General features: G+C 45.9%; 1 protein-coding gene across 2 annotated transcripts; it reads left to right on the top strand.

Moving 5' to 3' along the window:
* The first annotated feature begins 16516 nt into the window (after window positions 1–16516).
* Window positions 16517–21579, top strand: med18 (mediator of RNA polymerase II transcription, subunit 18 homolog (yeast)). 2 transcript variants are annotated; one of them, XM_073028337.1, is made up of 3 exons: window positions 16517–16610; window positions 18950–19047; window positions 20914–21579. In XM_073028337.1, the coding sequence occupies exons 2-3, from the start codon at window positions 18975–18977 to the stop codon at window positions 21474–21476; spliced, it is 636 nt and encodes a 211-aa protein (XP_072884438.1). In that variant the 5' UTR covers window positions 16517–16610; window positions 18950–18974; the 3' UTR covers window positions 21477–21579. The 2 variants fall into 2 exon arrangements, with proteins under 2 accessions (XP_072884438.1, XP_072884439.1); XM_073028338.1 differs by having other exon boundaries at window positions 16550–16610; window positions 18954–19047.
* The last annotated feature ends 45768 nt before the right edge of the window (window positions 21580–67347 follow it).

Here is a 67347-nt window from a genome sequence, read left to right on the forward strand (position 1 = left end):
GGCTGCTCCCCAAAGCCGCACGTCCTTCAGGCTGTTCCTGAAGCTGTCAAAACGCCAGGCTGCACAGCCAGTCCAGAAACCCACCGCTTAGAGAACCATAGTTCGAGCCTCAGCTGTAGATCATGGACTCTAACAGAATCTCAGCCACCTTGAGAAGGAAAGAAAGGCACAAAGCAAAGGTTTCCCCCTTTTCTCTCAATGTCTGAGGCCCTACTTTGGCCTGGGTTGACCGTGGATATTGTGCCCTAGCTGTCAGTACACTAGCCAGGGCAGTACGATATGGAGAGCGAGCTGTTGCCCATGTGGTTGGCTCCCCCTCTCCACTCATCTGATGAATCCAAAGGAACGGCAGAGACCGATACAGTTTGGTTGCAGAAGTTGTCAGTCAGTATTGAGCTTAGTGTAGGACAGCCCTGGGAACTCCAGTTCTGGATTTTCCTCCTGGGGTTTACTCCCAAATCCTTTCCCATGAGCGGGTACAGCTGCAAGGCAGTGGAGGTTTGAGATCAGAGTTATCCTTCTCCAAGGTGAGCTGCCAACCATGTCTGATGAGCCCCATCTGCCCGAAGCGACTGGCTTTAAGGTGCCAGTAACCTACTTTTGCCCCTTCTGCTGTCAATAGAAACGGTCCGGCCGGGTTTTGTAGCTCAGCCACACGTGAGGGACAGGAGCTGGACTTGGTTGACAGAGGCTATTTGAGGCGCAAGCCATTGGAAGCATTTTATAGGTAGTGGGAGCTCATCCTCTGGTGATGACAACCTGAAGAAACCTCTCTCAATGTGGGATAAAGGCCCAGATCTACAGCCCACATTCGCAACTACCATCTGATGCAAGGCTTAGAGAATTAGAGAATTACTTTAAGAGTCTCACTTTAATTTGGATAACCTGCATGGGAAATCAATATGCTTGCAGATTGCTGTTAGGTTTGAGATCGGAACTTTTGACATACTAAGCAAAGGAGAAAAGATCGATCTTTAACTTACAGCTGAGTGTTTTCGAAACATCAGCCAAGGTCAACTAAAGCTTGTCAGTGACTGTCTGCGAATGCGAACGGCCAGTTGTAGGGGCTTGAGAAAGTCAAGGTTAATTCTGCTTTTCCACTCTCACCTCCTTAGAGACGTAGAGCACTCTGTCACAAGAAAAGACCTTTCAGCCCATTCTGAACTGTTATGCTGCCTAGTCCTTTGACCCACACCTGGACCACAGCCCTCCAAACCCCTCCCATCCATGCACATCCAAACTTCTCTTGGGGGGGGGGGGGTGTTCAATGCGGACTGGGGCGTTTCTGTGAAGAATGGCTCCGCGTGCAACCTGCAGAGGACTGGCATTGCAGGGCTGAAGTTTACTAGCCTCCTGGTTTGATGTTTGACCTGCTGCGTGTTGTCCGCTCGCGATTTGCCGTTTGCGCAATTTGCGCGTTGGGCCCTGAACGGGTTCCGTGGTGTTTCTTTGTTCTGTGGCTGCCCGCGGGAAGATGAATCTCAGAGCTGTATCCTGTATACCTGATTTGATGATAAATGTACTTTGAATCTTTGAAATGTTGAAGTCATCACCATTTCCACTGGCAGCTCGTTCCACACTCGCAATACCCTCTGAGTGAGGAAGTTTCCCCTCAGGTTCCCCTTGAATATTTCACCTTTCACCTTTAACCCATGACCTCTAGTTCTAGTCTCACCCTACCCCAGTGGAAAAAGCCTGTTTGCCTTTACCCTATCTGCACCCCTCATACCTCTAAGGGGACTAGTCTTGCGTGCCTCAATAACCTGGAGAGCTACGTCAGCTGGAGTCAGGGCTTTAGGCTCTGGCTCTTGGTAGGGTCACCCATCCCAAACAGGTCAAAGGGTAGAGGCCAGATCTGTAGGTTCAGGAGTTCAGCTCAGGGCTAACAACCCTTTCTGGTCTATTATGACCAGAAAACTATTATGGAAATAGCAATGAAGAATTTTACTCGATAGCAGACTGAGGATTCTGTTAAGTGTTTGCCAGTCTTCAACCAAGAGCCGTAGGCAGGGTATAAATAAACTTCCCTGGAGTTATTCCTTCCCTAGTACACATTCCATAATCTGTTTCCCGAGGGAGTGTGGCGAAAGGTTGTTTTGCTGTCTTATCTCTTGTGTTTGGACCCTCACTGCTGGATGACCCAGGCACACTGTTTCCGAGCTGTACCAGTTCACTAGGAGATAAAGACATTTCCATAACATGAGTGGGATCGTTTGGCAAAGGGCCCCATGACATAATTACAAGGACAGTCTTATAACACCAAGCAATTTTCAAGAACTTTGCTTTCTCCCCCCAGTTAGTTTGGATTTGAGCCAAGGTGCAGCCAGAAGAATATCCATCTTACACAGAGAGGGGTGAGTGCGTGGAATGTGACGAGAGGTGACTTGATCGAGGTGTACAAGAGGCCAAGATAGGGTGGAGAGCCGGGGATTTGTTCCGGCTGCTCCAGACTACGTGTCTGAGGACTCGTTTTCTTTCCAAATTCTATTTGCTTACCTTTATTGTTTGCACAATTCGTCTTTTTTCTCTCTCTGCACATTGGGCGTTAGTCACGTTTTTTATGGGTCCCTTTGGGTCTCTTTGTTTTGTAGCTGCCTGTAAGAAGACCAAGCTCAAGGTTGTATACATAATAAATGCACTTTGATCTTTTTCTCAGGGTGGAAATGGCCACTATGGGAGAGCCTCAGTTTAAGGAGATTGGAGGAAAGTACAGGTGGGATATCAGAGAGTGGTGGGTGCGTGGAACACCCTCCCAGGGGTGGTGGTAGAGGCAGATACATGCGGTGCATTTAACAGACTCTCAGATAGGCACATGGATGACAGAAAAATGGAGGCTATGTGGGACAGAAGGGTTAGGTTCTTCTTGGAGTAGGTCCAACTGTCAGCACATCATCATGGGCCCGAGGGCCTGTTGGGGACAAATAGCGTCTGACATTCTCTGTTTACCAGCTGAGCTAATGAAGTATTTTCTGTAAAAAGAGCTCCAATTACCCAAGGATGAGATACACATCAGGTCTGTTACTTTTAAAGTTAAGCAACTTTCACAAAATACTGGAGGAACTCAGCAAGTCAGGCAGCTTCTCCGGAAATGAATAAACAGTTGAACTTCCGGGTCAAGACCCTTCTTTAGGACTGAGAAAGGAAGGTGGGGGGGGGGGGGGCGCGCAAGAATAGAAAGGTGGGGGATGGGGGAGAAGGTGTAGGTGAGGTCAGGTGGATGGGAAAGGCCAAGGGTTGGAGAGGAAGGAATCTGGTGGGAAAGGAGAGTGGGCCGTGAGAGAAAGGGAAGGAGGAGGAGACCCAGGGAGTGATGACGGACAAGTGAGAAGAGGCAAGAAGCCAGCGAGTGGAAAAGAAGAAGAGGGGAGGCGAGGGGAGAAGACAGAATAAAAATGTGGCAGGAGGGGTGGGAGTACCTGGCAGGTGCTGGGTGAGTCCAGGCGAGAGGGGAGATGAAGTAAGAAGCTGAGAGCTGGAAGAGTTTCTTAAGGGGCTGAAGGAGAACTGTTCAATCTTTGAGCTGAGATCCTTCTTCAGGACTGGAAGGAAAGAGGCAGAGGACGGGATAAGATGGTGAAGGAGTACGAGCTGGCAGGTGATAAGTGAGACCAGGTGAGGGGGGGTACGGGATGAAGTGGATGCCTAGGTGAGGATGTTTGGAAGAGGTAACGAGCAGAAGGAGAAGGAGTCTGACACGAGGGGACAGTAGACCATGGGAGCAAGGAAGGAGGAGGGGATCCAGAGGGAGGTGATGGGTAGGTGAGAAGAGAAGGGTGAGAGGACAATCACAATGGGGAACAAGTAAAGACAGAAAGGAGAGTGGAGAGGGTAGGTTACCAGAAGTTAGAGAAACGTACATTCACCTGAGGAGGAAGGTGGGTAGGAGGGGAAGTGGGGTGAAGTAAAAAGGGAGATAATAGGTGGATATGGGTCACCCTTGGGCAAGGTGTAGCACCTGCTTAGTCCCACGTGAAGCCATGGGAGCAGGTGGTGGATGGTCGTATGAGCAGCTGGTGCACATCACAAGTCCTGGTTATGCGACCACTGACACCAGGCAGACAATCTCTGAAGAGTATTGATAATGGCTGGGGTCACCCGTCTTGTAAAGACAGCACCCAGAAGAAGGCAATGGCAAACCACTTCTGTAGAAAAATTCGCCAAGAACTGTCGTGGACATGTGACTACAATAGCCCATGTCATGTGACACGGCACATAATGATGTTGATAGATAGGTGGAAGAGGGTAAGGACTGAAGAAAAATGAATTTGAAAGGTTGGAGAGTGGACCGTGGGAAAAAGGGAAGGAGGAGGGGGACCAAAGGGGGAGTGGAAGAGGGGCATCTGAATGTGGAATGGAAAACGGGGGAGGAGGGGTAAATTACTAGGTTAGAGAGATCAATATCCATGCCACCACTTTAAAGTTGATTGTTTATGAACAATGAACAGGAAAAAAAAATGTTGTTTAATCTGGGTAGGACTGTTAAATGGCCTGATGTTAGTTATTTTGTGTGCTTGATTTCGGATAGGCTGACTTCCCAACAAGAAACACGAGTCAGCAGCGGTGATCTTCAAAGCACTAGCTGAAATATTGGCGTGAAAACCTGCTGAAGGCATCGTTGATAGCAAACACCTAATGCATCATAAATGTTATCAGCCGGGGCTGTAATTTGCTGTCTATAGTCAGTCAAAATGAGCCTTTTATTACTGCTCGAATGGAAAATTTGACAACATGATCTAGACAGTTGCCAATCCACAAATCATTATCTCATGGCAATAAATCTTTGAAGTGCGGCGCGTGGCCGAGTGGTTAAGGCGTTGGACTAGCGATCTGAGGGTCGTGAGTTCGAGCCCCAGCCAAGGCTGCTTGTTGTGTCCTTGAGCAAGGCACTTAACCACACATTGCTCCAGTCCACCCAGCTGAAAATGGGTACCGGCAAAATGCTGGGGGTTAACCTCGTGATAGACTGGTGTCCTATCCGGGGCGAGGGGAGTCTCGTACTCTCAGTCGCTTCACACCACAGAAACCGGCATAAGCACTGGCCTGATGAGTCCATAAGGCTCGGGACAGACTTTAACTAATAAATCTTTGAGAGGGCATTTTTGCTGCAGGTATTTCCTAGTGTTGGGACAAGAGAATAATGGTAAACACAAGAGCTCTGTATTTAGTTTTTCAGTAATCTTGTGTGTGTGTGTGTGTGTGTGTATATACATACTAAATTGAATTGACTTTATTTCTTACATCCTTCACATACATAAGGAGTGAAAATCTTTATGTGATGTCTCCAATGGGACCACAACCTTGTCGTAGGGTTTGGAGGCTTGCGTGCCTCAGTGACCCGGAGAGCTGTGTTGGCTGGAGTCAGGGCTTTATGCCTTGGCTCTTGGTAGGGTCACCCATGCCAAACAGGTCAAGGGGTAGAGGTCAGACTAACAGTGGTCCACCGGTCCTCCAGGTTCGGAGGTGGGGGGGGGGAGGGGAGAGGTTCAGCTCAGGGCTAACAACCCTGACTGGTGGTCAAAACAAAAAAGTTGTTATGTATACAGCAATGAAGTATCCTTGAAGACGGCTATGGTGTCACAAATCAGCAACAATGAATATAGAACTGAGGCAGGTTTTTATGACAAATAAACATTTATTAAACATGCTAAAAAAAAACCCGAAAGTAAACAAACGACTAACTTAACTGGAAGTCAACTGCTGTGCAGCAGCTTGAACAGTTCTTAAAGCGGTAATGCGAGAACAGTTCCTAAAGTATGCGAAGGTCCAAAGTTTTACACAGTCAGTTAAAAGGAGAGACTTCTTGAAAGGTGTTAAATTCTCTTTCGTCGCGTTACTGCTGATCCCAGCTGCAGTATGCTTTTCCCGGAGGATTTACGATCGAAGGAAATAAATGGCTTAAAAGGCACTGACCTTTATTTGACAAAACTTTGTATCCAACTCACTGCTCTTTTTTGGCAAAGCAGGAATTATCACGGACACAAGTTACTACTTCCTCGTGCGGAGATTAAAGAAAGGTCGAATCTGTTTCACCGTCGACATTAACTTTCCAAATCCTTCGGTACGTCCGAACTCCGACGAATCTTCACTCTCCACTGACTTTATTGGCAATATCGTAGCAAAACTGCCGGCAATAACCTTTGAGACTTAAGGCAGAAAATAAAACTCCACTTTAAAATAAAACTGCGTCATAACATCCGAATACGCCGCAACGTGGAATCACTAGTGAAATCATCCACTGACTGCCCTGCGTCACAGGGAGGGGTTCTCCTTTTATACCCTGTTGAACAAAACTACCACATGACCTCTCACTGGCGGGAAAATGACATCACTCCCTCATCACAAGACCATTACCTCATCTCCAGTACAGCCTCAATTGCATCACGGTCACGTGACAGGTACAAGATACCCATGGGTACATAACAATGGACAGACAGAGATGGAGGACCTTTGCTGCTGCCCTTAAACGCAAACAGCGTAACAGGCAGGAACTATATGTAAAAATACGTGAATTGTATACATCACCATGCTACCACGTGATAAGCGCACGCTTCGCTTAAAGTAAACACAAAGTTAGACCTGCATTTCCAGACTCCCACGCCTTCCTTTGAATTAGTTTAATGCTTTGAAGTTACAAAACAAAATGACAAAAGGTTCTGCAGATGCTGGAAATCATGTACATCACGGAGAAAATGCTAGAGGAACTCAGCAGGTCGGGCAGTTTCTATGGAGAGGGGGCTGAAGCCAGAATAAGGAGGTGGGGGGAGGAGGGAAGGAGTACAAGCTGGGCAGTGACTGGCAAATTTCTACAGATGTATCAATGAGAGCATTCTGGCATCTTCCCCTTCCTTCTCAGTAGTGAAGAAGGGCCTCAGCCCAAAACGCCTACTGTTTATTCATCTCCATAGATGCTGCCTGACCAGCTGAGCTCCCCCAGCATTTTGTGTGTACTAATACTCTATTCCTTGGAGTGTCGGAGACTGAGAAGTGACCATCTGGAGAAGTATACCATCAGGGGTATTTCAATAGAATGAATCCACACTGTCCTTTTCCCAAGGAAAGGGAGTCCTTTCCCCTCATAATCTGGCTTCTTCCCTCGTCTTTTCCGGTCCTGATGAAAGGTCTCAGTCCAAAACCTTTTTCTTTTTGCGCATGGGAGGGGCAGGGTTGATGTTCTTGTTGCCATTTGCACAATTTTTATGTGTGTGTGTGTGGGGGGGAGGGGTTTTGATATTATCCTTGCCCTTCGCGCAATTTTTTTTGCATGGGGGGGTTTGATGTTCTTGTTGCTGTTAGCGCAATTTGTTTACTTTTTGCGCACTGGGGGTTTGATGTTTTCCTTTGATCGGGTTCCGTGGTGTTTCCTTGTTTCGTGGCTGTCTGCGGGAAGGCGAATCTCAGGGTTGCACACTGCACACGCACCTCGATAATAAAAGTACTTTGAGAATGCCGACTGTTTATTCCCCTCCATAGATGCTGCCTGACCTGCTGCGTTGCTCTGGATTTCCAGCACCTGCAGAATCGCATCTGCTTAAATAAGATATAAACTTAGCAAATTAAGAAATAGCATTGAGTATAAGAAAGACCAAACCAGTCCCTACCGAGGGAAAGAGATAGGCGGTGAAATCTCATCTGCATTGCAGGTGAATTAGAAGGAAACATGGCTTCCTAAGAAAATTTCAGCCAGTGAGGTACTTTGAACTCCAGTCACTGATGGCGTGTCAGCCCTGCACCGCAGTGTTTTGCACGCAGCAGTTTGACAATTACCTGTTGCATTGGAAATAATTGGGTCAGCGTGCTCCTCTTGTTTTTTTTAATCAAATAACCTCATCAGGCTTTTGGTTCACCGGAAAAAGCAAATTAATCTCCCAAAAAACAGGCCTGGGAAGAAAGCTCCCAGAAAACTCATTTATGAGTCAAGTGAGCTTTTGTAGAAGGCTGATAGTTTCACAGCCATTGTCACAGCCTCGACCTTTGTATCCCAGATTGCTTTAGCTATGGAAGTTGAACTGCATCTGGATCAGAGCAGCAAGCCTCCGGGTTGTCAGATTATAGAGGGACTCTCCACACCTGTAATTATACAGAACCGCTCTGTGTCGGTATATAAACATCAGTGAATGAATGGTGCATTGTCTGAGAAAATGCAGAGTAATTCCTTCTGCACCAGAGGCGTTAATAATGATTGCCTGGTGAAACAGCTGTAATTAGGAGCAGTGTCCTGTTTATACATGTGATGGAAGAATTGCCGAGCCAGATTTCAAAGCCTCAGCACGGGTAACTTACCCGGTGCCGCCGTCCACAGTTGTAAAGCAAAGTTGTGCTGAGCTATTCTATTGTAAAGCCTCAGGGGTAGACCTTCCACTTGTCTAGACCAAAGGAAATTGAAAGCTTGCAAACAGCATGGCAGGTATCTGCAACAGGCACAGAATGATGGAAGAACTCAGCAGATCAGGCAGCGTCCATGGAAAAAAATGCAATGTCAGAACCAGGTTTAATATCACTGGCATGTGTCGTGAAGTTCGTTGTCTTTGTGGCATAAATACAATGTAATACATAATAATAGTGTAGCCCCCTCACCGGGCTCATACGTTAGCCAGCCCTAATAACAGCCACAGAGCTCAGCAGTGAGAAGGCCACCTTCCATAAACAATAGGTGTCCAGGGTCGGCATGATTTAGGGTTTAACCACACAGGAACGCCCAGATCTTCTGATTAAAGAAACCTCCATTTGAGTGAATGCTGCGTAAATGCCGCCCATACACAGTTATCGGTCGGCAAGAGATAACAAATTGTACACCGGGTAAAATTATAAAGAAAGCATATTTACCAACATCTGCTTTATCGAAGAGTTAGTAGGACAAAGAAAACAAATGAAAGGGCCCATTACAGTTAACCCAATCCAAATGTGTACATTAATTTGGAGCTCATCCTGAAGTTGTCTTTTTCCTCATGTGTTGGACCCACGCTGTGTGAAAGCACATGCCACATTCCAAACGTCTCTCCAAGTCCACCTCCCAAACAAGTGGGCGCTCTCGCCGGGGGCATTGGCCCTTCCTCCTTGGAGCCGTTCGTCTGCACAAAACACCTCGTGCAACAGGGACGCTCCTCCCCACGGCATCCTCAGCCATCTCGCCCCGTCCTCTCCACAGCTCCCCCACTGCTCCCCCCCCCAAAAAGACTCACCAACCACACTGTCCATCACAAATCTCACTCTGCCCAGCACTCTCGAGAACCCTCTTCCAATTCCACCATCCTGATTGGCTGACACAACATTCTAAGTTGAACATCATAGCCTCTCATCTTTTAGCCGAAACCAAAACATTCTAAAGGCAGATCACACTGCTTTTACAGAACTGCTAAAATAAACTACCCACAGCACAGCAGTAAAAATCTTAACCAGAGCATTATAATAAAAACAAAACATGAATTACAGTGAGTATAAGTACAGTTAAATAAGTAATGTAAAAATAAAAAAAGTAGTGAGGTACTGTTCATGGTTTCAACGTCCGCTCTGAAATCAGATGGCAAAGTGGAAGAAGCTGTTCCTGAATCATTGAGTGTGTGTCTTCAGGCTCCTGTCCCTCCTCCCTGATGGTAATAATGAGAAGAGGGGTCTTCAGGCTCCTGTACCCCCTCCCTGATGGTAGTAATGAGAAGAGGGGTCTTCAGGCTCCTGTACCTCCTCCCTGATGGTAGTAATGAGAAGAGGGGTCTTCAGGCTCCTGTACCTCCTCTCTGATGGTAGTAATGAGAAGAGGGGTCTTCAGGCTCCTGTACCTCCTCCCTGATGGTAGTGATGAGAAGAGGGGTCTTCAGGCTCCTGTACCTCCTCCCTGATGGTAGTGATGAGAAGAGGGGTCTTCAGGCTCCTGTACCTCCTCCCTGATGGTAGTGATGAGAAGAGGGGTCTTCAGGCTCCTGTACCTCCTCCCTGATGGTAGTGATGAGAAGAGGGGTCTTCAGGCTCCTGTACCTCCTCCCTGATGGTAGCGATGAGAAGAGGGGTCTTCAGGCTCCTGTACCTCCTCCCTGATGGTAGCGATGAGAAGAGGGGTCTTCAGGCTCCTGTACCTCCTCCCTGATGGTAGTGATGAGAAGAGGGGTCTTCAGGCTCCTGTACCTCCTCCCTGATGGTAGCGATGAGAAGAGGGGTCGCTCCTGTACCTCCTCCCTGATGGTAGCGATGAGAAGAGGGGTCTTCAGGCTCCTGTACCTCCTCCCTGATGGTAGTAATGAGAAGAGGGGTCTTCAGGCTCCTGTACCTCCTCCCTGATGGTAGTAATGAGAAGAGGGGTCTTCAGGCTCCTGTACCTCCTCCCTGATGGTAGCGATGAGAAGAGGGGTCTTCAGGCTCCTGTACCTCCTCCCTGATGGTAGTAATGAGAAGAGGGGTCTACAGGCTCCTGTATCCCCTCCCTGATGGTAGTAATGAGAAGAGGGTTCTTCAGGCTCCTGTACCTCCTCCCTGATGGTATTAATGAGAAGAGGGGTCTTCAGGCTCCTGTACCTCCTCCCTGATGGTAGTAATGAGAAGAGGGGTCTTCAGGCTCCTGTACCTCCTCCCTGATGGTAGTAATGAGAAGAGGGGTCTTCAGGCTCCTGTACCTCCTCCCTGATGGTAGTAATGAGAAGAGGGGTCTTCAGGCTTCTGTATCCCCTCCCTGATGGTAGTAATGAGAAGAGGGTTCTTCAGGCTCCTGTACCTCCTCCCTGATGGTATTAATGAGAAGAGGGGTCTTCAGGCTCCTGTACCTCCTCCCTGATGGTAGTAATGAGAAGAGGGGTCTACAGGCTCCTGTATCCCCTCCCTGATGGTAGTAATGAGAAGAGGGTTCTTCAGGCTCCTGTACCTCCTCCCTGATGGTATTAATGAGAAGAGGGGTCTTCAGGCTCCTGTACCTCCTCCCTGATGGTAGTAATGAGAAGAGGGGTCTTCAGGCTCCTGTACCTCCTCCCTGATGGTAGTAATGAGAAGAGGGGTCTTCAGGCTCCTGTACCTCCTCCCTGATGGTAGCAATGAGGAGAGGGCATGTCCTGGGCGATGGGGATCCTTAATGATGGATACTGCCTTTTTGAGGCATCCACTATTAAGCATCATTAATGGTTGCTACACTTCAACCGTCAGGCTCCTGAACCAGAGTGGATAACTTCACTCACCTCAACACTGAACTGATTCCACGACCCAGAAGGCTTCTGCAACTCATGCTCTCAGTATTATTTATCAAATTTTTAAAATTTATTTTTGGGACTATTTGTCCTCTTTTGCACATTGGACATTTGCCAATCTTTGCTGCGTATAGTTTTTCATAAATTCCATAGTATTTCTTCATTCTCTTTTAAATGCCTGCAAGAAATAATATATATTATAAATATTATTTAGTATATTGTGACATATATGTACTTTGATAATAAGTTTACTTTGAACTTCAAACAATCTGACTGATTAAGTGCTCTGTGCAGCATTGGTAGGCTTTGCGTTGTTTGAGAATTCCTCTACCCACAATTGACTTCAGGACTAGGACTGCCAGACTGGGTAGCGGCTTCTGCCCTCGGGCTGTGAGACTAATAAATACCCTGCCACCACCGGGGTCCCGTCACTAGTTCAAGTTCAATTTATTGTCATATATACAACCAAACGAAACAACGTTCCTCCGGAGCACGGTGTTCCCACAAAACATATATCGCACACAGCACATAAAAGAAAATGTTACCTCAAGTTAATAAAATAGAACTGAAAAAGTCATGTAGTGCACATCACAGGGGAACACAGCTCACTGTCTCAGTGACAGGACCTCGTTGGTGGCAGGGTATTTATTAGTCTCACAGCCTGAGGGCAGAAGCTGGTACCCAGTCTGGCAGTCCTAATGCTGAAGTTAGTTGAGTGTGGAGGAATTCTCAGACACCACAAAGCCTACCAATCCTGCACAGAGCACTGAAGCAGTGACAGAGCTGGCAAAGTTCAAAGTCTGAGGTGGCGGCTGTCCATTTTGTCCAACGATGGCAGGAAAACTCTGCGGGAGGGTTTTTAAAGTGGAAAAGCCCTTACACTGGGGCAGTTCCACTCTCTCGACCTCAGGTCCGGGTCCAGTGGTACGAACAAGTGTCACAAACTGGGGTCTCCTGTGGTTGCAGTGGATGACCGTGACGTCTTCTGTGCCTCCTCACGCCCTTTGCTCTCCACGGAGCATTGCAGAACCACCTTCCTGGCCGTTGGATCTCATCGTAGATCTCATCACTCAGTCCACTGGAGCAGACTTTGCCTGCCAGGACAGGCATGTCCCTATCTCACTGAGGTATGAGGGCCAACTTTTTCTCCAGTCATGCCTGAAACGTCCACTACCTCTTTGCCATAGATGCTGCCTGGCCTGCTGAGTTCCTCCGGCATTTTGTGGGTGTCGCATAGAATGGAGGCTGATCTCTGAGGTGTCTGAAATTCTGCAGACGCTGGAGATGCAAAGCTACACACGCAGGTCAGGCAGCATCTATGGAGGGGAACAAACAAGTCGATATTTCGGGCTAACGCCCGCCATCGAGACTGAAAAGGAAGGGGGAATCCTGAATAAGAAGGGATACGAGCTGGCAGGTAATAGCTGAGGCCAGGAGAGGGGGAAGGCGGGTGGGTGGCGCAGAGGTGGATGAGGTAAGAAGCTGGGATGTTATAGGGGGGAGAGTTAAAGGGCAGAAGAAGGAATCTATTTATATATTTATTGAGATACAGCACTGAACAGGCCCTTTGAGGCCTTCGATCTGCAGCACCCAGCAACCACTGGACAATTCACCATGACCAATTAACCTACCAACCGGCACGTCTTTGGAACGTGGGAAGAAACAGGAGCACCCAGAGGAAACTCACACGGTCACGGGGTGAACGTACAAACCCCTGATAGGAGAGGAGAGTGGAGCATGGAAGAAAGGGAAGGAGGGTGATGGGCAGCTGAGGAGAAGAGTGAGAGGGGAACAAAAATGGGAAATGGAAGACGAGTGAAAGAGAACGGGGTGGAATTACTAGAAATTGGAGAGATCGACGTACAGGCTGTCAGGTTGGAGGCTACCCAGATGGAATATAAGTTGTTGCTCTGTTCCATTCTTTAATTTTGACAGAAAATACGCCATTATATGTGACTGTTTCGCAACACACAAGGCCATTCTTCTCATTCCACCCGTCTGCACCCAGAAAGTCGTTACTAATCACTTGACCCAATTTTCTTTCCTTTTATCAATTCTACTGGAAGTGTTCCTTGATCAAATATCAGCTTTCTTCTGTCCAGCAACCACTGCCGTGCCCAGAAAATGAGAATGATTAAACAGGATCTGTCTCCAGTGCAGCCAGTAACCATGGCTGTGGGTGGTGATGTGTGAGGAACTAGTCTTACAGCACAGTTCAGGGAATTTTCGAGGAGGCAAGTTCTTTGAACAGCTTGGAAATTCCCTGATGTAGTAATAATTGCTGTTTTAAATACTGAGCAGAATAAGATTCAGGAACAAACAGAGAGGGCAGGATTGACTTGCAAGGCCATTCTCGTCTGTTAATTGCCCACGAATTGCCTGTAAGTGAAAAGACACAGTGGGTAAGATAAGAACTGTTTCTGCTCTCCTCCTGAGCTTGTAGTTGAGCTGACACAAGATCTGTCTTCAGGGCTTTTCTAAGCATTGTGAAACCTTGAATTTAATCAATGGTTCTGAGGCGCACATAAGAACCACTTCACGCAGCTGGGACAGAGACCTGTAAAGGAAATGAATGACCCTACGTGTACTCAGTCCTGATGAAGGTGTTCAGCTCGAAATTTCGACTATTCATGCCCCTCCAAAGTTCAAAATAAATTTTATTATCAGAGTACATACATGTCATCACATGAGATTCATTTTCCTGTGGGCATACTCAGCAAACCTATAGAATAGTAACTATGACAGGATCAATGAAAGATCAACCAGAGTGCAGAAGGCAACGAACTGTGCAAATGCAAATATAAATAAATAGCAATAAATAACGAGAACATGGGATAATGGGATAAAGAGTCCTAAAAATGAGATAAAAACACAAAATGCTGGCATATTTATTTCCAGCATCTGCAGATTCACTCGTGTTGCCTAAAAATGAGATCATTGGTTGTGGGTACATTTCAATGACGGGGCAAGTTATCCACTTTTGTTCAAGAGCCTGGTGGTCCAGGGGTACCCTAGACGCTGCCTGACTTGCTGAGTTCCTCTTGCATTTTGTGTGGGTTGCTCTGGATTACCAGCATCTGCAGAACTGCATCGAGTGTTTACCCTCTAAGTGTCCTGCTGATGGTGTATGGTGAGGACGGGACTGTATCCTTAGACCTCCTCCTCCACAGGTCAGAGAGGATTTCTTCCTTCTGTCGCCAGTCTCTGAGCTGAAATTAGAATAATGGGATATTAAAGAGTTCTAAGTGCTTTTATGTTCCATCAGTTTACAACCCTGTCTTTCCCTGGATTTAGGGAAGGGCAGAGATCCTGCTGGGTGTTGAGGTTGGAAGAGCTTCAAAGATTTGAAGTACATTATCAAAGTATTTATGCAGTATACAACCCTGTGATTGTCCTCCCCACAGACAGCCATGAAACAAAGGAAAACCATGGAGCCTGTTCAAAGAAAAGCACCAACCTCACCCCCACACGCAAAAAAAAAACAATTGCGCAAATGGCAACAAAAAAAAAGCAACGAAAATCACAGACTATAAAACACAAATTCAAAGGAGTCCAGGCAAATTCCGTTCAGCTCAGTGTTTGTTATCTGTAGGCCGCTCCGATTCAAAATCACCCAAAATGGCAACAAATAAAGGAGCGAGCAGGAACCAGAAACACATCATAATGTGAACTACAGAGCCCAGTCCACAAACAGCTCCGATTAAACCTCGCCCAAGAGCCAAAACTCTGTCATTATCCTTCGACAGCATCGAGGGAGAGAGAGAGAGAGAGAGAGAGACCTTCCTCAGGGTGCAGCAAGCAACAGAAAGAGGGAGACTGTCACACGCAGACACCTTCCTCCAACAGCGAGATACTCCCTCGTGCTCTGCACTCGCCTCAATGAGGAGGGGAAGGAGGCTAGCTGGAAGGTGATAGGTGAAGCCAGGGGCGTGGTAAAAGTCAAGGGCTGAAGAAGAAATGTGATAGGAGAGGAGAGGTAATCATGGGAGAAAGGGAAGGAGGAGGGAAGAAGGTAACAGGCAGGTGAGAAGAAGTGAAAGGTCAGAGTAGGGAACAGAGGAGGGGGGGGGGGTCATTAGTTACCAGAAGGAGAAATTGATATTCATGCCATCAGGTTGGTGGGCACTCAGACGGAATAAAAGCTGTTTCCCCTCCACCCTGAGGGTGACTCATCTCAGCAAAGTGCTGAACTGGTCTGAACGAGAACAATACTGGTAGGACTCTGTAAACAGACCGTGTTGATTTCCCTCCTCTGAAACTCCGATCTGATAGTTATTCCAGAATTTAGTCATTGTAGTATAGTAAAACACAGAAGCAAAACCACGAACAGCAAAAGGCTCGGCTCTATACTAGGTCCGCCAAGCTACACAAAAAAACAGGAGATCTTGCTGATGGCGCAAATCTTGAGGAACACCCAAATTAACACATCCAGCTCCCCATTAGCATTCTGGCAAATCTGTTCATCGTCTCCTCGGCTGCCATACAGATGCCAAACTCGGGCTGGAGGAGCAACACCTGTTATTGTCTGGGTAGCCTCCAACCTGCTGGCATGAAAATCGGTTTCTCTAACTTCCAGTAATTCCTTCCCTCTCCCTCGCTTTCCGTTCCCAGTTCTTCTCACCCTTTTTCCCTCACCTCCCTCTGGCTCTCCCTCTCGTTCCCTTTGTCCCATGGTCCACATCCCCTCCTATCAGATGCCTCCTCCTTCAGCTCTTTTCCCAGTCCATCCATCCCCTCCCAACTTCCCACTTCATCACCCCCTCCCCATCCCTCAACAACCCAGTCCCCCCCCCCACCCAGTCTGAGCAATCACCTTGATTTCTGAATGGACATTGAGCCCATGAATACTACCTCACTGCTTTCTGTTGGCACTACATAGTTAATTTAACTTTTTAAATAAATATATATTACCTACCCTAATTTACAGTTTTTAGTATTAGGTACTGCAATGTACATTTAACAACAAATTTCACGATATATGCCGGTGATATTAAGCCTGATTTCTGATTCTGAATCGGCAGCTTTGCCACCGGCTCCATTGGCACACGGCTGACTTTGGACTCTTGCTGTGCCTGGGGGGGGGGGGAGTTGTTGAGGTTGTGGGGGGTAGAGGCGGGGGAAGGGTGTGAAGATCCCACGGCTTCACGTTGAAGGTGAATTGGGGGAGTCCTGAGGACAAAACCCCACTCTGTTATCACACGGCTGACTTTGGAATCTCACTGAGCCATGTCGCAGGCTGAGGGGCGCCTTGGGCACAGATCCGCGGGATCCCGACCCGAAACTCCGGCAGCCGAGCCGCGGGATCCCGGGGCCCCGAATGATTCCAATTCAATAACTTGAGAGCCGGAACCTTCTTTCGGGACCCGCGCTCCCGTCCGGACGGTATTTCCAGCCGGAAACGCATAACCGTCCGTTTGGGGAGTCCGTCCGGGTAGGGGCTACTCTGGTGTAAGTAGGGAGGGAGAGAGAAGGGGTGAGGATTGAGAAGAGGGAGGAGGAAGGAGAGGGAGGGGCGGGGAGAAGAGGGAGGGTGAGAGAGGAGAGAAGAAGAAAAGGAGGGAGGGGAGGAAGAGAAGGGAGAGGAGTCTATTTCGGTGCACCTCTAAATCTCTTTTAAACACTGTGATTGCATCTCATCCCACCACCACCTCTGGCATCGAGTTCCAGCTACCAGACTCTCTCTGTGTAAACCAAAATGTAAAAGTCCAGTTTATTGTCATACGCACAAGTAAACATGTAGAGATGCAAAGAAAAGCTTACTCACAGCAGCATTGCAGACATGTAGCATCAGATAAGCAGCATTCACAAGAAAAGCATAAATTACAGACTTTTTCACATGAAGGGAGCTCTATTTGACCAAAAAAAAACAAAGCCCATTTTTCTGCGTTGTCGCCGTGGTGTTACTATACCGAGGTAGTGATTAGGGTTTTGCTGGTTGGTCAAGAGCTCATCAGACCCCGGAATCAGAATCAGGTTTATCATCACTGACATATGCCATGCAATTTGTTGTTTGTGGCAGCAGTGTGGTGCTTTAAAACTCCTTTAAGAAGTCCCCTTTCCAGTTCCTTCCTCTCCACTTACACCTATGCTGAAGTGTTGATGGGGTTATGGGGAGAGCAAGCTGGGATTTGTGTAATTGGGTGTTTGGTTGGCAAGGATATGCTGCACTGATGGGTCCATTTCCATACTGTAGGTCTTGAAGGCAACCACATTACTGTCATCAAATCCAGCTGCTAACCAGCCCCAGACCACTCCTGGGTCTCACTGTTGGCATAAAAATACAGTGCTAATTTTTATGTTGGTGTTTCATTATGTAGAAAGTTGGTGGGAAAGGGGCCACACTGACCTTTTACTTCTCATCTGCCTAGCACTTCCCCCTGGGTCCCTTCCACCTTCCCTTTCTCCTATGGTCCACTCTCCTCTCCTGTCAGATTCTTCCTTCTCTAACCCTTGGATGTTTCCCACCAATCACCTTCTGGCTAGCCTCCTTCCCTTTCCCCCCATGTTTTTATTCTGACATCTTCCTTTTCAGTCGTGATGAAGGGTCTTGGCCCAAAATGTTATTCATTTCTATAGATGTTGCCTGACCTGTTGAGTTCCTCCAGCATTTTGTGTGTGTTGCTCTGGATTCACAACATCTGAAGAATCTCTTGTGCTTCTGAAAGCAAATTCCATCTCAGTACAAAGTAGTCATTGTTCTGCATTTATCCTATCTATGTGGTGAGGTGAGGGCCTCCGTCGGTCAGAGTTGACCATGGATGTTGTGTCCTAGCTGTGTAGATACGCAAGCCAGGGCAGTACGATATGGAGAGCAAGCTATTGCCCATGTAGCAAGCTCCCCCCTCCATGCATTTGATGAGCCCGAAGGAACGGAAGAGACCGATACAATTTGGTACCAGCAGCGTTGCAGGAGTTGCCAGTCAGCATTGAACTCCAGCCTTAGGGACTCCAGCTCTGGATTTTTCCCTCGGGGTTTACTCCCGAAGCCTCCCCCATGAGTGGGTATGGCCTCAAGGCAGTGGAGATTTGAGATCGGAGTCTTCCTTCTAGAAGAGCTGTCAACCACGGCTGACAAGCTCCATCTGCCCGAAGCGACTGGTTTTAAGGCACCTGTGACTTGCCATTGCCCCTTCTCCCGTCAGTAGAAACTGTTCTGTCAGACTTAGTAGCTATGCTGCACGTGAAGGCCAGGAGCTGGAATTGGTCGTCAGAGGCTATTTGGGGTGCACACCTCTGGGAGCATTTAACAGGTAGTGGGAGCTTGTCCTTATTACCACTCCCGTCTATAACAACCTTAAGGAACCACCATATCTGTACTCATCTACACCTCCCCTCTATCTTCTATGTTCGAAGCAAAAAAGTCCTAACCTGTTCAATCTTTCCTTATAACTCAGGGTGTCCAGTCCCATCACATTCCTTGTAGATTTTCTCTGTACTTTTTCAACCTTATTTACATCTTTTCTGTAGGTCAGAGATCAAAACTGCACACAATACTCCAAATTAGATCTCACCAATGTCTCATACAACTTCAACATAACATCCCATGTCCTGTACTCAGTACTTTGATTGATGAAGGCCAATTCGCCAAAAGCTTTCTTTACAGCCCAGTGACGCCACTTTCAATGAGTTATGGATTTGTATTTTCAGATCTCAATTGCTGTTCGTTGGTGGGTATGGTTGTGGATTACTCTAAATCTGAAGATGCATATAAATGATTAACTGTTTGCCTGACCCACCTCACAATACAGTCTTCGTGATCTCTTGGTTAACAGCAGTTTCTCTGTCAGTCAGGTTCTCTGGAGAAGACTCAGCATGGAGGCCCCTCCTGTGACCGTGATGCCAGTTATCGGTGGAGCCATCAACATGATGGAGTACATTCTACAGGGTATGAGAAGTGGTTCCTCCAATTATATTGCAACACACACAAAATCTGCGGGCCAGACGGCACCTATGGAAAAGAGTAAAGAGTCGACGTTCCCGGCTGAGACCCTTCACCAGGGCTGGAAGGGAAGTGAGAAGCTGGGGGGCAGGGGGAGGAAGAAGCACAAGGTGGCAGGTGATAGGTGAAACCGGGATTTTATTTCATTGCTTTTTAAATAGAGATCATATTGTTTAAACAGAGATGTGGAGCAATTTCTTTAGCCGGAGAATGGTGAATCTGTGAAATCCATTGCCACAGGTGGCTGTGGAGGCCAAGTTATTAGGTGTATTTAAGGCAGAGGTTGATATTCTTGATTAGTCAGGGCATGAAGGGATATGGGGAGAAGGCAGGAGATTGGGGCTGAGAGGGGAAATGGATCAGCCATGTTGAAATGACAGAGCAGAGTTGATGAGCCAAATGGCCCAACTCTGCTCCGACATCTTATGATCTTGGGGTATAACCCCAGTTATGGTTCTGTAAAGTTATGCTGCCATGCTGTCCCAGTCTCATACTTGATGTCTGTTTGGGATTTTGTATTTCTAATATTTCTTAGTTAAGTAGGTAGAATTGTAATATTTTGTCCATAGAATATTGGAGCAGAATTAGGCCATTTGGCCCATCGAGTCTGCTCTGCCGTTCCATCAAGACTGATTTATTTTCCCTCTCAATTCCATTCTCATGCCTTCTCTTACTAATCAAGAGCCTATCAAACTTTGCTTTAAATATACCCAATGACTTGGATTTCACAGCGATCTATGGCAATTAATTCCCCAGATTCACTACTCTCGTCTCAGTACTAAAGGGACATCTTTCTATCCTGGGACTGTGCACTCTGATCCTGGATTCTACTAAGATAGGGACATCCTCTGGTTGTTCCTATATCTAAGCCTCTCTCTCAGTATTCAGTATGTTTGCAAATCAAGAACCTATCAACCTCTAACCAAGATGGAAAGGTGTGCAATTGAAAGTTCAGTGGTAGAAGTAGAAAACAGGAGGTGACGGATGTTGTATTGGCAACTATGGAGAAGTGCAGAGGGTTTTCTGAATAATAATGACAAAGACTGGAGTGTAAATAATAACCTGAAGAGATGCTGGAAATCTAGAGCAACACACACAGGACTGTAGAGGAACTCAGCAGGTCAGGCAGCCTCTGTGGAGAAGAATAAACAGTGGCCGTTTTGGGTTGAAGCCTGTTATGGGTGCATGTGGATTACGCATCATTACCCTGCTGTTTGCTCCTCGTGGGACTGACACGTAATCGGCTGATTAGAGATTTGCATCACCGAGCAGGTGATGCTGTAAAGTGAACCCTGAGTGCAGGTCGGGATGAATAGGCGTGAGTCACACACACAAAATGCCGGAGGAACTCCTGCCCGGTGGTGGCTGCGGGAACACAGTTCGGCCCTGACGGAGGGGTTCTTTGATGACGGGTCCTGAAGAAGTGTCTTGGTCCGAAATGTCGACTGTATTTTCATCTCCACAGATGCTGCCTCCAGCATCTTGTGTGTGTTGCTTTGGAATTCCAGCATCTGCAGAATCTGTTGTGTTTTTGATGATAGGTGTGGCCTTGATGAGGAAATGTATCGTATTGATACAGCTTCTAGTGTTCCTGCTCATTCGAATTGTGTACTGGACGATGAAATGCCGTTCTTGTTCTTATCTAAGAGCTTTTGCACACATGGCCCAAGCAGCGCATTGCATGCGCCCACCACTCTGTGTAAAAATAAAACTTGTCCTCACACGTCTGCTTTGAACTTGCCACCTACTCCTTAAATTCATTGCATAGAATTTCGGCCGCTCACTGAGTCCAACCCTTTGTATCTCGTGCAGGGAGTGTGCTGGACCAGAGCCTGGAAAGCCTTCTCCATCGCCTGCGTGGACTTTGTGATAATATGGAGCCAGAGACGTTTGTCGATCACGAGCTGGTCTTCCTGTTGAAAGCTCAGCAGGGAAGCCCGTTCATCCTCCGGGCGCGGCGCTCCGTGGACAAGCCGAACGTGCCGTGGCTGCTCCGCTACCTCGGTCAGCCGGAGATCGGCGACAAGAACAGGTCGGCCCTGGTGCGGAACTGCGTGGACATCGCCACGTCGGATAACCTGACGGAGTTCCTCACGGAGATGGGCTTCCGGATGGACCACGAGTTCGTGGTGAAGGGCCACATCTTCCGCAAAGGGATCATGAAGATCCTGGTGTCCAAGGTCTTTCGCATTCTGCTGCCCAACAACCTGGAGAACATCGAGCCCCTGTCGCTGTCCTACCTCGTGGAGCTGAACGTGGTGGCTCCTCCCGGCCAGGATGCAGTTTCAGACGACATGAAGAACTTCTCAGAGCAGCTCAAGCCTTTGGTTCATCTGGAAAAGGTTGACCCAAAAAGATTGCACCAAGTGTCGTGAGTCTCCACGGTGAGTGGGTAAGACCGTCTGTGGCACTGAGAACTGTCCTGCTTTGTTCACTGAACTGTAAATAGTTTTGTAATAAACTCAGGATTTCTTTTGCTACTGCTTTTTCTTTTCATTTATTTAAGAACTTTGAACAATATTCAAGTCAAGTCAAGTCACTTTTATTGTCATTTTGATCATAACTGCTGGTACAGTACACAGTAAAAATGAGACAACTTTTTTTCAGGACCATGGTGTTACATGACACAGTACAAAAACTAGACTGAACTATGTAAAAAAACAACACAGAAAAAAACTACCCTAGACTACAGACCTACCCAGGACTGCATAAAGTGCACAAAACAGTGCAGGCATTACAATAAATAATAAACAGGACAATAAGGCAGTAAGGTGTCAGTCCAGGCTCTGGGTATTGAAGAGTCTGATAGCTTGGGGGGAGAAACTGTTACATAGTCTGGTCGTGAGAGCCCGAATGCTTCGGAGTCTTTTCCCAGACGGCAGAAGAGAGAAGAGTTTGTACGAGGGGTGCGTGGGGTCCTTCATAATGCTGTTTGCTTTGCGGATGCAACGTGTAGTGTAAATGTCCATAATGGCGGGAAGAGAGACCCTGATGATCTTCTCAGCTGACCTCACTATCCACTGCAGGGTCTTGCAATCCAAGATGGTGCAATTTCACCAGGCAGTGATGCAGCTGCTCAGGATTTACATTTTTACCCAGAGGATGGGGAATCTGTGCAGTTCATCACCGCAACTGGATGCAAAGTCCAAGTTCACCGCTCTCTAACTAAAGGAATTTCTCCTCATTTCTGTTCTAAAAGGATATCCCTCTATTCTGAGGCTGTGTCCTCTGGTCTTAGACTCTCCCACCACAGGAAACATCCTCTCCACATCCACTCTATCGAGGCCTTTCACCAGTCGATAGGTATCAATGAGTCACCCATCATTCTTCTGAATTCCAGTGAATACAGGCCCAGAGCCATCAAACACTCTTCAGGTGACAAGCCTTTCAATCCTGAAATCATTTTTGTGCACTTCCTTTGAACCCTGTCCTGTTTCAGCGAGTTCTTTCTAAGATAAGTGCCCAAACCTGCTCACAATACTCCAAGTGAGGCCTCACCAGTGCTTTATAAAATTTCAACATTACATCCTTGTTTTTATATTCTAGTCCTCTTGAAATGACTGACGGGGGACGAGGAGCTTGTCCAAATCTAGACTTTTCAATCTGTACAAAGAAGCAATTGCATTTACGAAGAATCTGCAGATGCTGGAAATTCAAGCAACACACACAAAATGCTGGTGGAACGCAGCAGGCCAGGCAGCAGCTGTAGGGAGAAGCACTCTCGACGTTTCGGGCCGAGATCCTTCTGTCCTGACGAAGGGTCTCGGCCCGAAACGTCGACAGTGCTTCTCCCTATAGATGCTGCCTGGCCTGCTGCGTTCCACCAGCATTTTGTGTGTGAGTTGCAGCAATTGCATTTGCCTTCCTCACCACAGACTCAACTTTGCAAATTATTCTTTAGGGAATCCTGCACAAGTCCCTTGCACCCCAGTTTTTTGTACTTTCTCTGCATTTAGAAAATAATCAACCCTTTCAATTCTTTTATCAAAGTGCATGACTATACATTTCCCAACACTGTACTCCATCTGCCATTTCTTTGCCCATTCTCCTAATCTGTTTAAGTCCTTCTGCAGCTTCTCTACTTCCTCAAAACTGTCTGCCCTTCCACCTATTTTCACATCATCTGCAAACTTTGCAACAAAGCCATCAATTCCATCATCCAAATTATTGACATGAAATGTAAAAAGAATCGGCCTCAACCCAGACCCCTGTGGAACACCACTAGTCACCAGCAGCCAGCCAGAAAAGGTTCTCTTTATTCCCGACCTTTTTCTCCTGCCAATCAGTCACTGCTTTAGACATGCTAGTATCTCTCCTGAAATACCACGGGCTCGTAGCTTGTTAGCAGCCTGGTGTGGCACTTTGCAAAGGCCTTCTGAAAATCTAAGTATGCAACTTCAACCGATTCTCCTTTCTCTGTCCTGCATATTATTTCAGTTAGGGGCTGAGAGAGGACCCTAACTGCAAGCTTTGTGGTCGGGGGGTTCACTGGCACATGTATTGTCAGGATGCAAAACAGCTTTAACACAAGGATGGGTGTAGGTGGCCTCACGACAAGGCTCTGTTGTCCCTTGCTGACACGCTGGAGTGAGGGGAGAGGTGTGAAAAGAGAACAGCTAGCAGAGAGGCAAGCAGGGCAGTCATTTTCATCGAGGAGAGGGCCACGCCAGTCATATCAAAGAGGCCTAAATCCAACCTGCTGCAAACCGCCACATGGTGGGAGATGAGGGTTGACGTGGAGAGGAAGCCGCAGTTCCCGGAGCTGGTGCAAACCGCACTTCGATCAGACGTCGTACTGTGCTCCACCGAAGACACAGAAATCATGCTGGTGGAACTCACAGTACCACGGGAGGAAGGATGCGAGGAGGCTCATGAGAGGAAAGCCCTGAAGTACCCAGGAATGCAGGGACAAAGATGGCGGATGTGGAGATCGGCTGTAGAGGGTTCGCCACAGGACTTGATCCAGGCTGTTAGGTTGGATTACGCCTGAGAGTGTGGGGAGGGTGATGTACAGGCAGCCACCGCCCGGGCCTTGACAGATCAGGGTCAGGGTCCAGCGGCGTGGAGTGCAAAACGGCTAGGGGGGGCCCTTTCGCTGCTGCATTCTTCCCCCGCCTATACTGCCGTTGTGATGGGTCATCATCTGCCAGCTCCACTGCTGAGGTCTTGGTTGGATTGCTCTTTGGAGCCTGCTGCCCCACCACACCCCCCGACCTGTGCATCAATGACCAGTAGACCCAAGGATGGGCTGGGGACTGCCCACAATTGCCGGCAAACATTGTTTGTTGGTTTCATTATTGAGGGAGAGTGCAGAGCACAGCATGCAGGATAATCAACTGAACTTTATTGATAAACCTGGACAGCAAACATTCTGCTTCATGTTTATTGTTAGATGCATCTCATGGATTTTGGGCTGGTGATCATGAAATTTACATGCACCATTTAAAAAAACAATTATATTTGTTATTTCAATTCAAGATTCAAGTCAGAATGACTGATGCCAAGATTAAGGAAGGCATGTTTGTTGGTCCACAAACAGGTCACCAGTGACAGGCAATTTGAAGAACTTCTAGAGGGACCGGAGAAAATCTCATTGAAGGCATTCAAGGATGTTGTTGAAAATTTTCTTGGCAACGACAGAGCACCAAACTACCTGCAGCTGGTTGACAACATGCTTCAAGCACACAAAACCATGAAGTGCAACATATCACGAAAGATTCATTTTCTGCATTCCCATTTAGACTTCATCCCTGCAAATCTTGGCTCTGTCAGTGATGAGCACGGTGAAAGGTTTCACCAGGACATTGCGGTCATGGAAAACGGTATCAGAGAAACTGGAATCCATCAATGCTGGCTGATTATTGTTGGACAATTAAACAAGAAGCCTCAGACACTGAGTACAAATGAAAATCATCAACAAAACATTTTTAGGTTTGTTGAACTATTGCAAAGTGTCAGCACCATTATGGAATTTAATGGATTATATTCAATAAAAGGTAATTTGTTTCTCCAGATTCCTACGTTATGCAAGTAGTCTTCAAGGCGTCTATCATAAACAAAAAAAAATTTCTGAGGAAGTACCATTTTCAAAATATTTGTTTAGTGTAACACTGCTTGTACAGTATGTGAACTCTTCCCACGTGGGTGTGGCTAACTGAATGGTGTAGGAATAACACTGTTATCTACCACTACACTGATGGTGGGGAGGGATGTGCCCACTATATACTGGCCAGAGTCCACTGCTCTGAGCAACTTTCTCAAATTGTTGAACTCGACTATGATGCATCATTCGTATTCCCATCTAAGGGCCTCTTGCAATCTCCTCTTATACTGCATGCACCACTACCCTGTGTAAAAACACGACTTGCCCCATAGATCTCCTTTGAAGTTACCCCTCACACTTCAAAAGCCTGCCCTCGAGTAGTAGACGTTTTGGCACTGAGGATAAAGATGCTGACTGGCTATCTCTGCCTCTCGTAATCTTATAAACTGCTGTTCAGAGTGAGTGGTGATACTGGGAGACCTGCTCACTGCTGAACAGCCTGGAAATGATGGGACCTGTGGTGTGTTGGGTGCCCGTTGAACACCTGTCGCCATCTGGTGGCCAGACTGGGAACAGCAGCACGTACAAACAAGCTGGATGAACTCAGCAGGTCGGGCAGCATCCGTTGATCCGCTTTCCACGGATGCTGCCCGACCTGCTGAGTTCATCCAGTTTGTTTGTACATGTTGATTTGGCCACAGCATCTGCAGTGTACTTTGTGGGAACAGCAGCAGGTCTCCATTCATCGACATACGTCGTAAATTTTGTTAAATAAGGAATCAATAGAAATTAAGCAAGTAGTGAGTTAGTGTTTGTGGGTTCAACGTCCATTCAGAAACTGAATGGCAGAGGGGAAGAAGCTGTTTCTGAATTGTTGAGTGTGTGTCATCAGGCCCCTGTACCTCCTCCCTGATGGTAGCAATGAGAAGAGGGTATAAACTTGGTGATGGGGTTCTTTAATAATGGACACTGCCTTTTTGAAGATGCCCTGGATAATACAGAGGCTAGTGCCCATGACGGAGTGGACTAAACTTACAACTCTCTGCAGCTTACTTTGATCCTGTTCAGCAGCACCTTGCTCCCCACCTCCATACCAGTGATGCAGCCAGTTAGAATGCTCTCCCCAGTACATCGGTAAAAACTTGCAAGTGCCTTTGGTGACTTACGAAATCAACCCAAACTTCTAATGAAATATGGCCGCTGTCGTGCCTCCTTTGTGGCAGCGTTGATATGTTGGGCCCAGGATAGATCCTCAGAGATGCTGACACCCAGGAACTTGAAATTGCTCACTCTTTCCACTTCTGATCCCTCGATGGGGACTGGCGTGTGGTGCCGCCGGAAAGGCTGGCTCTCATTGCCCGCTGCTGAACAGCCTGGAGCAGATCTAATCTGATGGGGCATTGTGGTCTGTTGGGTGCCTGTTAGTCAGCTGAACACGTGGAGCCACCTGTTGGCCAGACTGGGAACAGCGGCAGATCTTCGTTAAACTTCAATATCAGTTTTATTTTTAGTGACATATGCCATGAAGTTTCCTTGTTTTGTGGCAGTAGTACAATGCAGTACATTTAAAGATTATTACAGGCGACAATAAATATAATAAATAAATAGTATAAAAAGAGAGCAAATTAGTGAAGTATTTTGGGTTCATGGACTGTCAGAAATCTGATGGCAAAGGGAAGGAATCTTTTCTTAAAATACCAAGCGTGCATCTTCAGGCTCCTGTATCGCCTCCCTGCTGTTAGTAACATGGGGGGGCATGTCCTGGATGGTGAGTGCCCTTAACGATGGATGCCGTCACTTTTTGAAGATGTCCTTGACGGAGGGAGGACTAGTGTTCAAGAAAATGCAATCTCAGGGTGGTATATGGTGACACCAATGTACCTTGATAATAAAATTTGCTTTGAACTTTGAACTCCAGTGTGCATGTTGGAGCTGGCTGAGAAACATGAATGTTTTTCAAATAAAGTTAACTTTAGTTCCTTATCATGGCACAGAATATTACGGCGACCCTTGAGAAAGAGTGTTCAGTAGGTCAGCTGCTCTTCGTAGGTCAGGTTTATGGGGTGACACTGTTACAGCTCGGGGTGTTCCAGAATCCTGAGTTCAGTTCCAGCCCCCTCTGTAAGGAGATTGTACGTCTGTCCCGTGAATGTGTGGGTGTGCTCCAGGTGCCCCATTTTCCTCCCACAGTCCAGAGACATACCAGTTAGTAGGTTAGTTGGCCATTGTAAGTTGTCCTGTGATTAGACTGCGGTTAAGTAGGTGGGTTGCTGGGTGACGCAGCTCGTTGTGCTGAAAAGGCCTGTTCCGTGCTATAAGGAGCAAGGAAGATTGGTTTAAAAAGTCACGATCGAATAGCAGAGCACACTTGATGGGCCAAATGGTCTAATTATGATCCCGGGCTTTTACCTCTGTATGTGTTCTTCAGGGTGGTACCCAGGACACAAACCTCCTTAGCTGCTTTAGCAACAACCTTCCAACCATTCTCAGGTCACGGGAGGGGTTGTCCACGGTCACGTACAATGTTCATGTCCACTTGCATCTCCTCGTCCCGTGAAGTAGCCGTGCCTGCACGCAGCAGGACCTAGACAACATTCAAGCGGAGGTTGATGGGGAAGCGAGTAACGTGCACACCAGAGAAGTGCCAGACATGACTGCTGTGACTGTCACTCTGGAGAGACACGCGGCTGATAGTATAAAAGATTGGCCACCCACAAGCTGACGGTATTTGGAGTCACTCTGGAGAGACACGCGGCTGATAGTATAAAAGATTGGGCACCCACAAGCTGACGGTATTTGGAGTCACTCTGGAGGGAGGCTCCCTGATCCAACATTACATCACATTTTTATTTGCTAAAGATCAAAGGTAACAACAGGACAATTCCACATTACAATGCATTCCCAATACTTCCTTTGAGTTACAAATGATCTCCAAACACCTAGATCTTCAGATCAACACTCCAGACACACAAAATCAATGTTAATCACTGCTGTCTCTCAGCTGCGTTCATATGCAGTCATGTCAGGTCAATGGGTTATTTATTGCATTGTTTGTTGTCGTTTGTTGTGTTCAGTTCTGTTGTGTTCTGTGTTCTGCATCTCGGGTCAATGGGATGTTTACTACATTCATGCATATACAGTACAGTCATCTCGGGTCAATGGGATGTTTACTACATTCATGCATATACAGTACAGTCATCTCGGGTTGTGGGTGTTTCCTGGTTTGCAATCAACCCCAGTCAGTCTGCAGCTGCAGGAAGACCATTGTTTTCAGAGCCAGATTTTAAATTCAATCTACAATCGACATTCAGATCTGAAGACTGATTGTTGTTGAAATTAACATTAGTATAATCTGTATCTCCAGAATATGCCCTAACAATGACCATCTCCCGTAAGAACCAATCAAACTACCTTCTTTTGACATCGATGACATTACCATCACTATCTCCCCCCATTACCTTCTGAGAGGACACCAAGAGATTCTGCAGATCCTGGAAATCCAGAGCAACACGCACAAAATGGAGGAACTCAGGTCAGGCAGCATCTGTGGAAGGGAATAAGCAGTTGATGTTTCGGGCTGAGCCCTGATGAAGGGTCTCAGTCTGAAAGAGTGACTGTTTATTGCCCTCCGTGGATGCCGCCTGACCTCCCAAGTTCCTCCAGCATTTTGTGTGCGTTGTAATTGACTAGAAATTCAAATGGAGCTGGACTTGGTGATAGAGGGTTTGGAATCGGACGCAAGATATTTAAAAGGGACATCGGATAAGTACCACACAACATATTTGGAATAACCTGCTGGAAACAGTGGCTGAGGTGGGCACATTAGCAATATTCAAAGGCCTTTTAGAATAAGTACATAGATAGGAGAGGTTTAGAGGGCTAGAGGCCAAACACAAGCAGATGGGTGAAACAGCCTGTTTGTGTGCTGCACATTTCTATGACTCAATGGGAGAAGCTCATCGGACACCACAGTTAGCAGGGTCGAGATGGGCCATCGTTTACAGCCAGTTTCAATTCAATTCAAGTTTAATTGTCATTCACCCATACACGAATGCCCGTGGATACAGCCAAATGACACAGCATTACTCCAGGGCCAACACAGTACCAACAGTCACCCACAGCTCAAAGCACACATAGCACATGCAAGATCACAAGTAAATAAAATGCAACAACACAAAGAAGTCCAGACTCGAGCTGCGGAAATCTGCAGCTGACCGCAATAGAGATTGTCTTCTGCTGAGCGTACACCAGGCGGCAGCACAGACTCAAGCCCTCTCCCCACAACTCTGACGTCTCTCTCCAGGCAACTGTAAACAGGCGGCACTGCGGCTTGGGGCCTAGTCCTTGCTCATACAAGATCCGTGCAGTAAGACTCTACAACTCTATGACAGGGGCCGGTATTGGACAGTGAATGGCTCGCTGTCTATTCACCATCCATCCGGGGTCAGTCCAAATCAGAATCAGGTTCATAGTAACAGCACCCCGTCTCAGGGAAAGATGGGAGCTTCAGGGCAGCTTCACTGCCCAACCTGGAGGAGGACATGCTCTGTTAGATAGATAGATACTTTATTCATCCCCACGGGGAAATTCAACTTTTTTCCAATGTCCCATACACTTGTTGTAGCAAAACTAATTACATACAATACTTAACTCAGTAAAAAATATGATATGCATCTAAATCACTATCTCAAAAAGCATTAATAATAGCTTTTAAAAAGTTCTTAAGTCCTGGCGGTAGAATTGTAAAGCCTAATGGCATTGGGGAGTATTGACCTCTTCATCCTGTCTGAGGAGCATTGCATCGATAGTAACCTGTCGCTGAAACTGCTTCTCTGTCTCTGGATGGTTATGTCCTGAAGCTCCCGTCTTTCCCTGAGACGGGATAATCCCTGAGACAGATGATAATCTCCACACCAACTTCCAACTTGCCCTGTCTTCTGGCAGTGTTTTAAGTCATTTGGAGTGGTACAATGTTCCGCATTTGTATTTGTCCTGGTAAGTTGCCTTCAAAAGTATGCACAAAGAATTAAAACTCCATGCTAAAGACGGTCAAGTTAATAAATAGAAATTTGATAGAACCTATCAAATTCTCTATAATCATTCCCCTTTTGGGAATGAAAGGGACTGTTTCGATTTTGTGTTTCGTATGCTGTACAAGAGAACCTGCTGATGCTGGAAATCCAGAGCAACACGCACAAAATGCGGGAGGAACTCAGCAGGCCGGGCAGCATCTGTGGAGGTGAATAGATGGCCGATGTTTCATGCCCAGACCCTTCCTCGCGGCTCAGTCGGTCCGAAACGTTAACTGTTTATTCATTTCCATACATGCTCCCTGCATTCCTCCAGCAATTTGTGGGTGGTGCTTTTTATATTCTGTTTTTCGCTCATGTTTTTTTATCGCTGGTTATGTGATTATTTTTTGCACGTGGAGTGGAGGACGTTTGATATTCTCCTTTGAACGGGCTGCATGGTGTTTCTTTATTTCGCGGCTGTCCGTGGGGAAGACGAATCTCAGGGTTGTACACTGCAGACATACTTTGGGATGGCATGGTAGCGTAGTGGTTAGCACGACGCGTTACAGTACCAGAAACCCTGGTTCAGTTCCCTCGCTGTCTGTCAGGAGTTTGTACGTTCTTCATGTGACAGTGTTTGTTTCCTCTGGGTGCTCCAGTTTCCTCCCACAGTCCAAAGACAAACCAGTTGGTAGGCTAATTGGTCATTGTAGGTTGTCCCAGGATTAGGCTGGGGTTAAATTGGGGGATTGCTGGGTGGCATGCATCGAAATGCCGGGAGGGCCTAATCCGTGCTGTATCTCAGTAAATAAATACATACATAAATAAACAAACAAACAAATAAATAAATGTTCTTTGCATCTTGAATCTATGAAAGAGTTACCATATAAGAACCAATTGATGGCTTTATGCCAGTATTCACTGGAATTCAAAAGAATGCGGGAGGGGAGAGATCTCGTTGAGACTTATCGAATGTTGAAAGGCCTCGATAGAGTGGGTGTGGAGAGGATGTTTCCTGTGGTGGGGGAGTCTGAGATTAGAGGGCACAGCTCAGAATAGATGGACGTCCATTTGGAACTGAGATGAGGAGGAATTTCTTAGCCGGAGGGTGGTGAATCTGTGGAATTTGTTGCCACAGGCAGCTGTGGAGGCCAAAGTGATTGGGTATATTTGTGGTAGAGGTTGATATGTTCTTTATAAATCAGAGTATGAAGAGACACGGGGAGAAGGCAGGAGATTGGGGCTGAGAAGGAAATGGATCAGCCATGATGAAATGGCGGAGCAAACTCGATAGGCCAAATGGCCTAATTCAATTCAGGTTCAATTGTCATTCAACATACACGAACATTCATGAATACAGCCAAACGAGACAGCATTACTCCGGGACCAAGGTGCAAAACACAGTGCGAACAGTCACACACAGCACAAAGCCACTCATAGCATGTATAAGGTAGAAAGCTACAGCCACTCAATAAAAGCGTCCAAACTGAACCCACCCAATGCTGTCGAAATCTGCAGGCGAGCACAACAGAGCTTGCCTTCTGCTGAGTGAACAGTGGGGGGCAGCACCGACTCCAGCCTGGATGCCGCACCACACTGCCCCCTGGTGGAGAGGACCGGCTCCGACGCCTCTCACCTGGCGGCTGTAAACAGGTGACACTGTAGCCTGAGGCCTAGTCCTTGCTACGACTGAAATCACGCAGCTCAGCCAATAAATCACTGAATCGAAATTGCGGCATTCTGCATTAACAATGTCCAAAATGGCCCTGCAATCACTAGAAAAGCGAACAAGATAGCCACTTACTCACAATTAGACTGTAAGCCTCCTTCAACTCAGACACCAGCACAACGCACAGCTCCGTCATTCTCTCCACCAACGAGCAGCTTGCTGATGGGGTAGACCTGCAGTACTTTCAGTACTTAATTTTCAGCAGGATCTTGCACTCATTAAAAATAAGTTTAAATATGACAGTAGTACCTTTCGTTCACCCCATAGAAACCACTGTGACCGAGTGCGGCGCCATTTTACCAGAAATTTCTGCTCCTTAATCTTATGGTCTTATGAATGGGCAGCAGTTCGTGAGCTCGATCTAAGCTCATAATGAATATTTATGATGCAGACACATTTCACTGTATGTTTTGATTGTCCATATTACCTGCGAGAAATAAAGCTAATCTTTAATCTGTGAAGTTGGGTCTGTGACTTGCTGCACACTTTAGCTGTTGTACTTGATGTGATTAGACAGCAGGGGGCACATGAGGCACACCACTCCTAACTTGGCTTTATCCGCAGACGGAACACAGAAACCACAATAGTCTGGAACCGAGTTTCAAGTATTATCGAAATATGTAAACAGAACGCAACTCTGAGATTTGTCCTCCCACAGATAGCCACAAAACAAAGAAATACCGATCCATTTTCCTGCATGACAAGATTCATTGCAGCCAAATCAAGCCTCACATCCAGGGTTATGTTCCTTTATAATGTCAACACTCATTGTTGCTCTTACTTTGAGATGTTTCTGCTGATGGGAGGACCTACCCAAAGTAAGACGTGGATTTTATTGGCCCAATAGAAACGGTAAATGATTTCAGGAAGGCAAGAGCTCCTGACCAAACCCCTCTATTCATAAGCGGTGGGGTGGTGGAAAGAGTCTCCAGTTTCAAGTTTTTGGGGGATGAACATCGCCAAGGAGCTCTCTTGGACCATCAACACATCCTTGGTAGTGGTGTGTTGTGCTGTGTTAAATATTGTAAAATATTAGATAAATGTCTGAACAATTCCAGGCGACACTTTAACTCTTTGTGAGCTCACAGCATGTAAAGTGTCAAGATGTCTGTACAGGTTGTACACTGTAGCTTAGTTGGGTATCTTTATCAACAAGAACCAGTTGGGCTGAAGGGCTTGCTTGTGTGCAGGGAAATCCTTTGACTCGGTGATTCAAAGGGTCTCTCTGAGACACTGGTTCCCTCTCCACTTCCACAGCAATTTTCCCTTTTACGTCCAATTCCCAGTACCTGTGCTATTTTCCTTTTGGATTAAAGGACTGAGTTGTTTGGAGCTTTTTACTTGGTTTGTGTACAATTCCCTCCTTAATTCTCTTTTTCAAACCAAAAGTAATCTGTGCTATATAGGACCCTGGTCAGACCCCACTTGGAGTACTGTGTTCAGTTCCGGTCACCTCACTACAGGAAGGATGTGGATTCTATGGAGAGAGCGCAGAGGAGATTTACAAGGATGTTGCCTGGATTGGAGGGTGTACCTTATGAGAATAGGTTGAGTGTACTTGGCCTTTTCTCCTTGGAGCGATGGAGGATGAGAGGTGAGCTGATGGAGGTGTATAAGTTGATGAGAGGCATTGATTGTATGGATAGCCAGAGGGTTTTTCCCAGGGCTGAAATGGCTAACACAACGAGTCATAGTTTTAAGGTGCTTGGAAATAGGAACAGAGGGGATGTGAGGGATAAATTTTTTACACAGAGAGTGGTGGGTGCGTGGAATGGGCTGCCAGTGGCGGAAGTGGATACGATCGGGTCTTTCAAGAGCCTGTTAGATAGGTACATGGAGCTTAGAAAAATAGTGGCTATGCGGCAGGGAAATTCTGGCAGTTTCTAGAATAGGTTACATGGTTGGCACAACATTGTGGGCCGAAGTGCCTGTGACGTGCTATAAATTTCTATATTCTATCTTCTAAAAATTTATTAATGACGAGGCTGCTTCTCCATAGTGAACCTTGTTATTTTAAATTCACAGCTGCCTGATTGGGGACGTAAGTGTACCTAATAAAGTGGCCACAGGAATGGAACTCGGTGTGGAACTGCTGCTTTAACTCATCCGTTTCCAGGTTCGACATGATGTGTGATCTGACATACTCTTCTGCACCACTGTGGCAGCACCTGGTTATCTGAGTTACTGTCAGCTCGAACCAGTCTGTCCATTCTCCTCTGACCTCTCTCATTCACAAGGCGTTTTCACCCACAGAACTGCCACTCACTGGATGTAATTTTGTTTTTTGCATCATTCTCTGTAAACTCTAGACACCGTTGAGGGTGAAAACCCCAGGAGATCAGCAGTTTCTGAGATACTCAAACCACCCCATCTGGCACCAACAATCATTCCACGTTCAAAGTCACTTAGGTCACCTTTCTTCCCCCATTCTGATGTTTGGTTTGAACAACTGAACTTCTTGACCATGCCTGCATGCTTTTATGCATTGAGATGCTGCCACATGATTGGCCGATTAGATATTTGCATTAACGAACAGGTGTACCTAATAAAGTGGCCACTGAGTGTAGGGACTTTTTATACTGCTTAAGTTCTCCACGTCAGCGTTATCAAATGAAAATGCTCCATCAGACCATGAAAGGAGATGATGGAAGAGCTGGTTGGAGAGGTGGCCTTTAGAAGATGCCCTAAAGGAGGAGATTGTGGTGGAGAGCTTTTGGGAAGGTCTGCAGAATGTAGAACCTCGTCTACCTCTACTTGATCCTTATCCCTTGCTCCATTCCCTGACCTTCTGTCTAGCTAAGTGCCCCTTAACTATCATTACGCTACCCTGATAGTGTGTCCCAGGCAGCTACCACTCTCTGTGTAAAAATAACTTGCCTCCTATGGCTAAAATCTTACGAAGCCTTGGAAATGCATATGAGGTCAACTTCAAACTGTGGTGAAGAAAGACTCACCCAGGGCAGAAATGGCAAACACAAGGGTGCATAATTTTATGGTGATTGAAGGAAAGTATGGGGGAGGGGGGATGTCACAGGTAAGTTTTTTACACAGAGTGGTAGGTGTATGGAACGTGCTGCCAGTGGTTGTGGTGGAGGCAGGTATGTTACGGACATTTAAGAGACTCCTAGATAGGCACGAGCGGCTGGTGCATTATCACAAGTCCTGGTAGACATTCTCTGAAGAGTATTGATCATGGCTGGGGTCACCCGTCTTGTAAAGACTCTGGCCAGAAGAAGGCAATGGCAAGCCACTTCTGTAGAAAAATTTTCCAAGAACAATCATGGTCAAAGACCATGATCGCCCACATCGTATAACAGGACATGGAATGAATGCACGGTGAACATGATGTCAATAATTCGATTTTGACAACACTGCATTACAGGGGCTGGAAACTGTGACCATTGCAAACCTCATAAATAGTGACCAAACAAACGGACTTTAATCTAAATACTGTGACTCAAAGAATTGCTAATTACTGATAATTACCCCCTAGACACTTCTATATACTTTTATATACTTCTATCAAGTCAACTCTTAGCTTCCGAAGCTCCAGAGAAAATAATACAAATTTCCAATAATCCTCTCTTGATGGCTGGCAATCTCTAATCCTGACTGCAAACTGCTCACTCTCTTCTGTAACCTTGTCAAAGTTCCACATCCTTCCTATAATGCACCAATCAGAACTGCACCCAATAATCCAGATGTGTGACCTCACCAAAGTTTTACATAGCTGCAACGTGACTTCCCAACATGAGTGCCATGTTAGCTTGGCATTTCACATCGCCAGCCATCGGTGATTGGGTTTCTATTCCCGTTGCCGTACGTTCTTCCCGTGACCGTGTGGGATTCCTTCCGGGTTCCTGGCTTCCTCTCACATTCCAAAGGTGTCGAGGCTACAGAAGGATTTAGACAGATTAGGAGAATGGGCAGAGGAGTGTGATGCACCATCAATAACCCTCGGAGACGGGAGGCAAACGATAGGATTTTATTAGCTGCAAAAGTGACCACAACATCTCGGAGACTGAGGGAGGAGCAGTGCCTCCAATCGCCTTTATACAGGGGTCTGTGGGAGGAGCCGCAGGAGCAGTCAGCAGAGGGGCGTGTCCAGACAGGTATACACATAGTTTACCACAGAGTGGCAGATGGAATATGGTGTTGGGAAGTGTACGGTCATGCACTTTGGTAGAAGAACTAAAAGCATAGTCTATTTTCCAAACGGAGAGAAAATACAAAAATTGGAGGTGCTAAGGGACTTGGGAGCCCTTGTGCAGGATATCCTAAAAATTTATTTACAGGTTGAGTCGATGATGAGGAAGGCAAGTGTGATGTTGGCATTCATTTGAGAGGACTAGAATATAAAAGCAAGGATATAAGGTTAAGGCTTTATAAAGCTCTGGTGAGGCCTCGTTTGGAGTATTGTGAGCAGTTTGGGGCCCCTTATCCAAGAAAGGATGTGCTGACATTGGAGAGGTTCACAAAGCTGATTCCAGGATTGAAAGGCTTGATGTATAAGGAGCATTTGATGGTTCTGGGCCTGTATTCACTGGATTTCAGAAGAATAAGGGTGACCTCATTGAAACTTATCGAATGTTGAAAGGCCTCGGTAGAGTGGATGTGGAGAGGATGCTTACCATAGTGGGGGAGTCTAAGACCAGAGGACACAGCCTCAGAATAGAGGGGCGTCCTTTTAGAATGGAGATGAGGAGGAATTTCTTTTGCCAGACCAATCTGTGGCATAGGCAGCGGTGGAGGCCAAATTAATGGGTATTTTGGGCAGAGGTTGATAGATTCTTGATTGGTCAGGGCATGAACAGGTGCGAGGAAAAGTAAGGAGATTGGGACTGAGAGGGAAAACGGGTCAGTCACGATGAAATGGTGGAGCAGATTCGATGGGCCAATGGGCTGACTCTGCTACTATATCTCATGATCTTAGGGTCTGCGGGTTAGGGTTAGCAAGTTGTGGATACGCCCTGTTAGCTCTGGAAGTGTGGGGACACTTGTGAACTGTCCTCAGCAAATATTCCAACTCTGCTGGTAGTTAACGCAAAGCAATGCATTTCACTATATGCTTTGATGTGGCAACTAAAGCTAATCTTTAAAATACCAATACTCTACTGCTCATTCTGTAGGTATTTCCTTAAAGTTGTCACAGCTGGGGGTGTTAGTGGGGAAAAGCTCCCACTATCTATTAAATGCTCCCAATGGCATGCACCTTAAATAGCCTCTGACAACCAAGGGTGGCTCACGTGCATCTTAGCTGCTAAGCTCAGTGGAACCGTTTCTATTGTCAGGAGAAAGGGCAAAGGTGGGTCACTGGTGCCTTAAAACCAGTTGCTTCAGGCAGACGGGGATCGTAGCCATGGTCGGCAGCTCTGGTCTCAAACGTCCCCTGTCTTGCGGCTATACCCACTCATGGGGAAGGGTTTGGGAGTAAGCCCTGAGGGAAAAACCTGGAGCTGGATCCTTCAGGCAGTCCTACGTTGGGTTCAGTGTTGACTGGCAATTCTTGGTGCCAAACTGTATCTGCCTCTGCCGTTCATTTTGATTTATCGGCTGCGTGGAGCGGGGGAGTCTCCTACGTGGGCAACAGCGCGCTGCCCGCATTGTACGTAGCTAGACAGTGAGGGCGCAGTATCAGTAGGCGACCCTGACTGGCATTCTGTAAGTACTAACACCCTGTGTGACAAGTATCAGCCATTCTCGCATTGAGTGTGCTGCCTGGAGTTCTCAACCGTACACTGCAGATTATTTATGTCTCCCCCTTCTGCTGTCCCCAGCCAGACTTGTGTTCTGCAGTTTATAATTAGGACTGTGTTGTATAATTAGAATTTCCTTTTTGATTCATTAATTAAGTAGACATTTATTATTCTTATTGAAATAAACTTTAGGAAACCAATTAGAATAATTCAGGAGTAAAATCTAAATAATTTAAACACTGGAAAATGTAAAGCCTCTTTAAATGTGATAAATGTTGCGGAGGTTCAGATTTTTCTCTTTTTGTCTTTTATGGATCTTTTTCAGTTTCACAAATTGCGAGCCACTTTATTTGATCTTTTCTGGCCCCGGCAGCTTTCGCGGACAGCTGCCTCCCAAATAGCGGATCAGTCGTGCCTCAGCTGGGATTTACTGTCTCATGAGAGGGATAGAATTCCTCTTTAAATGGGAGAATATTTGCCCGTGGGCGCTGATTAGGAACCAGTTAATGAAATAAGGGTGAGCGTCAAGCATTTGGAGTTATAAGGCGGAAACAGGCCTGCCAGCCCATCCAGTCCATGCTGAATCACTATTCTGCCTCGTTCCATCCGTCCATACCTGGACGTAGCCCTCCATACCCCTCCCACCCAAACCTCGTACAATCGAGCTCGCCTCCACCACTGCCACTGGCAGCTCGTTCCACACTCTCGCCATTGTCTCAGTGACGGAGTTCCCTCTCAGGTCCCCCTTAAACATTCCACCTTTCACCTTTAACCCATGACCTCTAGTTGCAGTCTCACCCAACCTCAGTGGGAAAAAAGCTTGCTGGCATTTACCCTATCTATACCCCTCATAATTTTGTATGCCTCTATCAAATCTCCTACGCTCCAGGGAATAAAGTCGTAAACTATTGAACCTTTCCCTATAACTCAGGAACTCAAGTCTCGGCAACATTCTTGTGAATTTCCTCTGTACTCTTTCAGTCTTATTGATATTTTTCCTGTCGGTGGGTGATATTGTGGGCGAACACAATATTCCCAAATTAGACGTACCAAAGTTTTATGAAACTTTAACATAACACCTGAACTCCTGTACTCTGATTTATGAAAGCCAATGTGCCAAAAGCTCTCTCTATGACCCATTCTACCTGTGACACCACTCTCGACTTCTGGTCCCTCTGTTCTGCCGCACTCCACAGCCCCCTATCACTCACCGTGTAAAGTCCTTCCCTGTTTAGTCCTCCCAAAGTGCAACACCTTGCATTTGTCTGCATTAAATTCCATCGACCATTTCTCAGCCTGTTTTTCCAGCTGGCCCAGCGTGCTGAGTTCCTCCAGCATTTTGTGTGCTGATCCAGATTTCCAGCATCTGTAGAATCCCTTGTTTCAGCCATCTCCAACTTCCTGTTGAACTGATCGACCACTTTGCAACCTGAACTCTGAAGTGTTGGATCCATGGAGTTGAAGATCAGATCTACCTGTCCAGAGAAGTTTGGAGAAATATAGGGATGGGAGGGTTAGGGAGGGGGTGCTAGGGCCTGGGTGTGGGTCAATGGGATGAGGTAGAGTAACAGTTTGGCATGAACTAGACTGGCTGAAGGGCCTGTTTGTGTGCTGGTATGCTCTGTGACTCTACTGTCACCACTCCATTCTCTTGCCTTAAGAGAGAACAATTTAATGTGTGAAGATTCATGACATCCGCTTGTGAATGATACTTGGAAAAGTCAGTCAGCTCCATCATGGGCGCCAGCCTCTGTAGTGTCCAGGGCATCTTCAAGGAAGGGACTGCCTGAAAAAGGTAGCATCCATCATTAAGGGTCCTCAACATAGGACGCTCAAAGCAGCTGCGCAGGTTGACTCTGTGGTTAAGAAGGCGTATGGTGCATTGGCCTTCGTCGACCATGGAATTTAATTTAGGAGCCAAGTGGTAATGTTGCAGCTATATAGGACCCTGGTCAGATCCCACGGAGTACTGTGCTCAGTTCTGGTCGCCTCACTACAGGAAGTATGTGGAAGCCATAGAAAGGGTGCAGAGCAGATTTACAAGGATGCTGCCTGGATTGGGGAGCATGTCTTATGAGAATAGGTTGAGTGAACTCGGCCTTTTCACCTTGGAGCGACGGAGGATGACAGATGACCTGATAGAGGTGTATAAGGTGATGAGAGGCATTGATCATGCGGATAGTGAGAGGCTTTTTCTCAGGGCTGAAATGGTTGCCACAAGAGGGCACAGGTTTAAGGTGCTGGGGAGTAGGTCCAGAAGAGATGTCAGGGGTAAGATTTTTTATGCAGAGAGTGGTGAGTGCGTGGAATGGGTTGCTGGCAACGGTGGTGGAGGCGGAAACGATAGAGTCTTTTAAGAGACTTTTGGATAGATACTGTACATGGAGCTTAGAAAAATAGAGGGCTATAGGTAAGCCTAGTAATTTCTAAGGTAGGGACATGTTCGGCACAACTTTGTGGGCCGAAGGGCCTATATTGCGCTGCAGGTTTTCTATGTTTCTATGTTTCTAAAACCCAGAACACATCCTCTTCTCATTGCTACCATCAGGGAGGGGGTACAGAAGCCTGAAGACACACACTCAGTGACTCAGGAACAGCTTCTTCCCCTCTGCCATCCGATTTCTGAATGGATATTGAACCTGTGAACACTACCTCACTACTTTTTTTATTTCTATTTTTGCACTATTGAATTAGTTTAACTATTTTATATACTGTATATATTTATCGTAATTCAGACTTGATCTATTATTTATGCATTGCATTGTACTGCTGCCACATGACATATGCCAGTGATATTAAACCCGATTCTGATTTTAAACTCCATCTAAGTTAGTGGTTCCCAACCTGAGGTTCACGGACCCCTTGGTTAACGGTAAGGCATAAAAGCAGGTTGGAAAACCCTGATTCTAAACTGAGGTGGCACAGTAGTGTAGTGCTCAGTACAACACTTTACAGTACGGGTGACCCAGGTTCAATTCCCGCCACTGTCTGTAAGTTCACCTCGTCACCATGTGGGTTTACTCCGAGTGCTCTGGTTTCCTCCCACAGTCCAAAGATGTACCAGTTGGTAGGTTAATTGGTCATTGTAAATTGTGCTGTGGTTAGGCTTGGATTAAATCGGGGGGTTGCTCCGTGGCGTGGCTCGAAGGGTCACAGGGGCTTATTCCACCCAGTATGTCAATAAATAAATAAATGAATTAATTAACCTTTCTCACTCAACATCATAGCCATTTACCCATTTATCTCTTGGTACTCACCACTGTTAGCCGCTGCTTCAAGAAGGCAAACTCCATCGTCATCATGTCATCTTCTCACAGCTCCCATTGGGCAGGAGGTACAGAAGCCGGAAGTCCCACACCACCAGGTGCAAGAACAGATACTTCCCTTTAACCAATTCGGTCCTTAAACCAACCACCACAACCTTAATCACGGCTTAATCTCCTTCCAGTTAAAAACCAACCTCCCCCTCCCCCCTTCTTTAATTCCCCACCCTGGCCTCTTACCTCTTCTCACCTGCCTCTCAACTCCCCCTGAGTCCCCTCCTCCTTCCCTTTCTCCTATTGTCCACTCTCCTGTCCTATCAGATTCCTTCCTCTCCAGCACTTTACCTTTCCCACCCACCTGGCTTCGCCTATCACCTTCCAGCTATCCTCTTTCCCCTCCCCCATCTTTTAATTCCGGCATCTTCCTTCTTCATTTCCAGTCCTGAAGGAGGGTCTCATCCTGAAATGGCGATGGTTTATTCATCCCTGTAGACCTGCTGGGTTCCTCCGGCATTGTGTGTGTGTGTTGCTCTGGATTTCCAGCAGCGGTGGACCTTTTCAGGTCTTTAATCACTTTGCACTGAAATATATTTAGTTTCCTTTTGTTCTCACTTTGGAAACATAGAAATACAGAAAACCTACAGCGCAATACAGGCCTTTCGGCCCACAAAGTTGTGCCGGACATGCCCCTACCTCAGAAATTACTAGGCTTACCTATAGCCCTCTATTTTACTAAGTTCCATGTACCTATCTAAAAGTCTCTTAAAAGACCCTATTGTATCCACCTCCACCACCGTTGCTGGCAGCCCATTCCACGCACTCACCACTCTCTGAGTAAAAAACTTACCCCTGACATCTCCTCTGTACCTACTCCCCCAGCACCTTAAACCTCTGTCCTCTTGTGGCAACCACTTCAGCCCTGGGAAAAAACCTCTGACTATCCAAAAAAAAAGCCTCTGACTTTGTTCTTTCTTGCAAAAATTTTTTATAATTATTTGCCTATCTGCTGCCGGTGGGTTTTTCGATGCACCTGTGCACACATGTAGTTGTGCAGATGACAATAAACCCGACTTTATTTTTTACCTTCCGTGACGGTAGGAGCCACTTACCTATTTTCTGTCTGTATGGTGTTATGTGTCACGCGTTTATTGTGGGTAATTTGTCACGTGGTTGAGGGCGCGGTAGAAGTGAAGAGTATAGTTACGTACTCACACTTTGTCTTTGGTCAGTTTTAGTCTGGTTTAGAACAGGGGAGAGTTGAAGGGAATTACATTTTTTTGCTGAACGCTTTACGCTAACTGGAATGCTTAAATATGCTTATTTTATTGTATTGCTAGTTTTAGTTTCATTTAGTGTTTTTATCGTTACGAGATTGTTCGTCTTTGCGGGTTTCTTCATGAAGGATCAAACGTATTTTCTTTGACTTCAGAACTTCGTTATTTTGGATCATGTCATCCTGAGTCGATGTCCGTGTTCTGTCTCTGAGTGTTTTCGATTTGTTTTCAAGTGAACAAGGAGTTTGTTCTGTTTTCCAGCAGATGGCTGGATGCACTGACATCCGAGATTCAAGTTGATTTATCATGCGTACATCGAAGCAAGCAGTGAAATGCACCATTTGCGTTAGCAACTCACACGTCCGAGGGTGTGCTTGACGCCAGCCCGCAAGTGTCACTGCACGATTTTGGCCCCAGCACGACGTGCCTACAGTGTTGGGCAGAGCAACACAGAACACGACAAGCAACAAACAATATCAGACAGTTTTAACCTCAGTTCAGGCCTCCAGCAGGCACAAACTTGGGCCTGTAGACATTGTACTTCAACTTCCCCAGTGAACTCTCAGAGATTCAGAGACTCGGCTCCAGCTTTTGGCCAACAAACAACACCACACACATACACGGTCCTTTAACCCCAGTTCAGGCCTCCAGCAGGCACAAACTCGGGCCTGCAGACACAGTGCTTCAACATCCCCAGCAGGCTCACAGAAACTTGCAGACTTGACTCTGGCCTACGGGTCTGGACTTCCGATTTTTCCTCAGGTCTTGGTCCCGGGACACTCCGATCACCGCACACCAGGCCTCTACAATCTGGATTCTCTGATGGTGGGAAACTGAAAGCCAAGCCTTGGTGCAGACATTAGTTTACACTCCCAGTTACTTACTCAAAAAAATAAACTTAAACCTCTCCATTTGCATAGTCAGGCCATTATCTTTTACTAATGTTCTTCATTGAGCGTGCATTCTCTAAAGGCTGAGCTAATGATTTGAATAGGATGTGAAATTATGTTAAATTACCAGAGCCCCTGGATCTTTATAAGAAGAGCAAGTCATTACTGTACACGTATATTAGTTCTTAACAGCCTCTTGTAACCTTAAGTGCTGCTTGTACCTTAAGTGTATTTTCAGTTAGATACATTGGATTTAATTTTACTAGCACCTAAATTAAAAAAAAAGAAAACTGTATATTTAATTGCCTTCATAGCACAGTATTGTGACCTTTTGGGTAGCAGGTAATATAATAAATTGACCATGGTAATTAACGTAGCTGTGGAGAAAATAGCGGTAGATCTGAAAAGTTAATTTCAGTCTTGTTCAGAAACATAAATCTCTCACAGCAGATAATTAATCAATTTTCCAGGGAGCTAGCTTTCCATCGCACTTCCTTCTCTATCATTACGTCCTCTGTGGGAAGCTCACTCTGCACTCGAATTCTTTTTGGCTCTTTCTGTCACTTTGCCTTTCGTTTCTCCCTCTCTGGATAAAGGACGCGTTTCAAATCTGCTTCTGACATTGTGATCTTCTTTCCTTCCTGCGTAACAGAACGGGCAGTAAGTCAGAAAATCAAAGGTCAGGATCAGAAAAGGATAAAGGTTAGCTTTATCTGTCAGGTGTGCACCCGAATGTAGTGAAAAAGTTCAAAGTTCAAGTGAAATTGGTCGGAGTCGCACACATCACCACATACAACCCTGAGATTCATTTTCCTGCGGGCATACTCAGCAAATCTATAGAATAGTAACTGTAAACAGGATCAATGAACAACAAACTGTGCAAATGCAAATGTAAGTAAATAGCAATGAATAGCAGGTATGAAATTACAAGATAATGAGTCCTTAAAGTGAGACCATCGGCTGTGGGAACACCAGATCCTCTTTTGTTCATGAGCCTGATGGTTGAGGGGTAGTAACTGTTCTTGAACCTGATAGTGCAAGTCCTGAGGCTCCTGTACCTTCTACCTGATGGCAGCAGTGAGAAGAGAGCATGGCCTGATGGTGAGGAACTTTAATGATGAATTCTGCGTTCCTATCGCAATGTGAAATGTGTCATTTGCAGATGTGTGGTGGAAAGTATACTGACTGGCTGCATCACGGCCTGGTATGGGAACACCAATGCCTTTAAATGGAAAATCCTACAAAAAGTAGTGGATTCAACCCAGTCTATCACGGGTAAAGCCCTCCCAACCGTTGAGCACATCTACATGAAACGCTGTCATAGTAAATCACGGTTAATAACCCAAATCAGTCTTTATAGAAGAGATTTTAAAAATTTCTATTTCACAGTTCTGCCTATTATTACAGGCTATAGCCTAAATTGTGTGCAGTTTTGGTCACTGACCTACAGGAAGGATGTAAATAAGGTTGAAAGAGTGCAGCGAAAATCTACAAGGATGTTGCTGGGTCTGGAGGGCCTGAGTTATAAGGAAAGACTGAATAGGTTAAAATGTACAAGATTGTGAGGAGATTTGATAGAGGTGTACAAAATTATGAGGGGTATAGATAGGGTAAATGCAAGCAGGTTTTATTCTGTTGAAACTGGGTGGGACTACAACTAGGGGTCATGGATTAAGGGTGAAAGGTGAAAAGTTCAAGGGGAACGGGAGAGGAAACTTCCTCACTCAGAGGGTTGTGAGAGTGAGGAATGAGCTGCCAGCACGCAGCGGTGCATGCGAGCTCAATTTCAATGTTTAAGAGAAGTTTGGATAGGTACATGGATGGGAGAGGTATGGAGGGTTATGGTCCCGGTGCAGGTCGATGGGAGTAGGCAGATTAAATAGTTTTGGAATGGGCTAGATGGGCTGAATGGCCTGTCTCTGCGCTGTACTTCTCTATGACTCAGTGACTTCTATACTTTTGCATGGGATAGCACCTCTGGTGAAGGGGCTTGCCATGTCCAACATGGGGCAGCTAGCTCACCTTTCATCCCACCAAACACTCAGCTCTCAACTGCGTCTCCAAGCAGCTGTTTGCATGCGACAGCGGCCACACCCCGCTACACCACTTCGACTGGTGGGCTAAACCAGGTGAGGGTAGCCCGGTGAGATAGGGACATGCCTGTCCTAGCATGCGACGTCAGCTCCAATGGACTGGGCGGATGAGACCAACAGTAAGATCCAACAGCCAGGAAGGCGGTTCTGCAACGCTCCGTGGAGAGTGAAGGGTGTGACAAGGCACGGAAGATGTCACAGTCATCCACTGCAACCAAGGAAGACCCCAGTTTGTGATGCTTGCTCGTACCACTGGACCCGGACTTCTGAAGTCAAGGGAGTAGAATTGCCCTGTGGAAAGGATTTTCCCCTTCAAAAACTCTCCTGCCCAGGTTTCATGTCATCACCGGATATGATGACCAACTCTTAGGCTGATAACAATTGCAAAAGTTAAAGACTTGCTGAGTATTTCAGTCTGAGATCTCTCTCAACCTCTTCACTCTCTGTAAACCGAAATCATCTTCTGCCTGCACATTAAAGAGGGAAGAAGACGAAAAGAAGCACAGGATTCAAAGGCACGTGAAAGATTGTGGTGGCGGGATCCAGGCCTAGAGCATATTGAAGTGACAGGGCCCGGGTCCTAGATGATTTAAACACCAGACCAAATTGAAAAGGGGTGTTGGGACCAGAGGTGAGGGCTGGGCCAGTTCTGCTTGCTGCTCTGTAAAGTTTACTCAGCTCTGTGCTGAACTGAGGCTGTGGCCTGGTCTGGCTGCTCCAGGCTTCGTGTCTGAGGGCCCACTTTTATCGTTGCATGATCCGATCTTTCCCCCCTCTCTTCACATCCGGTGTTTGACGGTCTTTTTTTAATGCGTTCTTTAGGATTTCTTGTTTTGTGGCTGCCTGCAAGGAGACAAACCTCAAGGTTGTATAGTGTACACATACTTTGATAAAAATGTACTTTGAAATATGTAAGTTTTCCGAAGAGCTTTATACTGGTTGGTGTGGGACTGGTTGCGAGGTTCGGTGGAGATTGGACAGGAAGCCACTGACAAAGAAGCTAATAGTTTATGTTGGGAACAGATGACGAGAGGCAGTGATTTATTGTGTTCTAAGGATAAAAAACAAAGTAATTGACTGTGAATTTTGTTTTCCTTCAGTACATCATGTGCTGTACAATGTTTTTTTACAACAGTGACATGACATTTGGATGAATCAGGAATCAGAAGTGGAAAGAGTGAGCAATTTCAAGTTCCTGGGTGTCAACATCTCTGAGGATCTATTCTGGGCCCAGCATATCGATGCAGCTACAAAGAAAGTACAACAGAGGCCATATTTCATTAGGAGTTTGAGAAGATTTGGTTTGTCACCAAAGAGACTTGCAAATTTCTACACGTGTACCATGGAGAGCATTCTAAATGTCTGGCATTGGGGGTGAGGATTGGGGATCTGCACAGGATTGAAATAAGCTGCAGAGAGTTGTAAACTCAGTCAGCTCTATCATGGGCACAAGCCTCCATATTATCCAAGACATCTTCAAGGAGCGATGCCTCAAAAAGGCAGCGTCCATCATTAAGGACCCCCATCACCCAGGACATGCCCTGTTCTCATTGTTACCATCAGGAGGCTGAAGGCACACATTCAATGATTCAGGAACAGCTTCCTCCCTTCTGCCATCCGATTTCTGAATGGGCATTGAACCCATGATCACTACCTCACTACTTCTTTATTTCTATCTTTGTACTAATTTAATTTAACCACTTAATAAATATATGCTTACTGTAATTCACAGTTTTCGTTTTCTCTTTATTATTACGTATTGCAATGTACTGCTGCTGCAGAGTCAACAAGTTTCACGACATACGCTGGTGATATTAAACCTGATTCTGAGGATGGAGCAAGCTTACCACACACCTTCCTCCACACCCTGTCCACCTGCATCCCTGTTTTCCTCTGGTCTCTCAGTTCAATAGCATCCCCAGGGCCATTCCATTGCGTACCTCTTAGAGTCACAGTCATAGAAAAGTACAGCCCAGAGACAGGCCATTCGGCCCATCTAGTATGTGCTGAACCATTAAGCTGCCCCCTCCCAATGACCTGCACCAGGACCACAGCCCTCCATCCATCCATTCACCCACCATCCATCCATTCTCCTACCATCCATCCATTCACCCACCATCCATCCATTCACCCACCATCCATCCATGGACCTATCCAAACTTGGCTTAAATGTTGAAATCAAGCTCACATGCACCACTTGCATTGGCAACTCATTCCACACTCTCGAGACCCTTTGACTGAAGAAGTTTCCCCTCATGTTCCCCTTAAACTTTTCACCTTTCACCCAGGACCTATGACCTCTGTTGTCCCACCCAACATCCGTGGAGAAAGCCTACTTGCATTTACCCTATCTATACCCCTCATAATTTGCATACCTCAATCAAATCTTCTACTTTCCTTTTCTCTCTTTCCTTACAACTCAGGTCCTCCAGACCCAGCAACGGCCTTGGAGGTTTTCTCTGTGTTCATTCAACCTTATTTATACCTTTCCTGTAGGTAGGTGACCAAAACTGCACACAATACTCCAAATGAGGTTTCACCAACATCTTATACAACTTCAATATAACACCCTATCTCCTGTTCTCAAGACTTTGATTCCTGAAGGCTTGTGCTGTCTTAACTCCCCAAGGTGCATCAGTCCACACTTGTCTGTGTTAAATTGCATCCGTCATTTCTTTGCCCACTTTCCCAGCTGATCTAGCTGCTATTGCAACTTTAAACAACTTCCTCCCCCCACCTACTATGTCACTACTTTTGGTGTTTTATCTGCAACCGGGTATTCTTGGTCAACATACTAAACTATCAATTTTTGAATTAAAATCAGCAAAATTCCATCATCGGTTCCATTCGTCCCACCGTCAACTGTGACAGTGTTTACTAACTTCACTCTTGGACTTGCGGAACACTGTTGAACAAGGCCTGTTGTCTCTGTTATAGGAACAATCAAAACCACATGTCCTCTCACTCAAATTAGGGTGATGTAGTGGTTAGCACAATGCTTTATAGTTCCAGTGACCCTGGTTCAATTCCCTCAACTGCCTGTAAGGAGTTTGAATGTTCTCTCCGTGACTGCGTGGGTTTCCTCCTGAACTCCAAACATGTTGGAGGTTGGTAGGTAATTGGTCAATGTAAATTGTCCCATGATTAGGCCAGGGTTAAATCAGGGGATAGCAGGGAGGTGCAGCTCGAAGGGCCTGTTCCGTGCTGTATCTCAATAAATAAATAAGTAGAATTTATCGCTGAATTAGAATCAGATTTAATATCACTGGCATACGTCGTGAAATCTGTTGTCTTTGTGGCAGCAATACAATGCATTACATAATAATAATAAAAAAGTTAATTACTGTAAATATATATATATTAAACAGTTAAATTAAGTAAGTACTGTTCACCCTGTACACATCAGACTTCCAATATAACTCAGAGTCCTGCCATGTGCAGAAGTTCGCTGATGACACGGCCATAGTGGGGTGTGTCAGGAATGGACAGGAGGAGGAGTATAGGAAACTGATACAGGACTTTGTGATATGGTGCAACTCAAACTACCTGCGTCTCAATATCACCAAGACCAAGGAGATGGTGGTGGACTTTAGGAGATCTAGGCCTCATATGGAGCCAGTGATCATTAATGGAGAATGTGTGGAGCAGGTTAAGACCTACAAGTATCTGGGAGTACAGTTAGACGAGAAGCTAGACTGGACTGCCAACACAGATGCCTTGTGCAGGAAGGCACAGAGTCGAATGTACTTCCTAAGAAGGTTGGCGTCATTCAATGTCTGTAGTGAGATGCTGAAGATGTTCTATAGGTCAGTTGTGGAGAGCGCCCTCTTCTTTGTGGTGGCGTGTTGGGGAGGAAGCATTAAGAAGAGGGACGCCTCACGTCTTAATAATCTGGTAAGGAAGGTGGGCTCTGTCGTGGGCAAAGTACTGGAGAGTTTAACATCGGTAGCTGAGCGAAGGGCGCTGAGTAGGCTACGGTCAATTATGGATAACTCTGAACATCCTCTACATAGCACCATCCAGAGACAGAGAAGCAGTTTCAGCGACAGGTTACTATCGATGCAATGCTCCTCAGACAGGATGAAGAGGTCAATACTCCCCAATGCCATTAGGCTTTATAATTCTACCGCCAGGACTTAAGAACTTTTTAAAGCTATTATTAATGCTTTTTGAGATGGTGATTTAGATGCATATCATATTTTTTTTACTGAGTTAAGTATTGTATGTAATTAGTTTTGCTACAACAAGTGTATGGAACATTGGAAAAAAGTTGAATTTCCCCATGGGGATGAATAAAGTATCTATCTATCTATCTATCTATCTAAAATAGAAATATAAAAGTAGTGAGGTAGTGTTCATGGGTTCAATGTCCATTCAGAAATCTGATTGCAGAGGGGAAGAAGCTGTTCCTGAATCATTGAGTGTGTGTCTTCAGGCTCCTGTATCCCCTCCCTGATGGTAGTAATGAGAAGAGGGGCCTTCAGGCTCCTGTACCTCCTCCCTGATGGTAGTAATGAGAAGAGGGGCCTTCAGGCTCCTGTACCTCCTCCCTGATGGTAGTAATGAGAAGAGGGGTCTTCAGGCTCCTGTACCTCCTCCCTGATGGTAGTAATGAGAAGAGGGGTCTTCAGGCTCCTGTACCTCCTCCCTGATGGTAGTAATGAGAAGAGGGATCTTCAGGCTCCTGTACTTCCTTCCTTATGGTGGCAATGAGAAAAGGGCATGTCCTGGGTGACGGGGATCCCTAATGATGGACAACACCTTTTTGAGGCATCGCTCCTTGAAGATGTCTTGGAGAAGTCCTGATGGAGCAGGCTGAGTTTACAACTTTCTGCAGCTTATTTTGATCCTGTGCAGTATTCTCCCTCCCCCACCCCCTCACCAGACAGTGATGCTTGAAGTATAGGAATTATCGTCTAATTGATAATAAGTGAGGCAGAAGGACGTCCCTTTAGAACAGAGATTTGGAGGAAGTTCTTCAGCCAGAGGATGGTGGAACTGTGGAATTCATTGGCACAGATGGCTGTGAAGGCCAAGTCATTGGGTGTATTTAAAGTGGAGGCTGATAGGTTCTTGATTAGACAGGGTGTCAGAGGTTAGGGGGAGAAGGCAGGAGAATGAGGTTGAGAGGGATAATAAGTCAGCCATGATGGAATGGTGGAGCAGACCCAATGAGCTGAATGGCCTAATTCTGCTCCCTTGTCTTAAGGTCTACCTTATTGGCTACAAAGCACCCTGGGACTTGGAAGAGACAGGTAAGGTGCTATGGGAATTCAAATCCTTCTGATCTGGGCAAAAGAACCCTGAAAAAAAACTGAACTGGAACCAGAAGAAAGTGAGAGGACAATCAAAAGGCAAAAACCGCAGTTCATTGGATCAGTGAGCCTATGATTACATTTAAACTTTGGCTAAGTTGTGTTTTTAAGTTTCCTCAGGCGCTGAGAGTTGATCTCAGCCGGGTCATCAGGGATAATATTTGACTGAGTGGAGACAAGAAGTCTGACCACCAGATGGGAGGACAAAATATGCAATTACAAGTCACAGGGGGGTTTCACTTCACTGGCAACAGATTAGCACTGGCAAGAGATGCCAACAGCTGCCGGCCTGGGCTTTTGGCCAAGGTCCAGCACGTGCGGATAGTGAGACTGCGAACACGCAAAATAGAACAGTCCAGGGTTTTAATCCCAGAGCTGAAGAACTTTATGAAAAGAAATAATTAAATCTGATCACTGCAACACGAAGATCCCTTCCCCTGTCGGAATGTTCAAAGTTCAAAACAACACGTCCCCAGAGACACATGAAATTCTGCCAGATGCAGGAAATCCAGAGCAACTCACACAAAGTGCTGGAGGAACTCAGCAGGTCAGGCAGCATCTATGAAAATGAATAAACAGTCGACATTTCAGGATGAGACCCTCCTCCAGGACTGGAAAGGAAGGGGAGCGGGGAAAGATGCCTCAATAAAAAGGTGATCGGTGTGGGGAGGGGAAGGAAGCTAGCAAGAAGGTGGCAGGTGAAGTGTGAGAAAGGTCAAGGGCTGGAGAAGAAGGAACCTGACAGGAGAAGAGCGTGTACCATGTGAGAAAGGGAAAGAGGAGGGGACCTGGGAGAGATGAAATTCTGTAGATGCTGGAAACCCGGAGCAACACACACAAAGTGCTGAAGGATCTTAGCAGATCAGTCAGCATCTATGGAGAGGAGTAAACATTCAATGTATCAGGCGGAGACCCTTCATCAGGACTGGAAAACAAAGGGGTAGAAGCCAGAAAAAATGATGGGAGGGGAGGTATATGTTACCATATACAACCTAAAAATTGGAGACATTTACATAAAATACAAAGAAATAGATTATAATTCACAAAAATACATAAACAAAGACCAACAAGCAACCAATATGCAAATAAAAAGGAATAATATCGCTCTTCATAAATCAAAGTATTGATTACAGGCGACGGGATGTTATGTTGAAGTTGAATAAGACATTGGTGAGGCCTAATTTGGAATATTGTGTGCAGTTTTGGTCACCCACCTACAGGAGAGAAGTAAATAAGGTTGAAAGAGTACAGAGAAAATTCACAAGGATGTTGCCGGGAATGGAGGGCCTGAATTATAGGGAAAGATTGAATAGGTTAGGACTTCATTCCTTGGAACGTAGAAGATTGATAGAGGTGATTTGATAGAGGTGTAGAAAATTAAAAGGGGCATATATAGGGTAAATGAAAGCAGGCTTTTTCCACTGAGGTTGGGTGAGACTACAACCAGCGGTCAGGGGTTAAGGGTGAAAGATGAGAAGTTTTTGGGGAACATAAGGGGAAACTCATTAGGCCTCCACAGTCGTCCGTGACAATGAATTCCACGGATTCACCACCCTCTGGCTAAAGAAATTCCTTCTCATCTTTGCTCTAAATGGGTGTCCTCTTGTTATGAGGCTGATTCCACCCAAAATAGGAAACATCCTCTCCACATTCACTCGATCTAGTCCTTTCAATATTCGATAGGTTTCAATGAGATCCCTCTCATTTTTCTGAATTCCAGTGAGTACAGGCCCAGAGCCATCAAATGCTCTTCATATGACAAGCCTTTCAATCCTGGAATAATTTTCATGAACCTCCTTTGAACCCTCTCCAGTTTCAGTACATCCTTTCTAAGATAAGGGACCCAAAACTGCTCACAATACTCCAAGTGAGGCCTCTCCAGTGCTTTATAAAGCCTCAACATTACATCCTTGCTTTTATATTCTAGTCCTCTTGAAATGAATGCTAACATCACATTTGCCTTCGTCACCACAGACTCAACCTGCAAATTAACCTCCTCAATCCTGTACAAGGACCCTTTGCACCTCAGTTTTTTGTATTTTCTCTCTGTTTAGAAAATTGATAACCCTTTTATTTCTGCTGCTAAAGTGCTTGACCATATACTTGCCACTTTTTTGCCCGTTCGCCTAATCTGTCTAAGTCCATCTGTAGCCTCTCTACTTCCTCAACGATACCCGCTCCTCCACCTATCTCCATATTGTCTGCAAGCTTTGCAACAAAGCCATCAATTCCAACATCCAAATCATTGACATATAATGTAAAAAGAATTGGTTCCAACACAGAACCCTGTGGAACACCACTAGTCACTGACAGTCAGCCAGAAAAGGCTCCATTTATTCCCACTCTTTGCCTCCTGCCAATCAGCCACTGCTTTATCAATGCTAAGAATCTTTCCTGTAATACCATGGGCTTGTAGCTTGTTAAGCAGCCTCGTGTTGGCACCTTGTTAAAGGCCTTTTGAAAATCCAAGCACACATTGACTGATTCTCCTTTGTCTATTTCCTTGCTATTTCTTCAACTAATTCCAACAGATTAGTTAGGCAAGATTATCCCCTGATGAATATGCTGACTACAACCTATTTTGTCATGTGCCTCCAAGAACCCCAAAGCCACATCCTTAACAATTGAGTCCAACATCTTCCCAACCACTGAGGTCAGACTACAGTTTCCTTTCTTCTGTTTCTCTCCCTTCTTGAAGAGTGGAGTGACATTTGCAATTTTCCAGTCCTCTGGGCCTATTCCAGAATCTAGTGATGTTTGAAATACCATTACTAATGCCTCCACAATCTCTTCAGCCACCTCTTTCCGAACCCCGGGGTATACACCATCTGCCCCAGGTGGCTTTATCTACATTCAGAACTTTCAGTTGCCCCAAGAACTTTCTCTCTAGTAAGGTAACTTCACACACTTCATGACCCCTGACACCTGCAACATTGACCATACCGCCACAGTGAAGACTGATGCAAAATACTTAGTAATAATTAGTCCTGATGAAGGGTCTCGGCCCAAAACTTCGACTGTACTTCTTCCTATAGATGCTGCCTGGCCTGCTGCGGTCCACCAGCATTTTGTGAATGTTGCAAAACACTTATTCAGTTAACTTACCATTTCCTTGTCCCCTACTGTTATCTCTCCAGCATCGTTTTCTAGCAGTCTGAAGTCCATTCTTGCTTTTCTTTTACACTTCATGTATCTGAAGAAACTTTTGGTATTTTCTATAATATTATCAGCTAGTTTACTTTTATATTCCATCTTTACATTCTTAATGACTTTTATAGTTGTTTTTGGTTGGTTCTGAAAAACTTCCCAACCCCCTAACTTCCCACTAATTTTTGCTCTATTATATGCCCTTTCTTTGGCTTTTATGTTGGCTTTGACTTCTCTTGTTTGCCACAGTTGTGTCATCTTGCCTTTAGAATACTTCCTCCTCTTTGGGATGTATATATCCTGTGCCTTCCGAATTGCTTCCAGTAATTCCAGACATTGGTGCTCTGCCGTCATCCCTGCCAGTGTTCTTTTCCAATCAGTTCTGGCCAACTCCTCTCTCATGCCTCTGTAATTCCCTTTACTCCACTGTTCTTTTACCTTAAGCCCTCTAATCAATTCTGATTCATTGCACAACGCCCAATCTAGAATAGATGATCCCTTAGTGGATTCAAACACAAGCTACTCTAAAAAGCCATCTCATAGGCTTTCTAGAAACTCCCCCTCTTGGAGTCCTGCACCAAGCTGATTTTCCCAATCTGCCCCACATTGAAATGCCCCATGACTATTGTAACTATGCCCTTTTGGAATGCATTTTCTATCTCCTGTTGTAACTTGTTGACCACGTCCTTACTACTGTGCGAGGGTCTTTTTACCCTTGCTGTTCCTCAGCTCTATCCACAGTACTTCAACAACTTTCGACCCTATGTCACCCGTTCCTAATGATTTAATTCCATTTTTTATCAACAACGCTATTCCTCAGTGAATCAATGAATTCCACAGATTCACCACCTTTCGGTTAAAAAAGTTCCTCCTTGTCTCTGTTTTAAATGGACACCCCTCTATTCTGAGACTGTGCCCTAAGTTCCTAGACTCTCCCGCCATAGGAAACATCCTCTCTACATCAACTCTACCTAGAACTTTCAATATTTGGTGGAATCTGTACGTCTTTGGAATGTGGTTGGAAACCAGAACAACTGGAGGGAGTCCATATGGTTGTGCAGAGAATGTACAAGCTCCTTTTAGACAGCGGTGGAATTGAACCCAGGTCACTGGTGACATTATAGCATTATGCTAACCACCTCACAGCCACGCTGTTCTACACTCAGTAGCCACTTTATTAGGTACCTAGAAAAGTGGCCACTAAGCACATGTTCATGGTCTTCTGCTGCAGTAACCTTTTGGCTTCAATGTGTTGTGCATTCAGAAATGCTCTTCTGCACAGCACTGTTAGTACACGTGACTATTTGAGTTACTGTCGCCTTCCTGTCATCTTGAACCAGTCTGGCCTTTCTCCTCTGACCTCTCTCATTAACAAGTCATCTTCGCCCACAGAACTGCCGCTCACTGGAGTTTTCTTTTGATTTTCTTACCATTCTTTGGAGAATCATGTGCGTGAAACTTCTGGGAAATCACCAGTTTATGAGATACTCAAACCACCCCATCTGGTACCAACAATCCATCCACAGTCAAAGTCACTTAGAACATACTTCTTCCCCCTTTCTGATGTTTGGTCTGAAAAACAACTGAATCTCTTCTTCTTCTTCTATTTCCGGCGGTTTAGACGCATCTCGGCGTATTACTGCCCTCCACAGGATGTACAATTAATTACAGAATTTCAAGAAACTCAAATTCTCAAATATAACCTAGTCGCACGTAAAAACAGAATAATAAACTTTTCAATCAGATGGTGGTTCTCTTGGTGGTCAAACAAAGAATTAATAGAAAAACAAAATACATTTAAGTCAGACAGCCTCTTGAACAATATTCTTCTTTCAATTTTATATCGATTACAACTCAGCAAAACATGCTGAACTGTCTCTGGACTACTGCAGTCACATAATCCAGTTGGACGTTTTCCTATTATCTTTAAGTAATAGTTTAGCCCACAATGCTCCAACCCAAGTCTTGTTAGTTTCACCATATCTCTCTGATTTAAAGAGTAACAGTCTGAGACCTTTTTAACTAGAGGGTGACTAGAAAAGAAATGCCTTCCCTTTAATTCATTTTTCCAATCCTCTTGCCATTTCTTCTCTATGCCTTTTTTTTTAATCCTACTTCTCAATTCTGCTCTGCCTGGGGGTATTCTAGTTCCTTTTTACAAACAAGCTGGATAGATAGATAGATAGATAGATAGATAGATAGATAGATAGATAGATAGATAGATAGATAGATAGATAGATAGATGATAGATAGATAGATAGATAGATAGATAGATAGATAGATACTTTATTCATCCCCATGGGGAAATTCAACATTTTTTCCAATGTCCCATACACTTATTGTAGCAAAACTAATTACATACAATACTTAACTCAGTATAATATGATATGCATCTAAAATCACCCTCTCAAAAAGCATTAATAAATAGCTTTAAAAAAGTTCTTAAATAGTTTACTAAAATACATTGAATGGTAACTTAAGCTCAGTCCTAACCCCGGCACTTTAACATATCAACGAGTCCTGACGAAGGGTCTCGGCCTGAAACGTTGACTGCTCATTTCAACGGATGCTGCCCGACCTGCTGAGTTCATCCAGCTTGTTTGTACGTCTTGATTTGACCACAGCATCTGCAGTGTACTTTGTGTTTTCTAATTCCTTCTTGCCTGCTCTTTAAGGAGGACTTTGCAATGCCATCCACAATTTCATTTCCCTCCACCCCAGCACGCCCAGGTATCCATGTAAATCTGACTTCACAACCCATCTTCCCTACTCTAAACAAAACTAAGAGAACCTCAATAAGGACGAGCTTTTGATTTATTCCCTTTAATAGCCTCTGAGGCAGCAGCAGAATCTGAACAGATGATAACCCTGCATGGTCAAAACTGAACCTTTTGACCATGTCTGCATGCTTTTATGCATTGAGTTGCCGCCACATGATTGGCTGATTGGATCTTGGCTTTAACGAGCAGGTGTAGGGGCGTATTTAATAAATTGGCCACCGAGTGTAGCTGTGGTTTGGCAGCTGGTGAAATGTTATCATTCAGTGGAAAGGTACCTGACCAAGCTTACCACACATAGCAACAGCTCAATCTTGACTACACTTTCAATCTAATATGTGAAGGAGATTGGAAGGTGATTAATGAGACACCTTGGACTCTATAACTCAGTCTAGCAGCTGTGAGAAAGATGAGCTGTGGTAATATATTTTATGTAACAAAACGTATCAAATTGAAGTTGTGAGAGACAGCAGATGGAGGAATCTGGAACACAAAACAACCTCAGTGGGTCGATCTGTGGAGAGAAAGGAATTGTTGACATTTCGGGTCAAGACTTGGACTCAGGAAGGAGAGGGGAGAGAGGCTAAAGATTAAGCAAATTACTACAGATGTACTATAGAGGGCACAGGATTGGAAACACCACCGAGGGTTGTAAACTCATCCAGCCCCATCATGGGCACTAAGCTCCTCTCCATCGTGGGCAGCTCCAGAAGGTGATGCCTCAGGAAGGCAGCAATCATCATTGAGGACGGCCGCCATCCAGGACATAGCCTCTTCTCACTTCTACCATCAGGGCAGAGGTACATGATCCTTCAGACCCACACTCAATAACTCAGGAACAGCTTCTTCCCCTCTGCCATTAGTTTTCTGAATGGTCCAGAAAACCATCTCAAAATCTCAAAGTCAAAGTACTTTTATTATCAAAGTACATATACAGAATACAACTCTGAGATTCGTCCTCGCACAGGCAGCCATGAGACAAAAAAAAAACACCATGGAACCCATTGAAGAAAGCATAGAAAAACCTACTGCACAATACAGGCCCTTCGGCCCACAAAGCTGTGCTGAACATGTCCCTACCTTGGCTTTACCCATAGCCCTCTATTTTTCTAAGCTCCATGCAGCCAACCAGGAGTCTCTTAAAAGACCCTTTTGTTTCTGCCTCCACCACCGTTGCCGGCAGCCCATTCCACGCACTCACCACTCTCTGTGTAAAAACTTACCCCTGACATCTCCTCTGTCCCTGCTTCCAAGCACCTTAAAACTATGCCCTCTCATGCTAGCCATTTCAGCCCTGGGGTAAAGCCTCTGACTATCCATATGATCAATGCCTCTCATTATCTTGTACACCTCTATCAGATCACCTCTCATCCTCCGTCGCTCCAAGGAGAAAAGGCATCAAACAAACAGCAAAGAGTGAGCGAACGACACATAGAATATCAAACATCAGAGCAGAGGTGTTCATTTTAGTTCAGTTCAGCACCAGACCCGTTACCTAACGCAGTCCACAGGGCCATTCTTGCCGAAGCACCCCAATCCGCATTGATCGGCCCAAACAAACAGCTGAAAAGCCGCTAAAAAATGAGTAACCAGAATCCAGGACCACGTGCAACATGAACCTCAAAGTCCCCCCAAAACAAGTCCCCAGCCTCGCCAATCAGTCCTGGCAATGTGGATCCCAAGGCTCCTGCACTTTCCCCTGCTAGTGAGAGGGAGAAGAATACCAGTCAAACGCAGGCATGGTGCCGATTACCCGCCTGTCCTTGTGACCTCATCGTTGTTCGACGCCTCAGTCAGAGGGAAGCAATGGAGTTGCTCCTGGGGTCGCGCCCTCGACGACCCAATCGGAGAGAAGTAACGGAGTCAATCAGGAACACTGCCTCGCTATTTTGCTCTCTTTTTACACTCTTTATCTTTTTAAAAATTATTTTATGGGATGTGGGCATCACCATTTATTGCCCATCCCTAGTTGCCCTTGAGAAGGTGGAGATGAGCTGCCTTCTTGAACTGCTGCAGTCCCCGAGGTGTAGGTACACCCTCAGCGCTGTTAGAGAGGGAATTCCATGAATTTAATCCGGCAACAATGAAGGAATGGTGATATGTTTCCAAGTCAGGGCGGTGAGTGACTTGGAGGGGGATTTCCAATTGGTGGTGTTCCCAGGTATGTGCTGATTTCATCCTTTTAGATGGTCGTGGGTCTAGAAGGTGCTGCCTTAGGAACTTTGGTGTGTTGTTGCAGTGCATCTTGTAGATAGTACACCCTGCTGCAACTGTCCGTCGATGATGGAGGGGTCAGATGCTTGTGGAAGGGGTACCAATCAAGTGGGTTGCCTTGTACTGGATGGTGTAAAACTTCTTGAATGTTGATGGAGCCGCACTCATCCAGGCGAGTGGCGAGTATTCCGTTACACTCCTGACCTGGGCCTTGCAGATGGTGGACAGGCTTTGGGGAGTCAGGAGGTGAGTTACACGCTGCAGGATTCCCAGCCTTTGACCTGCTCTGGTATCCACAGTGTTTATATGGCTAGACCAGTTCAGTTCCCTGTCAATGGTAACCCCTATCTTGATATAAATATTATTATTACATTTATAATTTTTATTTTAGTACTACACTGCAGCCACAAATCAGTGAAACACATCAGTCCTGCCTGAGGAGTGACTTGAATCCTCTTCAATTTGCCTGTCATCACAACAGGTCTTCTTTACTTAGCCTTCGATCAGATGGACAGTGAAGATGCGTACATCAGGATGCTCTTCACTGTTGACTGCTCAGTGTTCAACATTATCAACCCCCCCAAAAACTCATCACTAAGCTTCAAGCCCTAGGCCTCGATACCTCATTGATTTCCTCACTTGGAATATAGTGAGCATCTTTGGGCCCCTTACCTAAGAAAGGATGTGCTGGCGTTGGAGAGGGTTCAAAGGAGGCGCGCGAGAATGATTCCGGGATTGAAAGGTTATCATTTGAACAGCTATTAGAAGACTTTGGGCCAAATCTTGCTGGAAAGCAGAAGAATGACGGGGATCTCATGGAAACTTACCGAATGTTGCAAGGCCTAGATCAAGTAGATGTGGAGAAGATGTTTCCTTTGGTGGCAGAATCTAGGACAAGAGGGCACAGCTTCAAAATAGAGCCAATCAGTTTGGATTGGCAACAACATCTCCACAATCACCATCAGCACAGGTGTGCCACAGGGCTGTGTGCTTAGCCCTCTGAACTATTCACTTTACATTTATGAATGTGAGGCTAAGTACAGTGCCAATGCCACCACTTGGGGAGGCGGGATGGAGATACGTCTCTACCAAAGGAGGTGAAAGGCACTCCTTCCGTCCGCTAGCCTGCAGGTCACCCTTGGGCAAGATGTAGCACCTGATTAGCTCCCTCTCCCCGACAATCAGGGTCATGTGAAGCCATGGGAGCAGGTGGTGGATGGTTGTATGAGCAGCTGGTGCACATCACAAGTCCTGGTTATGTGACCACTGACACCAGGCAGACAATCTCTGAAAAGTATTGATAATGGCTGGGGTCACCCATCTTGTAAAGACACTGCCCAGAAGAAGGCAATGGCAAACCACTTCTGTAGAAAAAATTGCCAAGAACGGTCATGGTCAAAGACCTTGATCGCCCACGTCATATGACACAGCACATAATGATGATGTCATACGGCCCCAGCACATAATGATGTAGTTGACTGAATCCAACGTGGTGATGAATCAGCATATAGAAGGCACATTGAAAATGTGGCTGAGTCATGGCACAATAACAACCTCTCTCTCAGTGTCAGCAAAACCAAAGAGCTGACTACTGTCTAAAGGAGGAAGAAACCAAAGGTCCATGAGCCAGTCCTGATTAGGGCATCAGAGATGGAGAGGATCAGTAGCTTTAAATTCCTTGATGTTACTATATCCGACAATCTGTCCTGGGACTAGTGTGTAAATGGCATTACAAAGATTTCAGTGATCATTTTGGTAGCAGTATACATTCCGCCTCAGGCCAACGTCAAGCCAGCTTTAGATGATCTAAAAGATGTGAGCAACAGTCATGAATTAGCACACCCTGATGCCTTCACCATCATACTGAGGGATTTTAAGAAGGCCAGCTTGAAAAAGTCACTAAATAATTACCATCAATAAAATCACTTACAGTACCAGAGGAAACAGCACACTGGACCACTGTGACACCACCATTGAGAATGGCTACCGTGCTATTCCACGCCCTCACTTCGGGAAGTCTGATCACCCGGCTGTCTTTCTACTCCCTGAGTATCGGCTGAAGACTGCAGCACGAGTAGTGGGGACCAAGGAGGTATGGAAGCACAGGAATGCTGACAGGACTGCTTTGAATTGGTAACTGGACTGTACTCTGGGATTCAGCTTTGAATCTGGGTGAGTATGCTGCCACTGTTTAAAACCTGTGTGGTTGAGTGTGTGTGCCTGTGAAAACTTGTACATTCCCAAGCCAAAAGCCGTGGATGAACCAGGAGGTTCGTCGTCTGCTGAGGGCTAGATCTGGCGACCCAGCCTGTACAAAAAAAGCCAGGCATGATTGCGGAGGGCTATTTCAAGAGTGAAGAGATAGTTTCAAGCGAGGTTGGAGGTGACATTGGAAGCACACCAGCTCTGGCAGGGTTTGCAGGACATTACTCCCTACAAAGCAAAACCCAACTCATGAATGGCAGCGATGCTTCACCACCAAACGAGCTCAAAGCCTTTTATGCTCACTTTGAAAGGGAGAATATAGTTACAGCTGTGAAGATCCCAACGCACCCAGTGACCCCGTGATCTCTGTCTCAGAGGCCGATGTCAGGCTGTCTTTGATGAGGCTGAAGCCTCGCAAGACAGCAGGCCTGATGGAGTACTTGGTAAGAACCAAGTGGTGGTTGTATTCAAGGATATTTTCAGCCTCTCGCTGCTACGGTTGGAAGTCCCTATCTGCTTCAAGAGGGCAACAATTATACCAGTGCCCAAGAACAGCAGTGCAAGCTGCCTTAATGACTATTGTCCAGCAGCACTCGCATCTACAGCGACGTAATGCTTTGCCTACACCCGGGAAACTTACCACGGCGCAAATCCATGGTCTCTTGAGACTAATGGAGGCCTATTTTGAGAGGTTGGGCATGGCTAAGACCAGCTCCTGTCACAGTAAGGGCCTGAACCCACGACAATTTGCCTATTGCCACAAGACGGCAGACGCGATCTCAATGGCTCTTCGTGCGGCCTGGACAACACAAACACCTCTGTCAGGATGCTGCTCATTGACTATAGCTCAGCGTTTAACGCCATCATTCCTACAGTCCTGATCGATAAGCTGCAGTATCTGGGCCTCTGTATCTCCCTCTGCGATTGGATACTTGACTCCCTAACCGGAAGACCACATTTGCGCGGATTGGTGATAACATCTTGTCCTCGCTGACGATCAACACTGGCGCACCTCAGGGGCGTGAGCTTAGCCCACTGCTCTGCTCTCTCTATACCATCAATAAATTTGCTGATGATACATTGTTGACAGAATCTCAGATGGAGATGAGAGGGCGTACTGGAGTGAGATGTACCAGCTAGTGGAGTGGTGTTGCAGCAACAACCTTGCACTCAATGACAGTAAGACCAGAGAACTGATTGTGGACTTCAGGAAGGGTAAGATGAGGGAACACAAGCCAATCCTCATCGAGGGATCAGAAGTGGAGAGAGTGAGCAATTCCAAGTTCCTGGGTGGCAATATCTCTGAGGATCTATCCTGGTCTCAACGTATCGATGCAGCTATAAAGAAGGCAAGACAGTGGCTATATTCCATTGGGAGTTTGAGGAGATTTGGTTTGTTACCTAAAGCACCCGAAAATTACTTCAGATGTACCGTGGAGAGCATTCTGACAAGCTGCATCACCATCTGGTATGGGGGTGGAGGGGGGTGGAATCTACTGCACAGGATCATAGTAAGCAACAGAAAGTTGTAAAGTTAGTTAGCTCCATCATGGGCACTAGCCTCCGCAGTGCCCAGGGCATCTTCAAGGAGCGGTGCCTCTGAAAGACAGCGTCCATCATTAAGGACCTCCACCACCCAGTTCATGCCCTCTTCTCATTGCTACCATCAGGGAGGAGGTACAGGAGCCTGAAGACCCCTCTTCTCATTGCTACCATCAGGGAGGAGGTACAGGAGCCTGAAGACACACACTCAATGATTCAGGAACAGCTTCTTCCCCTCTGCTTTCCGATTTCTGAATGGACATTGAGCCCACGAACACTACCTCTGATTCTTCTGATTTTGCACTATTTTTAATTCAACTATTTAATGCACTCTATTTGATTTACTTATTTATTTTTTTAACCTCTGTATTATCATGTATTGCATTGTACTGCTGCCACAAAATTAACACACCTCATGACGTGTGCCGGTGATATTAACCTGATTCTGATTCAAAGCTTTCCACGAAGATGCTAAGGGAGGGATACCGGTTGTCTCAGCTAAGCATTGGAAGCATCCACTGCAGAATGCACATCTCACGGTGCTCCTCGCACTCCTCTGAGTTCGCTGGCAAATCTGCACATCCTAATGACTGCCTGCTTCATTAACACACTGGCATTATTTCAGCACGTTCCACGCCATTATGTTCAATTGAAGTGATACAACTGATAAAACACAGAGCCCTAAAGAGCTGGAGGGCTCTTGCACCAAGGCTCTGTAAAATTGTTTCTGATATTAGGAGCTTTAACAACAATTTAAGATATTGAATGAAGATACGGGGCCCTTTGAAATAGAATTTTACATTCCTTCCAGCTATTTTGAATTAATCTATATTACTGTGGGATTTCAGTGTTTAACACTGATTGGTTACGGTATACTACGATTGCTACATTTGGCCATCTGACAATGTCTTTGATTCAATAATTAATTAGCTATACCATAACCATCTCAATATAAAGGGCAGTGGGTGATTTGGCAGCCATTTTTAATTTAAATCTTATATGGAAAGACTATTTCAAAATTACCTTAACAATTTCTGCTAGTTCCTTTTGACTTTTGGAAGTTTGCTGGCAGCAATCAAAAGATATAGGAATCATAATAAAGAAGTGAGATAATTTTGGACTGGAAGGGTAATTTTCACCATAACTGCAATCACGTTATTGGTCTTTACCCAAGCTGAATGGTAATTATTACCACGTTATGGAAAACTGTTTCTGAGCAGCAAGCAGCAAATTATGTTGACGAGCCTTCAGCAGAGATGCTACAGCTTTCAATGAAGGTCACAGTAAAGAAGCAAGAGGATACTTAGCTTCTTTAGCGTATTCTAGGCTTTTATTTGGTCATCGTCATCGTTAGCTCGCATCTGGAGTTTCCAGTTGACGGACAATTTCCCTCCACGCTGCTCTGTCCCAACACTTGTCCACAACATCCCTAGTCTTGTCCAGCTTGGTCCAATCCTTGATGTTACCCAGCCACGTTGTTCTTTGCCTTCCTCTTCCTTTCTTTCCCTCCACCATTCCATAAGGCAAGTCCGACAAGATGTTATCTCTCCGCGTAACATGTTCACAATAAGCAACTTTTAACTTCGTAATCTTCTCCAGCAATGTCCATGGTCTATCAACTTCGAACAAAACCCTCTCATTTGAAACCTTCTCTACCCAGCTGACCTGCAACATTCGTCGATAGCACCACATTTCAAAAGTATTAATTTGTTTCATGTCAGCCTTCTTCAGGGTCCATGTTTCTGATCCATACCTTAGCACTGACCATATGTAACACTTGAGGAAGCGGATTCTACTTTAGATGTCTACCTTCCGATGGCATAGTAAACGTACAAAGGAGATTTACCAGGGTGCTGCCTGGTTTAGAGAGTATGGATTATGATCAGAGATTAAGGGAGCTAGGGCTTTACTCTCTGGAAAGAAGGAGGATGAGAGGAGACATGATAGAGGTATACAAAATTGTAAGAGGAATAGACAGAGTGGACAGCCAGCGCCTCTTCCCCAGGGCACCACTGCTCAATACAAGAGGACATGGCTTTAAGGTAAGGGGAGGGAAGTCCAAGGGGGATATTAGAGGAAGGTTTTTCACTCAGAGAGTGGTTGGTGCGTGGAATGCACTGCCTGAATCAGTGGTGGAGGCAGATACACTAGTGAAATTTAAGAGACTACTAGACAGGTATATGGAGGAATTTAAGGTGAGGGGTTATATGGGAGGCAGGGTTTAAGGGTCGGCACAGCATTGTGGGCCGAAGGGCCTGTACTCTGCTGTATTGTTCTATGTTCTATGTTCTACAGTAGATCTTTTAGCTTCATGAACTGGGTCTTAGCCATACCTATACCCATTCTGATTTCAACTTCACATCGCCCATCATCTGTCAGACAACTGCCAAGATAGTCAAACTTTCGCACCTGTTCAATGTCTTGTCCATTCACTTGTAACGATACCATCGTGAATGAGTCTCTCGTGTTTGTTTTGCTTACACCATCGATTTGGCTAACTTAAATATTAATGTCATCCACCCATTTTGTTTTTTGGAGCTCTTAAAATCTCATTTGACTAACAAAGATCTCTAAAGATTAAGAGATTAAAGATTAGTCACATGGAGACAGAAACATCGAAGCATACAGTGAAATACACGAGATTCTATAGATGCCGGAAATCCAGAGCAACACACACACAAAGTGTCGGAGGAACTCAGCAGGTCAGGCAGCATCTGGGGAAATGAATAAACGGTTGATGCTTAGGGCTGAGGCCCTTCTTCAGGACTGAGAAGGAAGGGGGGGAGATGCCAGAGTGAAAAGGTGTGGGGAGGGGGGAAGGACGCTAGCTGGAGGGTGATAGGTGAAGCCAGGTGGGTGGGAAAGGTCAAAGGCTGAAGAAGAAGGAATCTGATAGGAGAGGAGAGTGGACCATAGGAGAAAGGGAAGGAGGAGGGCACCCAGGGAAAAGTGATAGGCAGGTGAGAAGAGGTCAGAGGTCAGGTTGCGGAGTAGAGGAAGAGGGAGGGTGAAATTTTTTTACCGGAAGGAGAATTGGATATTCATGCTGTTAGGTTTACCCAGACGGGTTAAGAAGGACTGAAGTAATTCAAGGAGGGGGAGGGGGTCATCTCCACCTTCTCAAGGGCCATTAAGGATGTACAATATATGCTGACCCTTGTACAATGATTAAAAACACACAATTGGCCACTCCCCTTTTAAGTACAGTTATAAAGCCGACGAGAAAGTTGGCTGGACAGTAGTCAGCCAAGGGCTCAGCATCAGTTAACAACACTTGAACTGCAAACACACCAAAACAATTTTAATTTATCGGATGTATTTATCTTGTGTCACTTTGCAAGAAAGATGCCATACTGTAATGTCACAGTTCCCAGGTGTAAGGGAATTTAGCAAAATTACATGATTTAGGATTCAATCCAACTCCCTGGGCTATTGATTGGTGGAGTGTGAGATTAAGTCCGGGAGTCAATAACAGAGACTCGGAGCTGAATGAAATTGCAATAGGATTTATGGGCGCATTTCCACTGGCAAGACTTAGTGTGAAGCAGCTAGAATCTAACCCCTCTAAAGGTGTTTCAGTGGGTGAGTGATTTAGGTTCCCTGGTTCCAAGACTGGAACGGACCGAAGCTTTTCCGCGGAGGCTCATATCCCCCCGGCTCACTTTTAATTGTGGTAGACAGATAACTTTAGGATTGAAAAGCAGCATGCTTTCTGTAGTTTGTCATGCAGAATAATGCCTGCTGGCTTTTACGGCCAAGTGGGCTGAACTCACTTTCAATGAGACAGATATTACATTGGACTCAAGGACATCTCCTTCCTCACTGATACAAAAACTATTGCGTGTTTCCCCAGTGCGACAAGATGGACTTTCGGTCTCCGTTGTTATGATCGTCAGCCTGCGCTGCGCTTACTCAGAAGCTGGTGTCCTTTATTCTGCTTTCTGCTATTGTCTTCTGTTTGAACTTTGAACGTTATTAGGGAGGCGCACTGGCGCCCTACACAGCCATCGGGCGATCAGGGTTCAATTCCCGCCGCTGTCTGTAAGGAGTTGGTCTGTTCTCCCCATGACTGCGTGGGCTCCCTCCAGCTGCTCAAGTTTCTCTCCCCGCGCCCCAAAGATGTACGGGCTAGGATTAGTAAGTTGTGGGCACGCCGCGTCGGCACCGGGCCTTGTGGGCTGCCCCCAGCACGCCCTCGGCGTGTGTTGGTCGTTGACACAAATGGGGCATTTCACTGTGGGTTTCGACGGAGGTGTGGCAAATAAGGCCAAGATCTTTCCTCACTAGTAATCTGTAGAGGGTTGCGGTTTGCGGGTTGGGTAGTGCCCGCAATGATTTCTCCTGCCTGTTTCTTTGTCCCGGGCACACAGAAGTCCAGCAGTGGTGTTAGACTGCACCCAGTGTCCTTCTCTGCTGTTCTGGCAGTTCACTGTAGTTTTTTTGTACACCGGGAGAGGGTTCTGTGCTAAACACAACAGTTATGGCTGATGTGAGCACACTCTCTATGACAGTAGTGTAGAATTGTACCGTGTATTCTGGGGAAGACTAGATTTCCCCCAGTTCTTTTGGCTCCACCATAGATTACCATTCTGATCTTCTGGAGGAGGAATGGCTGATGTGAGGCAGTGTAGAACTGCACCAGTATGCCCGGTAACCCAAGCCGCCTGCCAGTGCTGCTCCCACCATTCTTCCTCAGAGCCGCGGCGCAGGGTGGAATCGTCTCGCTCGGTGCCAGGTTCCGATCTGGACGCCAGCCACAGTTTTCCATTGCGTCTGAAGCTCTTGGCAGATTGACGTTAATAAGCTACAGATGAGGGAAGGTGTTCAGAAAAGAAACATGTTCTATCAGGAATGTTGAAAAATTATCACTTGGCTCTTAATGGTTGCGTTGGCAGCCTGAACTGACAGCTTGCCATCTGAGTTCCACAGAAGTGGTGGATTGCATTGGGAGTGCGGGTGTGGATCTGGCCACATCTGTGGAACTCTCCTCAGCTTCGGATTCATTAATCTCTCACGTGTACATTGAAGCATACTGTGAAATACGCC

Source organism: Hemitrygon akajei, chromosome 24 (genome assembly GCF_048418815.1).
Source record: "Hemitrygon akajei chromosome 24, sHemAka1.3, whole genome shotgun sequence".
Lineage (NCBI taxonomy): Eukaryota > Metazoa > Chordata > Chondrichthyes > Myliobatiformes > Dasyatidae > Hemitrygon > Hemitrygon akajei.

What these genes read in the sequence shown, in the direction of transcription:
- med18 (XM_073028337.1), top strand. Translation starts at nt 18,975, where the DNA reads ATGGAGGCCCCTCCTGTGACCGTGATGCCAGTTATCGGTGGAGCCATC. An exon ending in GATGGAGTACATTCTACAGG is followed by an intron (nt 19,048 to 20,913) that starts GTATGAGAAGTG and finishes TATCTCGTGCAG; the next exon opens with GGAGTGTGCTGGACCAGAGC.